General features: G+C 44.5%; 1 long non-coding RNA gene across 1 annotated transcript; it reads left to right on the forward strand.

Moving 5' to 3' along the window:
- The first annotated feature begins 24,285 nt into the window (after positions 1 to 24,285).
- Positions 24,286 to 38,625, forward strand: LOC130118486 (uncharacterized). Its single transcript, XR_008810761.1, has 5 exons — positions 24,286 to 24,716; positions 25,226 to 25,323; positions 33,894 to 34,097; positions 34,215 to 34,280; positions 38,193 to 38,625. It is a non-coding gene; the product is annotated as an uncharacterized LOC130118486 (long non-coding RNA).
- The last annotated feature ends 33,051 nt before the right edge of the window (positions 38,626 to 71,676 follow it).

The following is a 71,676-nucleotide window of genomic DNA, read 5'->3' on the forward strand; positions in this document are numbered from 1 at the left end:
TGAAGGGGTGTGAATACTTTCCGGATGCACTGTATATATATATATATATATATATATATATATTGGGGATAATTCAGTCTTTTTTATTTTTAATGATTATAAAAATAAAATTACTAACACACATATTAAGACTTATTTGTTATGAGTGCAGTTATAAGAGAGATGGTGACTGAGGGGCCAAGTGTGGACGGTGGGTGTGTACACCAGTTTACAGTTCACCGCATCTGTTGAAATTTTCTGCAGGTCTGTCTGTACTAATGAAAAGATTAAAGCCATCAGGGTCACAGTTTGGAATGGAGAGGAAAGATGAGGAAGAAAGGAGAAGAAAGAAAGAAAGTATGGAGGTATATTCTTGGGGCAGCACGGTGGCCCAGTGGTTAGCACTATTGCCTCACAGCAAGAAGGTCATGGGTTCGAACCCCAGGCCATCTCAGGTCCTTTCTGTGTGGAGTTTGCATGTTCTCCCAGTGTCTGCGTGGGTTTCCTCCCACCATCAAAAAGACATGCATGTTAGGGTTAATACTCCTGTCTGTGCCCCTGAGCAAGGCAATGGCAAGAAGAACTGGAGTTGGTCCCCGGGTGCTGCAGCTGCCCACTGCTGCTATACAATAGGATGGTTACATGCAGATAACAAATGCCATTGTAACCTGTACAATGACAAAATAAAGTAGCTTTCTTTCTTTCTTCTTTTCTAAAAGCATCTGTCTCTCTGGTTTTAGCCATTGTTAGAAATGTAGTGCACTAAGCTAGCTGACTAGCTAAGCTAGAACTACATAGAGTCTAGCAGTAGACAATAGATAGATATAGTCTATATTGTCCCGCAGGAAATTCGTTTTCACAGCCTAAAAACATACAGATAACCACACCGCAACGTACAGATATACATACAGATACATACAGATGCATAACATTCACTTCCACCCACAGATGAATCTGGGTCTGTGCTAGGTCAGCCAGGCAGTGTTTAGTGCTGCTGTGGCAGAATGGACAAACTCTTCTCCATTTCAGAGTCCTGTATCTATGGGCTAGCAGCAATAGTGTGAAATGGGAATCGAGGGGGGATTGGTGTCATTCATTGTTGTGAGTGCAGTTCGTGTGCTGGTTCTGTTCTGTCCATGTTTGAGAGGTTGGGTGTAGAGGATTGGAGGATGTTGGAGGCAGCATGAACCTGATAAGTTTGTGTTTGTTGGGGGGATGGTCAGTATGCTGTAGAAACAAGGGGAACAGTACAGCTGGGCGGGTTGATTATGTTTTTGTACAGTAACAACAGGAGGCAGCAGGGGGCAACAGAACATGCTCTGAGCTTGTGGATGACGGGGCGTCTCTGCTGGGATCATGTGTAAATATCAGTGATGTGTTGATTAAAGCTGAGTTTACTGTCTAAAGTGATTCCAGAATATTTGAAGTTGTTAACCTGTTCTACTGTCTTACCATGGATGGAGATGGGGTTACCTCCAGTGAGGGGTGTGTTTGGTGTGTTAATGACTAGTTGTTTTGTCATACACAAGTTATAGCAGCTAAGTTACCTAGCTGTGTAGCAGTGCTATCATTAATGCTGTAGTATTCATTTAGATGCAGCGTCAATATCATCGATAATTTTGCATCAAGGAAATCGAGGCGTTTTCAGTTGTAAGACGGGTAGAAATTGCCTTTCATCTGCTGTAATAGCACACACAATGTTATTTTGAGTGTCTTGTTTATATGCAGCTGTTGTTAATGTTTGATTGTAAAGTAGTAAATATTTGGTTTTTATTTTTTTATTTCTTTAAAATGTTAATTTTTTGTTATTTATTTTATAACTGCACACAATATGTTAAGCCCCCTTTTTTATTTACCTTTTTTTGCACACCTGCTGTTGCGCTTTTTTATGCCATGTCAATGAAAAATTCCACTCCATTCCATTCCATTATCCAAGCCACTTATCCCAATTGGGGTCGCGGGATGCTGGAGCCTATCCCAGCAGTCATTAAAAAGTGTTATTTCCCCTGACCCTGAAGAGAAGATTTTGTTTGTCTTTAGTTTTTTTTGGGGGGGGGGGTTGTTTTGTTTTTTGTTTGTTTGTTTGTTTGTTTGTTTGTTTGTTTTTGGGGGGGCTGGAGAGCTCGCCTATGGCATCAGAATGGCCAAGAAACACCACTGGATCTGCTGTTTTTCAACACAGTGCACACAGTTTTGGTGCCACAATCCTCCCCTAACCCTGGAAATGTAATCAAACCTGCCTATTGCATTTCTATTGATGACCAGAGTGTGGCACTCTTTACCTGGCAAAACATTTGGCAATGTTCCTTATTGTTTCTATTCCACTGTGAAGCAATCTGATGCATGCTCAATAATCCAGGTGAAGAAATCCCAGAGACGTTGAATCAGTTCATCTGGACACCAAGTTTAGTGCGAAAACATTTCATCACTCATCTAAGTGACTTCGTCAGTTGTCAGCTGACTGCGGGGTATTATCCCCAACCAGATAATCAGTACAGTGGCATAACACCGGTTTCATATGCAAGGGGCTGAGGGGGGAGGGATGTGTGAGGCAGGAGCATGGGCTGGGGCGAGCCACAAGGAGGGCCCAACACGAGTCGCTGGCTTGCTGCTACACACCACCGTACTGATTCCGCACCACTGGCCCACCTTATGGCACGGCATCATTCCATGAAGTGCAAATCAGGACAAAATCCAAGCGAAAATTCCAAGAGGAAATGCACCGCAAGGACGCCCTTGACAGCCACAACCCGAATGTGCCACAGATGGAAGGGGGGCCCATCATACGGGTGGCAGAGTAAGGTGGGCGATGGGTTGACTGCCCCCCCCAGCTGTGTCGCAAGCCCTGCCCAACTTACCCAGTTGTCTGGTGGTGCTTCTACAGCCGCCAAAAGCACAAGTCCGAACTATTGTGGCAAAATTTAAAATCATCATCTCTGGCGGCGGTTTCTGAGAGGAGGACTCTGTTGAAACTACAAGCCATCATCGACAATGTCTCCCCCCCACTCCATGACATGCTGTTTGGGCACAGGAGTACCTTTAGTAATAGACTCATTCTGCCTAAAAGCACCACAGAGCGCCACAGGAGGTCATTCCTGCCTGTGGCCATCAAACTTTACAACTCTTCTCTCAGACCCAGACTGTCAGACACTCTGAGTTAATGGTCATTGGACTGACCCTGTCGATTTTTGTTTGTGCTGCTTGTTGTGTGCTGCGGTAGTGCAGTATAGATAGGGTGTTGTGTGAACCATGCTTGTTGATATATTTTTTTCTTATTTTTTTCTTATTTCTATTTCTTATTTCTCTTTTATTTCTATTTGTTTCTGTTTCTATTTTCTTATCTTGTATCTTGTTAGTCTTTAGTTATTAGAGCGTGAGTGTCTGTAATAGAACCCAATTTCCCCTCAGGGATGAATTAAGTGTTCTGATTCTGATTCTAATTCTGAAATGATGAAATAATATAGTAACTATGTATAACTTACTGTAAATTGGGAGGAATTCAAAAGGTTGGTAGAAATTTAATAAAGGTGCAAGGTTAGCGAGTACACTCGTGAATGATGAGTCTTGATCAGCATATATTTTAAAATGAGCGCGGTTTCACAGACTTATACTCAAGGGCGGGAGCTAGGGGAAGTAGTGTCCATCTCTGATTAGAGGGCATTAACATTCTTTTTTGGGGTGGGGATACCTGCAGGCAGTTTAGATTGAAGAGGTCACTTAGACATCCTGTGGACCCACCACCCGCGGGGATGAGCATTGGGTTAGGGTGCAGTGCAGGCAAAGGCAGGGACCAGGGCGTGCTGACTTGCGGCATCGCAGACTGGTCCAGGAGGACCAACTGGGAGGAGACTCCAGGGTAGATCCAGAACTCGCTGGAGGGACTACATGTCCATTCTGCCCTGGGAACGCCTTGGGATCCCCCAGGAGGAGCTGGAGGGCATTGCTGGGGAGAGGGACATCTGAAGTGCCCTACTTAGCTTGCTGCCACCGTGACCCGACCCCGGAGAAGCGACTGATGATGCGAAAGAGAAAATTCTTTTTATTTTATAAATTTCATGACGTGGTGAATCCCAAGACTAACCCAGTCACTGAGGATGCCCAAGTCAGTGCATACTTAGTGCCAATCGCAAGCCCGGATAAATGGGGAGGGTTGCATCCCGGTTGAGCCCCGGGTTACCAACGACTGCCACCGGTACTTTGGGCCAGCAGGGTGCTGGGGAAAACTATGCTAGTGTTGGGTGAAGGAGGAGAAGGGTAAGGCATGCCCAGAGGCAGCTGGAGAGGCTGAAAGATAAGAGTGTATAGGGGAGAGTTGGAACTTTGAATCTTAGCACTGTGACTGGTAAAGGGAGAGAGTTGGCTCATATGATGGAGAGAAAGAAGAACGATATACTGTGTGTGCAAGAGACCAGGTGGAAGGGGAGTAAGGCCAGGAGCATCAGAAGTGAGTTCAAACTCTTCTACCATGGTGAGGATGGGAGGAGAAATGGGGTAGGGGTAATTGTGAGGAAAGAGTATGTCAAGAGTGTGCTGGAGATGAAGAGAGTGGCGGACAGAGTGATGAGTATGAAGCTGGAAATTGAAGGCGTGATGATGAATGTTATCAGCGCATATGTCCCGCAAGTTGGGTGTTAGATGGAAGAGAAAGGAATTCTGGAGTGAGTTAGAAGAAGTGGTGGGGAGTATATCCAAGGAGGAGAGAGCGGTGATTGGAGTGGGCTTCAATGGGCATGTTGGTGAAGGGAACAGAGGTGATGAGGAGGTGATGGGTACATTTGGTGTTAAGGAGAGGAATGTGGAAGAACAGATGGTGGTGGATTTTGTGAAAAGGATGGAAATGGCTGTGGTGAATACATATTTCAAGAAGAGGGAGGAACACAGGGTGATGTGTTCCTCCCTCTTAAGAGTGGAGGAAAAGTGCACACAGGTGGATTATATCTTATGTAGGAGGCACGATCTGAAAGGGATCAGAGACTGCAAGGTGTTGACAGGGAAGAACTTAGCTAGGCAGCATTGGATGGTGGTCTGTGTGATGACTTTGGAGCTTAAGAGGAGGAAGAGAGTGAAGGCAGAGCCAAGGATCAAATGGTGGAAGTTGAAGAAGGAAGACTGTTGTGTGGAGTTCAAGGAGGAGTTAAGACAGGCACTGGGTGGTAGAGAAGGGTTGTCAGATGGCTGGGAAGTCACAGCAGGAGACAGCAAGGAAGGTACTTGGTGTCATCTGGACAGACGAAGGAAGACCAGGAGACTTGGTGGTGGAATGGGGAAGTACAGCAAAGTATACCGAGGAAGAGGTTGGCAAAGAACAAGTGGGATTGTCAGAGAGATGAAGAGAGTAGACTGGGGTAAAGTCGAAGAGAGAGGTTGAAAAGGCAAAGGCGTATGGTGAGTTGTATGAGAGGTTGGAGATCAATGAAGGAGAAAAGGATTGTACCGATTGGCTAGACAGAGGGATGGAGCTGTAAAGGATGTGCAGCAGGTTAGGGTGATGAAGGATAGAGATGGAAATGTACTGACAAGCAAGGACAGTATGTTGAGAAGGTGGAAGGAGTAATTTGAGAGACTGATGAATGAAGAAAATGGGAGAGCGATATGGTTAGATGATGTTGGGATAGTGAATCAGGAAGTGTGGTGGATTAGCAAGGAGGATGTGAGGGCAGCTATGAGGAGGATTAAGAGTGGAAAGGTGGTTGATGCAGATGACAGACCTGTGGAGTCATGGAGATGTTTGTAGGAGCGATGGCAGTGGAGTGTTGAACTAGATTGTCTAACACAATCTTGGAAAGTGAGAGGATGCCTGAGGAGTGGAGAAGAAGCTTACTGGTACCGATTTTCAAGAGTAAGGGTAATGTGCAGAGCTGTAGCAACTACAGCGGTATGAAGCTGATCACACACAGCATGAAGATGTCTGTGAATGTTCTCATTCATCCAGGTCATGGTTATCCAAAGGAGCTGAATCAAGTGCAACTAGACTTGGTATATATCCGTGAAGACGTTTCGCCTCTCATCCAAGAGGCTTCCTCAGTTCGTGCCTTTCTGACTAGACGAACCTAGTCTGACTGGCTGCTGATGAGACTCAAAATTTATCCTCTAGGAGTCGTTGTCAGAGCCATAGATGTCCATGGCTCTTTGTGTCCCGATCTTTACCAATGCTCGTCGCTAACAGAGCCATAGATATGAGTGGCTGTTTAGCATGAAGATATGGGAAAGAGTAATAGAAGCTAGATTAAGAGGAGAGGTGATGATCAGCAAGTAGCAGTATGGTTTCATGCCACGAAAGAGCACCACAGATGTGATGTTTGCTTTGATAATGTTGATGGAGAAGTATAGAGAAGGCCAGAAGGAGTTACATTGTGTCTTTATGGACTTAGAGAAAGCATATGACAGGGTGCCGAGAGAGGAGGTGTGGTATTGTATGAGAAAGTCAGGAGTGGCAGAGAAGTATTTAGGAGTGGTGCAGGATATGTATGAGGGAAGTCTGACAGTGGCGAGGTGTGTGGTTGGAATGACAGATGGGTTCAAGGTGGAGGTGAGGTTACATCAAGGATCGGCTCTTAGCCCTTTCTTGTTTTCAATGGTGATGGACAGGTTGATGGACGAGATGAGGTAGGAGTCGCCATGGATTATGATGTTTGTGGATGACATTTTGATCTATAGCAAGAGTAGGGAGAAAGTGGAGGAGAGCCTGGAGAGGTGGAAGTATGTACTGGAGAGAAGAGGAATGAAAGTCAGTAGGAGCAAGTCAGAATGAATACATATGCGTGAATGAGAGGGAGGACAGTAGAATGGTGAAGATGCAAATGGAGGTGACGAAGGCGTATATGTTTAAATACTTGGGGTCAACTGTTCAAAGTACCAGGGAGTGTGGAAGAGAGGTGAAGAAGAGAGTGCAGGCAGGGTGGAGAATAGTATCGGGAGTGATTTGCGACAGAGGGGTACCAGCAAGAGTTAAAGGGAAGGTATACAAAATGGTAGTGAGACCAGCTATGTTGTATGGTTTGGAGACAGTGGCACTGATGAAAAGACAGGAGGTGGAGCTGGAGGTGGCAGAGTTTAAGATAAGATTTTCATTTGAAGTGATGAAGAAGGACAGGATTAGGAATGAGTAGATTAGAGGGACAGCTCAGGTTTGACAGTTTGGAGACAAAGCAAGACAGGCAAGATTGAGATGGTTTAGACATGTGTAGAGGAGAGATGCTGGGTATATTGGGAGAAGGATGCTTAATATGGAGCTGCCAGGGACGAAGAGAAGAGGAAGGCCAAAGAGGAGGTTTGTGGATGTGGTGAGGGAGGACATGTTTAGCGCCAGCAAAGATTCTGCGTCGCGTTGATCAGTGCTTCATTTCCTGCTACATTTCTCTTGGTTGGTTAGTAGACGTAGGTCGTAGCAGCAGTCACATTGCGAGATGGTCATCCTACAGTTCTGACACTGTCAGACTTTCGTCCCAGGTCATCTTTGGCTGCAAGACCGTAATATCGGCTGTCTTTGAACCTGTCTCACAGTGTGATGTAGGACCCCCGTTTTGGAGCCACGACCAAAGACATAACCACATTTAGTCATCTTTCATCTGAGATGGCCCAAATCACACAGTCTGTAGGAGGCGTAACTGAATGGTGCAAGAAAGTACTAGTGTTCAGGGTTAGAGGAGGGTGTGTTGGATTAACTTCAGCTATCATTGGAAGAACAGCCTATGCTGTGTTTTTTGTTTTGTTTTTTGTGTGTGAAGACGTTAACCTGTCACCTCGGGTGTTTGAAGATTTTTGAAGATTGTGGCTCCTGGGAACTGTTTGCTGCTGTTAAGAGAGAGCAGAAGAACATGGAAACTTCTATTTAAAGTCCACAGCCATCTTCACCATCGTCTCAGCATTAAGCTATGATATGTGGGTGCAGGGACACCAGCCGGTTGAACTACTGCATGTACGCTGGCGTGTCACCATGATTCAGGATCATTTATGTTGTGTTGTCTGCAGATTCAGGGGCACAGTGGTGCTTTTATAAACAGTGTGGGGCTTTGTGTTGTGCATGTGATGGTGAGGGAAATTTTCAAACCCAGCGCACCTTTTATTATTATTATTATTATTATTATTGGCAAAGTGTGTGTGTGTGTGTGTGTGTGTGTGTGTGTGTGTGTGTGTGTGTGCGCGCGCGCGCGCCCCTTACCATAATCCTGCAAAACAAACCACCATAATTATAAAAATTCTGCCACTAATTAATTAATTAATAGTTCTTACATGATTTAACTTTCATCTGTTCCGTCCACACACCTCATATATCTAATGCACCAACTCGACTTTTCTTTCTTTCTTTATTTTCTTTTTTTTTTTTTTTATTCCCCTCCCCCCCCTTTTTCTCCCAATTGTACTTGGCCAGTTACCCCACTCTTCCGATTGCCCCCCCCCCAACTTCTATGTCATAAGTGTCATACAAATAAGTCCGTCGGCCCGTCTGCTTATCCTCATAGTTGTGGACGTAACTTGATATGTACAACTTGAAACTTTCACCCGTTTGCTGGTAGGTGCCGGTGACAGTTGTGTCGACATGACACTTATCCATGGTAAATCTTGCAGGCATCGCGAAACATACGCCATTGCAGAGGTGTGGACTCGAGTCACATGACTTGGACTCGAGTCAGACTCGAGTCATGAATTTGATGACTTTAGACTCGACTTGACAAAATGTAAAGAGACTTGCAACTCGACTTGGACTTTAACATCAGTAACTCGTGACTTCACTTGGACTTGACTCTTTTGACTTGAAAAGACTTGCTACTTCCCCCAAACCCAAAGATTAAAAAGTATGTTGACATGGACCGCTCTATCTCTCTTTGTACATACACGTGTGCATCTGCGTGTGTGTGTGCGTGTGCGTGTGAGAGATGGCGCGCTGTCGGCACGACATCCAATCAAATTAGATCCACGTTGTTTTGAGCCGACAGCATCCAACCAATCAAATTACAGGACAACCAATGAAGAATAACAGATAACAAGGCGCCAGTTGGCAAAATGATACCAAAGATAGTTTCGTTTGGGTATAAAAATTACGAGGTGGTCAACAAAAAACGAATTGCAGTATGTAAAACGTGGGTCGAAGATTACGGACGGAGATGCAACAACTTCGAACTTCGCTCGACATTTGAAGTTGCACAAAGAACGGTAAGTTTTGAATGAAAGCTAACACTAGCTTATCGGCTAAGTAACGTAATTGCTAGCTGCATAGTTAAATCAATGAGAGTGTAAACTCACTGTTAACGTCACCTTGCAAACACGGTAATCTGCATCCACTGCGGGTTCATCCCCTTACTCCTACTCATCATATTGTAACAGGACAGTTTGGGATGTTTGAAGCGGGATTGTTATAAGGTGCTTAGTTAAGGTGCTTAGTCGGTGTATCACACACACAGTAGACTGCTGTCAACAGTAAAACATAAGCAAACCTAATCAAGTCAAGGTCAGTTTAAATGTACTCTATATTAAGAATATATGTACGTTACCATTTTAGCTTGCTGCCAGACGAGTTTTTCCCACAGGAAAGCGAAGTATATCTTACTCTCTGCAGCGCACCAGATTCCACTGACAAAAACAGCCATTTTACTTTGCAACACACGGGAGTTGCTTGTTTACTGCTGCCTCATTGAGGTCGTTTATGTCATTTCGGTAAATCACAACTAAGCTGAACTATCACCAAAGACATAAAATAGCACAAATAAACTTAATGATTGAGGTAGCAGTAGACCAGCAATTTCTGTGTGACGCGAGGTAAAATTGCTGTTTTTGTCAATGGAATCTGGTGTGCTGGAGAGAGTGAATTAACAAGCATATAACTTCAGTTTCCTGACGGAAAGGGCTGTTTGATGGCAAGGTAAAGCAGTGAAAATATTATTAATATAGCGTACAATGACAATGAAATTGATTTTATTAATGTAATGTTTCAACACACACACTAATACAGTATACTGTAGAGCCGAAGGAACGGAGAAGACCGTAGGTTCACACTTTAGCCGTGTAGGCAACTTTCTTTAATCCACGGTAAATCAGAGAGCAACCAAACCACAGCTCGACTGAGCGGAGGTGGCAAGAATAATCAGAAAAACTGGCTGGACAACCATAACTTAACCCTGCGTTAACCTGCCAGGGCAACCATGACTTAACCCTTAGTTCCTGGGTTGAATTCTGTCCCCAATACGTGTCCACCACATGAGCCCCCCCAGAATTCGCCCTAGTAATCGAAGTCAGGCAGGCGCGGGGGGACAACAGGCCGTCCGCGGCGGCTCCGGATAACAGGGGCCGGAGTGTCTCTGGGAGGCATTGACGCGGGCCTGTGGAGGTCGGCCTGAGGAGCAGAAGAGGCAGCTCGGGCCTCCACGGGGGGAGGAGGCGGAGCCGGGGGACGACCGCGACGAGGAGGTTGGGCTAACTCCAACGGCTGCGTCAAGTCCAGGTGTGCGGGTTTAACTCGGTCCACTGAAACATGCTCGGCCGTGCCCCCAAAATCCACCACCAGGTGCTTAGTTCCCCGTTCCAGGACGCGGAAGGGGCCGTCATAAGGGGGTTGCAGAAAAGTCCTGGATATGCGGGACAGGATAGCGGTCGGGCGTGGTGGCGTCATTTAGTCGGCGGTAGTCCCCGCATGGGCGCCAACCTCCATCAGGCTTAGCGACGATGTGGAGTGGGGACGCCCACGGGCTGTCAGAGCGGCGGATGATCCCCATGCGTTCCAGGTGCTCGAACTCAGACTTGGCAATGGCGAGTTTGGCGGGGTCGAGACGCCTGGCTCTGGCGTAGACCGGGGGCCCCTTCGTAGCAATGTGATGCTCCACCCCATGCTTAGCGGTGGGTGCAGAGAAGGTAGGCTGGGTGAGGTCAGGGAACTCAGCGAGGAGGCGGGTGAACTTGTCTGCCTCTGAGAGAGAGTTGGCTAGACCTGCATAGGCCGCTTCCCTCCGCGTACATGCGAAGGAGGAGAAGGTTAAGGCATCGACCAGACGGCTGTTCTGAATGTCCACTAGCAAACCGTAAGCGCACAAAAAATCAGCTCCGAGGAGGGGAAGCGTTACATTGGCCATGACGAACTCCCACGTGAAACGTTGTCCACCAAAACACAGTTCTACAGACCGCACGCCGTAGGTGTGGATAGGGCTGCCGTCAGCCGTCGCCAACTGGGGGCCCCGCTCCCCGCCCATGATGTCGACGTCAGTAGCAGGGAGCACGCTTCTCTGTGCGCCCGTGTCACAAAGAAATCGCCGACCGGAGATGGTGTCGAGGATGAAGAGTAGCCTGCTCGTATCGCCAACACTCATGGCCACTACTGAGTGTTGGCCCTCTCGTTTCCCGTCGGCCTGTAGTTGCAGGGGGAACGGCACCGTTTAGCTTTCGCACCAAATCGAGCGTGGTACATACAGAGTCCAGAGGGCTTGTAGCGGTCTGATGCTGTGGCGCCACCGTCGGGCCACGCCCGCGATGTCGGCGGGGGGCCAGTGAAGGTAGGAGCCAGCACCCCGGCATGGGAGGAACGTTGTGTAGCGACGAAGAATCGGTCAGCCTCCTTTGCCAGCTCACGGGGATCAGTGATGGTGGAGTTAGCGAGCGCAGTCTGGACGTGGGGCGGCATGTTGCGCAGAAACAGCTCCATAAACAGGAAACATGGCTTTTCTTGACCCAGTAGGTTTAACATCCTGCTCATTAGCTCCGATGGTTTGCCATCTCCCAAGCCCTGAATTGCGAAGAGGCGACGTGCTCTCTCCGTTGTTGACAGTTCAAAAGTTTCAAGGAGGAGATGTTTAAGTGCGGCGTATTTACCATCGGCCGGTGGGTTGGTTATGAAACCGCTTATCCTGGAAGCCGTAGCGCACCCCAGCGCTGCCAATACGTAGTAGTACCTGGTCTCGTCTGCTGTTATGTCTCTGAGCGCGAACTGTGCCTCAGCCTGCGCGAACCATGTAGCCGCGGAAGACTCCCAAAACTCCGGCAGTTTAATTGCAACGGCGTTCGTAGCCATAATGTGTGTGGTTTCAGAAAACTTATCCGAAAACCGACGTCGGGGTCACCAGTGTAGAGCCGAAGGAACGGAGAAGACCGTAGGTTCACACTTTAGCCGTGTAGGCAACTTTCTTTAATCCACGGTAAATCAGAGAGCAACCAAACCACAGCTCGACTGAGCGGAGGTGGCAAGAATAATCAGAAAAACTGGCTGGACAACCATAACTTAACCCTGCGTTAACCTGCCAGGGCAACCATGACTTAACCCTTAGTTCCTGGGTTGAATTCTGTCCCCAATACGTGTCCACCACAATACAATTAATATTAACACAAAATGAATATTAACACAATGTTACGATTGATATGTGAGTAAAGAGTAGTTTCAAATACAATTCATGTGTGGCTATAAAGGATTTTCTGACATCTGTTTCATATGATTACCTGTTACAGATTTGAAGAATACCAGATGAACAAAAGCATCATAAATGAACCACAACAGCCTTCAATCTCACAATTCCTGGACCGTCGTGTAGGGCATTACAGCATGAGTCATCCACAGCATAAAGCTATCACCAATGCAATACTGTCCGACTTGATTATTGATTGCAACTTTCCCCTGTCTATTGTGGAAAACAAGAGTTTTCGGCACTTTCTGACAGTACTTGACAGTAAGTACAGCCCAGTGTGTCACAGAACGTTGACATCAAAAACAGAGAGCCTTGCTGAGGAGAGACGTTCAAAATTAAAAACTCAATTGAGCAACACTGACCATGTTTCAGTCACTGTGGACATTTGGTCTGACCGAAAGATGAGGGGATTCCTTGGTGTCACTGTCCACTGGATAGAGAAAGAGGCAGAGAGGATACAGCTAAAGACTAATCTCTTGGCCTGCAACCGCTTCAAAGGCTCACACACAGCTGAACGAATCTGTGACTAATTTGAGTCAATATGTGATGAATACAACATCAAAGATAAATTTGACTACATTATTAGTGACAATGCTGCTAACATGCGAAAGGCATTCACTGTGTGCTTCCCCAGTGAACAAGAGGATGATGATGACGGAGACCATCTTGATGACCCTGAGCTCTGGTGTGACTTAACCCTGGAAGATCAGCAAACGGTAGATGCTGCTATGGCAAAGAAACAGCGCCTGAAGTGTTTTGCGCACACTCTTCAGCTGGTGGTGGGAGACGGTTTGAAAGAAACAAAAGTGGTATGTCCTTCTCTTTCGAAGTTATCTAAACTTAGCTCACTGCTGCACACAAGCACAACATTCAAAGATGTGTTTGATAGTGAATTTGGGGAACAGAAAGGCATCCCTGCTGCAGTCAACACAAGATGGAACTCAACACTGAGGCAAGGGAAGGCAGTTCCCCAGTGTGATCATCTAAAGCTCTGTGCTGTTCTAGGAAAGGCTTGGCATAAGGAGTTGTCATTCACACCACGAGAGTGGAATCTGTTGAAGGAGTTGGTGGACATCTTGAAGCCGTTTGGAGAAGCAACTGATTTGACACAGGGGGTAAAAGTCGTCACAATCAGTGCAGTTGTTCCATCCGTCTTGTCCGTCAATCACCATCTTGAGAAGCTGAAGTCTCAAGTTCGTTTCCTGAGCGGCCTGGTCAGAAGTCTCCAGGTATCCCTGAAAAAAAGATTTCTTGGGATCTTCATTAACGTGAAAATGGCCAGGACTCAAGATGGGATCACTGTCCCCTTTTCAGACCCAGTCTACCTCAAAGCAGCCGCCTTGGATCCAGCCTTTTCTCTGCTGTGGGTAGAGCCCCATGTGCTGGTCAATTGTGACATCAAGGCAGAGGTGGCACAACAAGTTAAAGGTAAATATTATTGACTTTAATGCAAATTTTTTCCTCATAATCTGATCTAATTGACTGCAACAATAATTACATTTTTCAGTCTAACACTATCACCAACATCAATGGTAATAAGGGCTCTTTTGTTTCTGCTGTTGCTGTTACATGTTTTGCCAGAACTGATCCTGCAAGATGCTGCAGAGACTGAGCAACCTGTGTCTCTGGTTGATGAAGAAGAGCAAGAGGATATTGGAGAAGGAGAAGGGCTGTTTGCTGCATACCATAAGAGGCAGAAGAAGGATGTTGGGACCACTCCAGCACTACAGCTAAGTCACTACCTTGACATAGCCGAAGGACAGTCTGCCCTTTTGTTCTGGGCACTGAACATGAAGACTCTCCCTTCACTCTTCCGAGTGGCCATCAGAGTCTTGGCGGTGCCTGCCTCTAGTGCCCCAGTGGAGCGAGTTTTCAGCCATGGTGGCATCATACTACATCCCCATCGTGCACAAATGACTGACAGACTTTTGGCCAATTTGATCTTTTGCAAATGCAATGCAGCATAGGGCCCTGACATAGAAAAGCACAACCCTGCTCATTGTTATGTTCATGTATTTGCCCTCCCGCCCCCCTCTTCCAATCTCTCTCTCTCTCTCTCTCTCTCTCTCTCTCTCTCTCTCTCTCTCTCTCTCTCTCTCTCTCTCTCTCTCTCTCTCTCTCTCTCTCTCTCTCTCTTCTCTCTCTCTCTCACACACACACTCACACTCACACTCACACACACAAACACAAGTCTCAGTCTCTCTATGGATGCATACCAATTATTTTAATGGTTTAGCCTCCATGTGTGTGTGTGTGTGTGTATATATATATATATATATATGTATATATATATATATACAAATATTTTTATCAAGGGAGCAACAGGAACTGATAGAGGCGTGAATATATTACATGTAGATTTATGTTTGTGCGTGTTTCTATATCTGTGAGGGTCCGTTACGGAGGATGTGAACACGCTGGAGTGGAAAGAGAGTTTTTGGAAAGTGTGGATATGTTGAAGATGTGAAGACATTTTTAGAGAAAATGTTTGAAAACTAAAAATATTAGGACTGTTTTGCAAAACTGAGGATATTTTGTGATGAAGACGAACACTTTTGAAGAGTCAGGAAACTTTAAGAGAATGCAGATCATTTTTTTGGGAGTGAGGATATCTTTTATAAAGTGGTGACATGTCTGAAAAGGTTACGGTTACACTTAGGTTTTGAAAGGAGTTATAAAGACTGGAAAATATTTTTTAGAAAGTGGTGACACATTTGGAAAAGTAACGTTTTTTGGAGGACTGTTTTTGTGATCCTCACTTCATCCAAATACCTGTTTGGGGGTGAAGACATGGTTTTTAGTTTAAGGCTAGATTTAAGTTTTAAGGTGAAGACTGTTTTACAAAAATGAGGATATTTTGAGACAGAAACAAACACTTTTGGAAAGACAGGACACTTGAATCTTAAGGAAATTTTTCAAAAGTGAAAACACTTCCAGAAAGTCGGTGCAGTTTTTCAGAAGTGATAATTCAGATAATTTTTTGGGGAGTGAGGATTTTTTTTTTTAAAGTGATGACATGTTTGGAAAAGGTTAAGACTAGATTTAAGTTTTGAAAGGAGTCAAAAGGACCTGTCTAATTGAAGGCGAAAACGGTTTTGCAATATGATATGAGATCAATACAATACAGGACAGAAACTGCTGTGCAACTAGTTATAGTGCAATATGCTATGGAAATACAATGTCAGCACTTTTTGTGCAAATTACATTTGCATTTGTTTCTTTCAAATGTGTTTGAACAATGTTCTTGCAAAAAAAGGTTTGATAAATAAATACAGATCTTAAAAGCATACATGATCTGTGTAAATATTATTTCTCTGTTGTTAAAAGGACTCGAAAGGACTCGAAACTCAAACGGTAGGACTTGGGACTTGACTTGAGACTTGTCGGTCTTGACTTGGGACTTGACTCGGGTCTTGCCTGTCTTGACTCGGGACTTGAGGGCAAAGACTTGAGACTTACTTGTGACTTGCAAAACAATGACTTGGTCCCACCTCTGCGCCATTGTCAACAGCACACGCCAGCGAACAGGAAACTGGTATGACCGCTGCAGTAGAAACCAGAAGTCAGCAGAGTACAGTTATGCACAGAGCTGATTGGCCGTGTCTGCGGGTGGGAAGCCTGATGTGGGTGTGTGTCCTGGTCGCTGCACTAGCGCCTCCTCTGGTCGGTCTGGGTGCGTGTTCGGCGGGGAGGGGGAACTAGGGGGACTAGCGTGACCCTCCCACATGCTACATCCCCCTGGTGAAACTCCTTACTGTCAGGTGAAAAGAAGCAGCTGGCGACGCCACGTATATCAGAGGAGGCATGTGGTAGTCTGCAGTACCTCTCCACACACTGTTTAGTCCTAATACAGGCTAGTTAAAATACAGTTAATACAGGCTAGTTAAAATATAGTTATACAGGCTAGTTAAAATACAGTTAATACAGGCTAGTTAAAATACAGTTGATACAGTCAGTATTCTATACCTTTTTCTAACTCAGTGTCCGGCTCCTATTATTTCACAGTTCAGCTCCCCACTGCTCTTACAAACCTAGTTAGGAGATGTACTTATTCTACAGAAGGGTTACACGGTAAAATTTGGTGAGTCAGCCAGGAGTGGTGTGTGACTGTATTGTGAATATATATGAGCAGCAGAAAGATTTACAAATTTGTGTATTCAGTTTTACAAATTTTGTATTGAAGGTTTTATTTCTATTGGGTATATGTTTAGAGTGAACTGCCTTGTAAAATGGATATCATTGCAGCTGAGAATATCAAAGTGCCCAACTCTCTCATTGTTAGTGGGTTGTCTAACACTATTGTAGATGAGGAAGTTTTTGACTGCCTGAAGTTCTATGGTTCAATTTCTAGGATAGTCAAGATCAAAGATCCCGAATCCAAATATCACAACCAGGTAATAGTTGAGTTCCAATACGGCACTGCTATAGAAGAACTTGAGAGTGCTTACCATATGATAGACAGTGTTATGCAGAGCCTGAGGTTGTGCATCATATCCAGACCCTATAGCGTTTACAGTAGCCAAGTAGGTACTGTAGTGACTGGTAATTTGCTGTCAGAGCTAAAAGGTGTAGCAAAACTGAGTGGTAAACCGTTTGAAGAGGTTTTGCGAGAGGAGTTGGCTAGGTTTACTAAGTCTATTGGTATTGAGAATTCCAGTGATGAAGTTGAACCAAGTGAGGAACCAGCTCCAAACCCACTACCGAGTAAACAGTCAGTGACACCTGCTGGTGATATTCAGCAAAGCTTCACCCCAGCTTCTGTAGAGGTAAACCTGACCTCTGGTGGAACACCGTCTTACAGGGATCTTGTAGCCGCAGCTTCCCCTAGGGTAATAGAACAAACATACGCTTTTCAGTTACCCCCTGATCAGTTAAGCACTCCTTAAGTACAGCGTGTAGTAGTAGAGCACGTTGTGAAGAGTGGAGAAATAGGTTCCCAGTTTCACAAGTCCAAACTGAGACCCTTCTCAGGGAAGTCACCTCTCCCTAACCATGAGGTTGACTACGAGACATGGTGCAGCAGTGTAGAATTCCACTTGTCCGATTCTACTGTATCCGATGCACAGTTAGTGAGGAAAATCGCTGATAGCCAGTTACCACCAGCCGCCACTGTGGTTAAACCATTAGGTCCGCAGGCTTCTCCAAGTGCTTACCTGGAACTACTTGACTCATCTTATGCGACTGTCAAAGATGGAGATGAGCTTTTTGCAACGTTTCTCAACAACCACCAGAATGCTGGAGAGAAAACCTCCAACTACCTGCATAGGCTACAAACATCCTTGAACACAGTTGTAAACAAAAAAGGAATCTCTCCAAGTGACGCAGACTCACAGCTCCTCAAACAATTCTGCAGAGGATGCTGGAACAACACCCTGATCTCAACGCTTTAGCTAGAGCAGAAAAAACAGAAACCACCCACCTTTGCAGAGCTGTTGTTGCTCTTGCTCATTGAGGAGGACAAGCAAGTGGCTAAATCCAGCCGGATGAAGAAGCATCTGGGTCTTACAAAGGCCAAAGCTCAGTCTAACGAACAGGCTGCATGTTTCCCTGGTGATGATGAACATGATGAATCTACCCCAGTTGCTGCAAGCTCATCAGCTATGGTTGAAATCAAGCAGCAGTTAGCCACTCTTCAAGCCCAGATTGCCACCCTAACAACTTCCAAAGAAGGGAAGCATGGGAAAAACAAAAAGAAGAAAGAGAACAAGAAATCTAAGCCAAAACAAGAAAAGCCAGAGGAGCAGTTGCCAACCACCACGGGTGCAGTGGCCAAAAAGCCCAAACCTTGGTACTGTTTCCAGTGTGGAGAAGATGGTCACATTGCTAATCAAATCAAATCAAATCAATTTTATTTGTATAGCCCAATATCACAAATTACAAATTTGCCTCAGTGGGCTTAACAGCAACACAACATCCTGTCCTTAGACCCTCTCATCGGATAAGGAAAAACTCCCTAAAAAAAAAACTTTTAACAGGGAGAAAAAATAGGAAGAAACCTCAGGGAGAGCAACAGAGGAGGGATCTCTCTCCCAAGACGGACAGCGTGCAATGGATGTTGTGTTCACGCAATTTACATAATACAATATTGAAAGAGGATAACAGAATTATAATGGACATAAAATTTATGAAGAACATGATGCACAGGATGCCAAGCAGTGTCCACATGCCAACGGAGCAGTCCAGGACCCAAGCCACGTGACCAGCATCATCATGTAATAAAAGAAAAACTTATGTGAGTAGTGGAAGTGCAGGCAGTATCCAAATGGCGGCGACCATCACCATAATGCCTGTAGCAATCTCCCGAATCCAACTCTGGTTGCAGCAAAGAGAAAAGAGCTCAAAGAAAAACAACAGGCTTGGGAAATGAAGTATGGATTAGCAGATGCCCCTACTTTAAACTAGAAGTGGGTTCTGTTGAGGGACAAACAGAAACTCAAAGCCAAACAACTTGTCCCAAATCGAATCCAGACCAAAGTGTCACTAAACTCAGTAGGTCTCGACCATGAAGTGAAACTCCCCAAAAATCTAATTGGTGACAAATGCATAGCCAATGTCAATGTGTCTGTTAGCTAGATACAGGTTCTCAGGTTACTACTGTATCCCAGTCATTCTATGACAAGCATCTCTCAGAATAGCCTATTAATCCTGTGAGCCATATTCTTGAAGTTGAGGGAGCAAATGGCCAGTCTGTCCCATATATGGGCTATGTAGAGATCAGTGTTAACAAAGAGTTCATCGACACAGAACCCGAAATACAAACCTTAGCTTTGATTGTACCCGATATCCGTTCTAACAGCAGTAATGTACCATTACTCATAGGAACAAATACTCTTGACACTCTTTATGAGCAGTATTGTCAAGACAAAAGGCTTACTACCTCATTATGTGGTTTCAGTCAAGTACTTAAAACACTGCACTTGAGGCAAAAGCAGAGCTCTAGCAGTAGACTTGGGTTAGTCAAGCTTAGAGGCCGTATGCCAGAAGTCCTTCCAGCTGGCCAAAAGGTTCTCCTGGAGGGTTTTGTCTGTACCAAAGCTGGAAATAATGAGAACTGGGCTTTACAGGAGCGACCATCTATCTCATCTCTACCTGGAGGGATATTCGCAGAAAGCTGTCTAGTTACCCTGCCAACGCAATATCCTTACAAACTCCCTGTAGTGCTTAGGAATGAAACTGACCATGATATTAGGCTGCCAACTAACTGTGTTGTCGCAGAGCTAAATGCCCCAGAGCAACTCATCCAAAAGAACACTGATAATCAAGATGCTACAGCCGAGTGTTCCAGTCACCATCAACTGGAAACAGTTCAAACTTATTGTTTGACTTTGGTGATTCTCCACTGTCTGAAGAGTGGAAGACTAGAGTAACCCAGAAGCTGAACACTTTCTCTGATGAATTTGCTCCTCATGACCTGGACTTTAGTCATGCAACAAAGGTAAAGCATCACATCAAGCTGAAAGATGAAACGTCGTTCAAACAACGACATAAGGTTATGTGTTGACTACAGAAAACTGAACACCCAGACCATCAAGGATGTTATGCAGTTCCCAGTCTGGAGGAATAATTTTCCTCACTCGCTGGATCCCAGTGGTTTTCAGTGATGGATCTGAAATCTGGTTATTACCAGATAGAAATGGAAGAGAGTGACAAGGCGAAAACAGCTTTTGTATGTCCCCTAGGGTTCTGGGAATTCAATCGAATGCTGCAGGGTATTACAAATGCACCAAGCACATTCCAGTGCTTTATGGAGAAGTACATGGGAGACATAAACCTAAAAGAAGTGCTGGTTTTCCTTGATGACATCATTGTGTTTTCCAACACCTTGGAAGAACATGAAGAAAGGCTTACACATGTTGTCAACCGTCTCAGAGAGTATGGTCTCAAGTTGTCCCCAGAGAAATGTCGATTCTACCAAACGTCAGTGCGTTAGCTGGGGCACATTGTGTCAAGTGAAGGAGTGAAAGCCGATCCACAGAAGGTTCAAGCATTAAATACCTGGCCAAGGCCCCACACCTTAAAGGAGCTCGTCTTTTCTTGGTTTCTCCAGTTATTACCGGAGGTTTGTGCAGAACTACTCGAGGATTGTTAAGCCCCTTACCAATCTCACCGCTGGTTATCCACCCTCTCGGAAAGGAAGTAGGGTAACGAAGAGTGATGGCAAGCACTTCAACCCCAAGGAGCCTTTTGCTGAATGCTGGACATCTGCCTGTCAGCAAGCATTTGACCTTATCATAGATGGGCTGACATCATCGCCAGTTCTGGGATTTGCCAACCTGAAGTTACCATACATCCTCCATACGGATGCCAGTACTACAGGATTGGGAGCGGCATTGTATCAAGAACAAGATGATTGTCACGCAGTGAAGCTCGATACCCAGCTCACAAACTGGAATTTCTAGCTTTGAAATGGGCTATAACAGAGCAGTTCCATGACTACTTGTATGGAAACACCTTCACTGCCGTAACAGACAGCAATCCGTTGAGATATGTACTCACAACAGCAAAAGTGGATGCTGCAAGCTATTGTTGGTTAGCTGCCCTTTCTACATTCAGTTTTGACATCAAGTACTGAGAGGGTAAGCAAAATCAGGATGCAGATGGTCTTTCAAGACAACCCCATGGTGCTCTAGCAAATGACAGCATCTCCCAGGAGGAGAGTACCAGGATTCATCATTTTGCTTCTCATCACCTGATACCAGCTGAAGACAGTCCTTTTTCTGCGGAAGTAGTTAAGCCACCTCTCAGAAGCATACTGTTAGCCCAGTGTGTGGAAACCCACCTTCTCTCTGCTTAGTTGAATCTCTCGCAATACTCCCTGAGGCTATTCCAGCCATGTTTGAGGAGGAGGAGTTTCAAGATGGCCTCATCACAGTCCCTAAATACAGTGATGAAGATTTAGTCAAGCTTCAAAGAGCTGATCCAAGCATCAGTAAAGTCATAAACCTGATGGAGTCAGGAGAACAGCCTCCTGCCAGTCTCAAGGCTGAATCAAATAAGTTATGCTTAATGCTGAAGGAATGGAGTTGTCTGGAGTTAACAGATAACCTGTTATATAGGAGACGCCAATGCGACGATCGACCTGTATGTCAACTTGTCCTTCCCCAAGTATTAAGACCATCAGTCCTGCAAAGTCTCCATAATGACATGGGTCATATGGGAGTGGAACGCACCCTTGAGTTGGTGAGATCGAGGATTTATTGGCCAAAGATGGCACTTGAAGTGGAAAACAAGGTCAAAACCTGTGGAAGCTGTGTATGAAGAAAGAGACAACCAGACAAGGCAGCTCCTTTGGTCAACGTCCAAACCAGCAGATCAATGAAATTGGTCTGTATGGACTTCCTTTCTCTGGAGCCAGGTAGTCACAACACCAAGGACATTCTGGTGAACACAGACAATTTTACAAAGTATGCCGTTGCTATACCAACAAAGGATCAAAAGGCCAACACTGTTGCCAAATGCCTTTGGGTGCAGTTCCTAGTCCACTTCGGTGACTTTGAATCTCAGACAATCAAGGAGCTTTGTGCAATAGCAGGTATATGTAAGGTGCGAACGAGTCCATACCATCCCACGGGAAATCCGGTAGAGCACTTTAACTGAACACTTTTAGGTATGTTGGGCACTCTAAATGACAAAGAGAGGTCAAAATGGCGGGACCATGTAAAACTCCTCACACATGCTTATAACTGTACAAAGAATGAAGTTACTGGTTTCTCACCATACGAGTTTATGTTTGGTAGACAGCCCAGGCTGCCTATTGATATTGCCTTCGGTTTACCAGTCAGGAACCAGTCGTCAAAATCGCACTCACAGTATGTGAAAAACTTTAAGTCTCACTTAGAGAAGAGCTATCAACTTGCCATTGATAATGCCAAAAAGATAGCAACAAGAACAAAGAGAGGTCTGACAAGCAAGTGAGGGAGTCCACTTTAGAAGTAGGTGACAGAGTTCTAGTGCGAAATCTCTGTCACCATGGCAAGCATAAACTTGCTGATCATTGGACGCCACAATCTATATTGTGAGAAAGAGAACAGGGGATTTACCCGTCTACACACTCTGTCCCGAGGGTCAAGAAGGTCCTACATGGACGCTGCATTGCAACCTCTTACTCCCTTGTGGTTTATTGTCTGAGACAGAGGAAGAGGAACCTGTTAGGCCAACACCAGTTCATAGGCCTAGGACAAGGCAGAATCCTATCCTATTGGAGGAGGAATCATATGATTCAGAGGATGAAGCTGACAACTCTCAGTTCTATGCTACAAATCCTGTTGCGGAGAGGTCATTGAGGATTTAGAGCATTGTTGTTAAGACAACTGTTATTTGTATGTTGTCCTGAAACTGTTTCATTCATCTTTTCTATTGAACTAAAATTCAATATTCTATACTTTTTTCTAACTCAGTGTCCGGCTCCTATTATTTCACAGTTCAGTTCCCCACTGCTCTTACGAACCTAGTTATGAGGTGTACTTACTCCACAGAAGGGTTACATCTGTAACATTTGTATTATCTCTAACATCTGTATTAGCTATGACATCTGCATTATCTGTAACATCTGTAACATCTGTATTATCCGCATTATCTGTATTATCTTTAACACCTGTATTTTTTGTAACATCCGTAACGTCTGTATTATCCGTATTATATGTAACATCTGTATTATCCGTATTATATGCAACATCTGTAACATCTGTATTATCCATATTATCTGTAACATCTGTATTATCTGTAACATCTGTATCATCTATTATTGGTAACATCTGTATTATCTGTAACATATGAATATTGTATAATCTGTATTATATGTATATTATGTGGTCAGTGAACAGGGCTTTCTTCCTGATAGGCGGTGGTATTTTGGTGTAACATGAACATCTCTTTGGTGATAGTATGTATATCCTTCTTCTAAGATGTGCAGTTGAAGTCCTTTAGAAAGGTCAGCACATGGATTTATTCTTCATTGTACCTCGTGTAAATCCTCACTCACCTCCCTCTTCATCCCTCTCACGTCTCTCATCTGTTCTGTTTCAATTTCTATTGCTTTGTCTTCTTCATCTATTTTTTCTGCCCATATGAGGTATTATGCAGAAGGATTTGTGGGGGTGTGTCCTTGTGACAGAGAGAGGAAGAGAGGAGGAGAGACGGAGAGAGACGAAGAGAGGAAGAGCGAGGAGGAGAGAGGAAGAGGGTATTATTTGTAGTATAGTAGCCAAACTTTCAATTGAGCTCTCTCTCTTGCTCTTTCTCTCTCTCTCTCCACACACACACACACACACACACACACACACACACTCACACAGATGGACAGATAATAATTTCCATATGGTATGTCAGTAGGCTGTGTCGTCAGCCTCCCAGAACAAAAGGTCCAAATTTAGAAGAAATATGAAAATTAACAAAGGACGTTTCCCTCTAGTACAGAAACATGAACCCCTCCTCTCCTCTTCTCCTCTTCCACTCTACCTTTCCAATTTTGTTTCCCCCTTTCCCTTTCCCATCCTTTCCTCCCTCTTCTCTTTTATTGCTCTCCCTTTTTTCCACTTTGTTGCTCTTCCTCATTCTCATCCGTTCCCTCTTTTCCCTTTCTCTGCTCTATTTGTCCGACTTTATCTCCATTTCCTGCTACGCCCAATCTCCCTCTTCCCCTCTCCTCTAACTTCTATCATTCCACCTTCTACTTTCTTCTGTCCCTTCTTCTCTCTTCCTGCCCCCCCCCATCCTTCTTCGCCCCTCTCTATCCACCCCCCTCCTTTCTTGAACAGATTCCACAGGTCCCTGGCAGATATGACGGGAGTCCCCTAACGACAGCCAATCAGATGGCTGTGAGGCCGTCCCTGCAGCCGGCCCCTCCCCTGGTAACCATAGAAGGAAAGCGAGCTATGATTCCTTTAACAGGCTTGCTGGTTCTGCAGTGATAAAAAGGGGGGAGAGAGACCTGACTGTTGTCTCACAGAACATTCATGCTGAACCTGTTGAAACATCTGCTCATCAACTTCATCCTGTTCAGCTTCACATTTTGAGTCGTCTTGTTTAGATATACTAAGACCTGTGAGTATGTAAATCTTTTAAGAAGATTTTTACAGAACTTTATTACATTTTCATTTTAGGAAAATAATTTACCAGCCAAGAAAACAGCCAAAGAAGTCAAGGAACAACAAAATGTATCCAGCAAAACAGCCAACCATTGGAGATGAAAGCCAGCCATCCAGCAAGCCAGCCACACAGTCTAAAAGCTGAGGGTTATCCTGCAAGTCAGTGCCACTTGCCAAAACACCATAATTCAATCCACCGGTTAACCAACCTACAAAGTAGTCAAGCCAGTCACAGAAGTCACAGGAGATGACAGCGCCCTGATTACAGGTATATACTGCATTGCATTTACATTTACTGGTCTCTCTCACATAGTGGGGAAAAAGATAACATTGGTATTTAAATCAGGATCACGCTTAATGATAACACATTTTTTCTGAATTACTGACATATGTTTGACATTTTCAAGTTATTTTTATTGTTCTCATATGCACCTTCTGAAACAGCTCAATTTAAAAACTAAATTGACCTCAGCACGGCAATAGGAAAAAAATAGATTTCCCACTATTTGGTGAGTCTCTAAATGGTAATTATGCAATCATATTTAGAATTTTTTGCAATATTCTTTCCATCGAGATGAGATTTTCCCTTCCATACTGGAAAACCTGAAACGAACCAGGCAGTTTGTGAGTGGGATGCACTTTGGTGACTTGTACCAAATTAGCTAGTGAGCATAGCTTAGTGAACACAAGTCACCAAAGTGGCAAAGAAAAAAATACTGGTCATGACTACTCACTTTCATCATGTTAAAATTATGTCTGTGTATCCTGTAATCTCAGCCATCATGACTGAACAAGGAAGAGACGAAGAGCAGAAGAGAAGATTACAGAGGACCAGTGGGCAAGGGCAGCAGAGGGCTCACAGCAGATACATACAGGTAAGACACTCATTGCATGGATTTTTATATTTTTCCACTGAATTGCTCCTAGAGCTCAAAACTTGACAAATACACCCGCACATGCACATGTATTTACTGTCACTGAATGTTATTAATTTTTACTGTACACATCTATCTGCCCAGATATTTTGTCATGGTTCCATATGAGTTTGACTGTGTGGAAGGTTGTAGCAGGGCAGATTGCGGGGCAGCAGGGATTGAGACATATATCATTGGGGTCAACCATTCTAATGTCCCTTTCAGGAGAACAACCTACTGCTTCGGTGACCAAAATTAATTGTTACATGCACAAATGAGTCCTGTTTCTAAAACAACCAGGATTCAAAGTTATGAACTTGTGGAAAGATGATCTCTCTAGAGCCATATAAAACAGCCACTGGTACAAGATTATTTATGTTGTTACCTCAGAGATTGATGTTAACATGCAAGGATCTTAACTCTTAAGAATAACTTCATTTAGTTATGTAAAGAAAAAGTCCAGGGTGGGACATTAACCAAGCTTCCACCTGGCCATGACTGGAGAATTTTGTCTCTTGCCTGCAAATTTATGAATCTATTATTTGCTTTGGCAAGTGACGGAAGTGTAGTTTAGGGAACATTTCTATTCAAGCAATCAGAAGTGCTGGGGAATCAGATAATTTTATAGAATCCACTGACCCCATGTCCCCCTGCCCTGCTAGCAGCTCAGCTTAACATGGTATAGAATCCACTGACCCCATGTCCCCCTGCCCTGCTAGCAGCTCAACTTAATATGGTATAAAGAGTGAGGAAAGTAGAGGAGGAGAAATAGTAAAGGAGGAAGTGCTGCATTTGTTTACAGAAGAGGCAAAGGTCTGGAGGGCCCTAGACCGGAGGAACTTTCACATAACTCCTCCGCTACCCCACCCCCCCACCCCCACCCCACACACACGCGCACACACACACACACACACACACACACACACACACACACACACACACACACACACACACACACACACACACACACACACACACATCACCCTTCCTCTAAGGGACAGCGTTCTCAGGGTCAATTTCACATGAGAGTGAGGGGAGAGAGGGGAGGATAGGGAAAGAGGAGGAAAGCACGGGGGTTCGGGGGTGGGAGTTGTATTCCTCTAGGGCTGGTGAGGCCTCAGTTCCCATGCCATAAATAGAAACATACTTTTTTTTTGCACACAGATATGGCCAAACTTAAGCAGATTGCGTTGTTATTTGGCTAGTCCTTCCCTTTCTACCGTTGGATGTGTGGGGGTGCAGTGAGACTGGAGTTAGGTTTAGGACTTAGGTTTAGGAGTTGGGTTTAGGAGATGTGTTTAGGAATTGGGTTTAGAAGTTAGGTTTAGGAGTTTGGTTTAGGAGATGTGTTTAGGAATTGGGTTTAGAAGTTAGATTTAGAAGTTTGGTTTAGGAGATGTGTTTAGGAATTGGGTTTAGAAGTTAGATTTAGGAGTTTGGTTTAGGAGATGTGTTTAGGAATTGGGTTTAGAAGTTAGATTTAGGAGTTGGGTTTAGGAGTTGGGTTTAGGAGATGTGTTTAGGAGTTAGGTTTAGGAATTGTTTTTAGGAGTTGTATTTAGGGATTGGGTTTAGAAGTTAGGTTTAGGAGTTGGGTTTAGGAATTGGGTTTAGAAGTTAGGTTTAGGAGTTGGGTTTAGGAGTTGTGTTTAGGAGATGTGTTTAGGAGTTGGGTTTAGGAATTATGTTTAGCAGTTGTATTTAGGAATTGGGTTTAGAAGTTAGGTTTAGGAGTTGGGTTTAGGAGTTGTGCTTAGGAGTTGTTTAGTAATTGTGTTTAGGAGTTGGGTTTAGGAGATGTGTTTAGGAGTTGTGTTTATGAAGTGGAGCCTCATGAGACAGGACAGTCGAGTCAGACAGGAAGCACAGGATGAAAACAGTAATAAGGGAAGACATGCAGCGAAGGACCCATGGTGGATTAGAAACGCGGTTGCTGTGATCAGGTCCGAGGCTGCATGGTACATGCTTGACCTGCTGACCCACCCGGTTATCCCGCTCGTCTTTTACACTAAACAATTCAGCCGAATTCAGTCACCACTTGTTTAAATTGGTAGCACCTCCATCATCCTCATGACCAGTGTGGTGCAGGTAGTGTGTAGCCAGGTGTGTAGGGAACAGCATCGCTTTTAACCTGCTGGCTGCTGATGGAGAATAGCTGCAGACAACACCTCTGTGTTTACAACCAGGGAAACAAGACAACTGACTTTATGTTGGCTTTGTTGTCCATAAAACTGAACATATGTTGGGGATTTGTTTCTTGATTTTCACGTGATGTTAATAAATTGTTGGATTATGAGGTTTGCTGTTCTTTGTTGTAACAATAGTGGGTCTGTGCAGTTTATAAAGTACACAAAATTCAGTGGTATAACACCATTAACTGCTGGAATACAGCAAAATATTAATGTAAAAAACCCCTTCTTCGTTTTACTTTGTAAGATTACTTTTTGGGCAGTTTGGTGTGTAATAGACAGGAAGTCAGTGCACGTACCTGGCAGAGCCTCTCAGGATGCCCATGATAATGACGTGTTCATATCTACATACCAGTATCAGTACCTCTCAGGATGCCCATGATAATGACATGTTCATATCTACATACCAGCATAAGCATCTCTCAGCATGCCCATGATAATGACGTATCCATATCTACATACCAGTATCAGTACCTCTCAGGATGCCCATGATAATGACATGTTCATGTCTACATACCAGCATAAGCATCTCTCAGCATGCCCATGATAATGACGTGTCCATATCTACATACCAGTATCAGTACCTCTCAGGATGCCCATGATAATGACATGTTCATATCTACATACCAGCATCAGTACCTCTCAGCATGCCCATGATAATGACATGTTCATATCTACATACCAGCATCAGTACCTCTCAGGATGCCCATGATAATGACATGTTCATATCTACATACCAGCATTAGTACCTCTCAGGATGCCCATGATAATGACGTGTTCATATCTACATACCAGTATCAGTACCTCTCAGGATGCCCATGATAATGACATGTTCATATCTACATACCAGCATCAGTACCTCTCAGCATGCCCATGATAATGACATGTTCATATCTACATACCAGCATTAGTACCTCTCAGGATGCCCATGATAATGACGTGTTCATATCTACATACCAGCATCATGGGCAGTACCGGAGTGTTCATGGGTAGTACCGGAGTGTTCGTGGGTAGTACCGGAGTGTTCGTGGGTAGTACTGGAGTGTTCATGGGCAGTACCGGAGTGTTCATGGGTAGTACTGGAGTGTTCATGGGCAGTACTGGAGTGTTCGTGGGTAGTACTGGAGTGTTCGTGGGCAGTACTGGAGTGTTTGTGGGCAGTACTGGAGTGTTCGTGGGCAGTACTTGAGTGTTCGTGGGTAGTACTGGAGTGTTCGTGGGCAGTACTGGAGTATTCATGGGTAGTACTGGAGTGTTCGTGGGCAGTACTGGAGTATTCATGGGTAGAACCGGAGTGTTCATGGGCAGTACTGGAGTGTTCAGAATGGTGTGCTGAACAGCACGGGCAGGCAGGAGTTGTGCTAAACAGCTTCATGGTTCAGGATGTCATGTTGTAAGACACACACAGGCTGTCTGGCTACACAAACAACACACACATTCCCTTTCCATACATCTCTGAGTTAACATAGAGGCAAGTTTCCCAAACCACCAGAGTCTCTCTGCCTCTATAACACACACACACACACACACACACACACACACACACACACATACACACACATGCACGCACACACATACACACACATGCACGTACATACGTACACACACACGTGTACACACACACACACACACACACACACGTACACACATATACACACATGCACACACACACACGGTGGTCTGTGTGTGTGTGAGGACATGTCCATATATGTGTGTAGTAAGGGTGAAGTCAGTGAAGAGTTGTTCTGGTGAGAGCAGTGTCTGGATTTATGTGCACTTATGAGTACTTGTGTGTACTTATGTGTATTTATGTGTACTTATGTGTACTGGTGTGTATTTATGTGTACTTGTGTGTATTCATGTGCACTTATGAGTACTTGTGTGTATTTATGTGTACTTATGTATACTTGTGTGTATTTATGTGTACTTATGTGTATTTGTGTATTTATGTGTATTTATGTGTATATGTAGTTCTGTTTTAGTAGCCACACATGTCTGTTAGACAAAGTTCATACACTGTTACAGAAGAGGAGAGCAAGATAAGAGAGGGAGAGAGAGAGACAGACAGGGAGAGAGAGAGACAGACAGGGAGAGAGACAGACAGACAGACAGACAGACAGACAGACAGACAGACAGGGAGAGAGACAGGGAGAGAGAGACAGACAGACAGGGAGAGAGACAGGGGGAGAGAGACAGACAGACAAGGAGAGAGAGACAGAGAGACAGACCGACAAGGAGAGAGACAAGCAGAGGGAGGGAGACAGAGCAAGAGAGAGGGAGAGAGAGGGAGAGACACAGAGAGAAGGGGAGGGCGAGACAGATAGAGGGAATCAGAGACAGAGGGAGAAGGAGAGAGGGGGAGAGAGGGAGGGAGAGGGAGAGTTTCCTGTGTGTGATTAATAGAACGGGGGAAAGAGAAAGACCACCATATTAGGAAATGTTTGGCTGTACAAGAGAGATGGCTCTGACTGTTATCACAGCCTGTCTAAACAGACACACTCACACACAGCCTCTTTCTCAGACACTTGTACATTCCTTCATACACACTCATGCATACAACTACATCCTGTACACGCTCTGAACACACAACCCTACATGCACAACCACCACCCGTGACAGCTGGAGCATGGAAACCAACATCAGTGTGTGCAGACATGCATGCGTATATACTCACACACGCAGACAAGAAGCTGTACCTTCGTAAAGATGGCGGCCGTACGGTCACATGTGTTTCCATGCCTACCTGTGAGCACGTTGGCCTGTGGTGATGCAGCTGTGCAGCCACAGCTGGGCTGGAGTTGTACCTTCAGCTTCAGCTGCTGCTGTCTGACTGAGCAGCTCCGCTGGCAAAGCGGCTCAAGTCGCTAAAGTACACCTGAAACTGATGAAGGGAGGGGGGCGCTGTCCTCACTCAGCCCTGCACCCCACTCTGCTGAGCCAGCCAGGGCACTGCACCCCGTAGTGTCCTCTCTCCTGTGAGACGTCCAGGTTCAGTGTGCCAGCAGAGTTTGGGGGCTGGTGGCCTACATCTTTATACAGCTGACAGGCTGAAGCAGCACGGCACGGTGTTGGTACGAAGCTGGGGATGTAGACTCTGTTGTGAGACTACTGCAACAGAAAGTTGGAGAGCAGTGAATGGGAGGCTGGTTAAAGGATGTCGGTACTAAGACATGCTGAAGAAAGTAGGACTTTTTCACTTTAATGGGACTGTTAAATAACAGCTTAACAATTCAGTCTCATGTTTATTGTATTGTATTTCTTACCTCACATGCTGTCTGGCTTGCTACACAGTACTGAGAGAACGGCAGGAGTCAGGTCAGTTTTAATTGCCCGTCCGGGGTCATGGCAAAAGTTACACTTTATTAACTGTTAATGGTTTTTATATGCAGCCCTCCAATTGCTACTCATTTGTGAATTGTAGCGTACTGATGTCACCATGTCAAGATGCCCCTGAGCTGTTACATAGAAAATGACACCCGTCACCACATGGGGTTTGTCAGTGAGACTGTGTGGAGGTGCTGCTGTTCTGCATGTTGTTTAACCTGCTGTTCTCTTCTGCATGTTATTTAACCTGCTGTTCTGTATGTTATTTAACCTGCTGTTCTGCATTTAATGCTGCTGTTCTGTTCTGCATGTTATTTAATGCTGCTGTTCTGCTTGTTATTTAACCTGCTGTTCTGCGTGTTATTTAACCTGCTGTTCTGCATGTTATTTAACCTGCTGTTCTGCATGTTATTTAACCTGCTGTTCTGCATGTTATTTAATGCTGCTGTTCTGCATGTTATTTAACCTGCTGTTCTGCATGTTATTTAATGCTGCTGTTCTGCATGTTATTTAACCTGCTGTTCTGCATTTAATGCTGTTGTTCTGTTCTCATGTTATTTAATGCTGCTGTTCTGCATGTTATTTAACCTGCTGTTCTGCATGTTATTTAATGCTGCTGTTCTGCATGTTATTTAACCTGCTGCTCTGCATTTAATGCTGCTGTTCTGTTCTGCATGTTATTTAATGCTGCTGTTCTGCATGTTATTTAACCTGCTGTTCTGCATTTAATGCTGCTGTTCTCTTCTGCATGTCATTTAATGCTGCTGTTCTGTATGTTATTTAACCTGCTGTTCTGCATTTAATGCTGCTGTTCTGCATGTTATTTAACCTGCTGTTCTGCATGTTATTTAACCTGCTGTTCTGCATTTAATGCTGCTGTTCATTTCTGCATGTCATTTAATGCTGCTCTTCTGCATGTTATTTAACCTGCTGTTCTGCATTTAATGCTGCTGTTCATTTCTGCATGTTATTTAATGCTGCTGTTCTTCATGTTATTTAATGCTGCTGTTCTGCATGTTATGTTCTGCATGTTATTTAACCTGCTGTTCTGCATTTAATGCTGCTGTTCTGTTCTGCATGTTATTTAATGCTGCTGTGCTGTCCTGCATGTTGTTTAATGCTGCTGTTCTGTATGTTGTTTAATGCTGCTATTCTGGATGTTATTTAACACTGCTGTTCTGGATGTTATTTAACACTGCTGTTCTTCATGTTATTTAACACTGCTGTTCTTCATTCTATTTAACACTGCTGTTCCTCATGCTATTTAATGCTGCTGTTCTTTTCTTCATCCTATTTAATGCTGCTGTTCTTCATGCTATTTAACACTGATGTTTTTCATGCTATTTAATGCTGCTGTTCTGTTCTTCATGCTATTTAATGCTGCTGTTCATCATGGAATTTAATGCTGCTGTTCTTCATGCTATTTAACACTGCTGTTTTTCGTGCTATTTAACACTGCTGTTTTGTTCTGCATGCTATTTAACCTGCTGTTTCTTTACCAACACATTGAGAGCCTGAGAGGAACACTGTGTGTCTGCCATGGGACTGTTCTTAATATGGAATAAACAGCAGAGAGAGAGAGAGAGAGAGAGAGAGAGAGAGAGAGAGAGAGAGAGAGAGAGAGAGAGAGAGAGAGAGAGAGAGAGAGAGAGAGAGAGAGAGAAGAGAGGAGAGAGAGAGAGAGAGAGAGAGAGAGAGAGAGAGAGAGAGAGAGAGAGAGAGAGAGAGAGAGAGAGAGAGAGAAAGAAGGAGAGAGAGAGAGAGAGAGAGAGGAGAGAGGGAGAGAGAAGAGAGAGAGGCGAGAGAGAGAGAGAGAGAGAGAGAGAGAGAGAGAGAGAGAGAGAGAGAGAGAGAGAGAGAGGTTCTTCATCCTGCCGTCTCTCCTCCTTTCCCCTGTTCTGTTGCCTTTTAAGTCTCGGGGCTGCAGATGTGACTAGAAAAGGGAATGTGTGCAGGCGGCTCAGACGTGGAGGGGGTTTGTCTTCACAGTAGCACCAGTGACAAATTATGGTTCAGCTCGGGCTGAAGGAGAGAATGTTTATCCAAAACAGCCATGAGATTTTCCACAATTCTGAAAATAAAAGCCTGCTCTCAGCCTTATAGGGAGATGTTGGGGAGACTGAAGGAGCACCGCCTTTGGGGATAAAACCCAGGGAGACTTTAATCTGTCCTTTAAGAAGCACCGTGCAGGGTGGAGGGAGAGTATGAGCTGAGCTGAAGACAAATAAGACAAAACCCAGAGAAACACAAAGAGTTAAGAGAAACTAGTACAGACTGACAGCAGAAGATATTACCTGTGTTTTATTATGACCCGTTCATGTTTTAAGTACATGTTTATTGAAGGGTTGTGTGTATGAAGCAGTATGTGTGTCATAAGGTTGTGTTGTGTAGGATGTGATCCAACACAACATAACACAACACAACACAACACAACTCCTCTCTGCTTCACTGTCTGAGATGAGGTGATGTTTAAATTACATTACTATTGCCCCTTTTCCACTACATGGTACCGGCTCGACTCGACTCGCAGAGTGTCGTTTTCCATTACCGTAACAGTACCCCCTCAGTGTAGCTGGTCTGCATTGATTCTGGTACCTGCTCCAGTTGTTTTGGAACCTCGACAAAGGTGGCACTACACAACTGGTAACAGTTACCAAAATACTGGTACTTTCCAGTAATGGCAAATGAAAAAGTTGAGTCGAGTTGAGCTGGTACCATGTAGTGCAAAAGGGGCATATGTTGAATGAGTTTATCAATCCCCCCCCCACACACACACACACACACACACAGCTAAATAGCAGAGATCCTTTCTTATGAGCTGAGCTAAGATTAAAAAGTGTTGACGGTCTACCTGCAGGAGTGTTTTCTGCAGGAGCTGAGTCTGATGTGAGCCTCAGTAATCAACACAAAAACACACTAACACCATCAAACTGGTATTCATGCTGTTACATGAGGTAGCCGTCTGTTCATTCGCACTTCTTTCTCCTTGTCTGCGTGTGTTTGTATGAATGAGTGCAGGTGCAGACAGGACGTGTCCATGTGATCCAGACTCCCACCATGACAAGTCCTGTATGATTCCCACCATGACAAGTCCTGTATGACTCCCACCATGACGAGTCCTGTATGACTCCCACCATGACAAGTCCTATATGAGTTCCACCATGACGAGTCCTGTATGAGTTCCACCATGACGAGTCCCACCATGACGAGTCCTGTATGGAGGTACTGGAAGCACTGGACATGGACAGTAGTTGGAGTAAATGACTCCTCTACCCGTCTTGTTTATGTGGTGTTTCAGATGTAAACACGGAACACTTGTTACTTGCTTCTCTTTTTCAGTGTGTCTTTTTTTTCTGACCCATGAGTTGAGATTCAGCCGTTGTTGGTCAGAAGAGCATCACAGAGGTGGGTACCACACATTAATAAACCAAAACTCTAACATACACATCTAAAATGAATTGTTTTAGACTATAAGGAATCTAAAATGACAATTCTTTTACATTATAATTCATTTGTAATTTAATTTGTAATCTTCCTGCTTCCCATTTTTAGCTAATTATTGACCAAGGCAAGCCAAATATCATGACGTCTCCTTGGAATTTGGGTGTATGACCATTTCAGTTGCTGTGAAGGCTTATGAGGACTAGATGTGTGATTTCCCTCTTTGTAGGCTGAAACCCCTATGAGTGAGTCAGAATCTAAGATAAAACAGTATAGAAGTATGAGTGAGTCAGAATCTAAGATAAAACAGTATAGAAGTATGAGTGAGTCAGAATATGAGATAAAACAGTGCAGAAGTATGAGTGGGTCAGAATATAAAATAAAACAGTATAGACGCATGCGTGGGTCAGAATACAAGATAAAGTATGAGTGAGACCAAATATAAGATAAAACAGTGCAGAAGTATGAGTAAGTCAGAATATAAGATAAAACAGTGCAGAAGGACTTCCGGTTGAGTGGCAAATTGCGTAGCCGCTACTTTTTAGGGCTCCGGCAGAATCCTTGCTAATTCCATATTTTAATGACATCGTCATTTTAAATATTATGCAAAACACTCAACTCTGTTATTAATAAATCAAAGTATTGCTAAAAATCAGTAAAACCAACGCGGATGGCGTCTAATGTTTGAAAACAGTGCAGAAGTATGAGTGGGTCAGAATATAAGATAAAACAGTGCAGAAGTATGAGTGAGACAGAATATAAGATAAAACAGTGCAGAAGTATGAGTGAGTCAGAATATAAGATAAAACAGTGCAGAAGTATGAGTGAGTCAGAATATAAGATAAAACAGTGCAGAAGGACACAGATGTACCTACCTGGTCAACAGGGGTTAGATATGGCTCCTGCTGTCATGAAATCTCTGCTGTTACTCATGACGTCACACACACACGTGTACACGTGTTACTGACACCATGTTCATACACATTCTTATGGTTTTGTTACATTTGACCTAATCATGAACACATACCTATTTAACATGCGTACAAGTCTCAGTACAACCAGCATGCTGTGGTCTGCAGCCGTGCCAGGCTGACCCGAGCCCGGTATGGAGTAACTAGTCTGAGCTGAGTGTACTGATGCAGCAACTTGTATCACATGTTATGTCAAATGAAGAACAAGACAAACTGTCCATGTCTTTTGTCTTATAGTAGAAAAGAAAATATGTGAGAGGAAGAGACGTGATATTTCAGTCTACAGTACTGACACCTGCAGTAGTTTATTCCCAGTATGGTGCTGCCGCCCGAACATGTGATTCTCCTTCTCATGCAGGTGTTTCCAGCTGTGTACTACTGACTCACATATACTGCATACGTCTCCTGATCTGGTTGTAAAAATATTGGTGTAAATGTGTACATAATTCATTGTTGGGTGATTCTTCAATTAAGGGAGTTTTTCTGTCCCCAGGGTAGATTTTCTGTCCCCAGCGTAGATTTTTAAGAAAAAAAAAAAAACAAACATTTATTTGAAAAAACAATTAGTTGTGTTAGCTGTGAAAACAGATTTGTGTGTCAGTGATGACATTTTAATAATTTTTCAGTAGGTTGAAAATTCAAATGTACCAGAATTTCACTGTTTTGGGCTCGTCCCCAACCCAGACTGTTTAACTTCCCTCTATAATAACGTCATAAAAATGGTTAAATTCATTAAAGCTTTACTTTAATTTCCTCATAATAATTCAAAAAGACACATTTCAAATTCATGTGGTTTATATGTGGTTAAATATGGCTGTCCCTCATACACGTGTCATTACCATCACACGCAACATTTCAGAGCAGCAACGTTTTTTCAAACAACAACGTGGTTGCCATGGAAACGAGAAATGCCAGAGGCGCGTGAGCAGTCATGGCAGAAGCGTGACTTTTTCATGTGCACAAATGTGAGTAATGTGAAGATGTGTATGTGCTGATCTGACAGGATGCTTATTACAAGTCACCACCAAACACCTTGCTAGCTGAGTAGTCTAATTCAGAGGTAAGACACTTCACTTAATTCACACGTATTCATTGTGCATTGTATGCTAGCTAACAAGTTAGCATAGCAAGTCCAAGACTCAGCCAACTTGTTCTCCAAAAAGTGAAAACATCACATGTCATTAGCGTCATGTCTCATTAGCCTCACGTGTCATTAGCGTCACATGTTGCTGTTACAACTTTGATAAAAGCATCAATATCAAACTTATTTTGTAGGACGATCAAAGCTATGCTAAGATATTTGTTCCACACCACTTAAGAGCTTTTGAAAAAGAAACACACAGATTTTAAAGAAATTAATTTTTTATTTTTTTCAAAATGTCAAAAGCCAAAAGTGCCCCAAATTGAAGAGTCACCCTGTTATGTGATGGTGCTGTCTGAGTCGCTGGTTGGTGTCCGTGTGAAGACAGCTTTATGTATTAGTGGCGTGTATATTGTGACTAATGTTGTTTTGTTTATATTCGTATGTTCGCCTGACAGTCTTGCGTTTCTGGTCACGTGGTATGTTGACACACACAAGTGCTGGAACAGGCATGGTGCATAAACTGTCATGGTTGATGTGTTGTTGCGTACCTGTGGCCCATGGTGCAGTGCTGCATCTCTGGTCAGTTGGTAGTCTGAGATGAAGCACTGTAGCTCGGGACAGAGGACAGAGCCAGTGTCCCGGCATGCCGTCTGCTCTCCTTGCCGACAAGCGGCAGAACTAACAGGACACACACTGCCAGTGTCCCCTTTTCTTCCTCGTCTTATACAGCAGTTACCTGCTGTTACCTGCTGCCTCGGCTGTGACGTCAGAACAGCGCCACTTAGTACAGGACATGTACTATATATATATATATATATATATATATATATATATATATACATACATATACATACATACATACACACACACACACACACACACACACACACACACACACATACATACATACATACATACATACATACATACATACATACATACATACCACCACAACACTGTAGTACAGGACATGCACTATATATATATTTATATATATACACCACCGCAACACTGCAGTACAGGACATGCACTATATATATATATATATATATATATATACATATATATACATATATATATACATACACACACACACACACACACACACACACACATACATACATACATACATACATACCACCACAACACTGTAGTACAGGACATGCACTATATATATATATATAAATATATATATACACACACACACACACACACACACACACACACACACATACATACATACATACATACATACATACATACATACATACATACCACCGCAACACTGTAGTACAGGACATGTACTGTATCTATATATACCACCACAACACTGTAGTACATGACATGTACTGTATCTATATATACCACCACAACACTGCGCAGTACAGGACCCTGTAACAGGCCGCGGAGGGGGGGGGGTTGCCCATTTCTCCTCCTCGCTTCTCCTTCTTTACTCCTCCTTTCTCCCGGGGTCCAGTTTTCCCAGGAATCCCTTGGCCAATAAGAAAAGGGGATTCCTGGAAATACTGTTCTTGGGGGTGGGGCTTATTAGCGATCACAACCTGAACCCATGCTCGTGTTTTATGTGCAACTTCTTTTACCGTGCTGTAAGTATTAACATAAATCACTGTGTAGTTCTTTACAATATGTGTACGTCTTATGTTTGAATACTGTATGTACTAGTGTTGGTTCAGGTTCAGGACTTGTGCTGAAGTACTTTCAGGTAATAAAGTAGAGATCTTCCACTTCTGTTCTGTATATTTATTCTAAATATATCCAGACGAACACAGTAAAATGTGATTTTTTTTTATGCTTGGGCAGATGACAGCCTCTTGTGAGTGTCTAAAAAGGAGAAGTAATGCTCCATGGACGTCCTGTCCTCAGGAAGTTAGCTCTCTGTCATGACACGTTGAAGAATGAGATGTCATGTACCTGTTGTTGAGGACATGCCCTAGTGCCATGAAGACATGGACACTGTGTGGATCCAGACACCATGCCGTGTGTTGTTGAATAAATACGACAACACAGCCTGCGATGTGTTTCATACAGGAAGTGTCAGTGGGTGTGGAGAGGCCAAGATGAGGTGTAAATCACAGCCACGTGCATGCAGGTTCTTCCCTACACCTCTACTGCACCTTTATTTGAGGATTTCAGTAGAAAGTAGAACCAGATGTTGATGTTTTATCACGAACAAACGTGTACTTATTCAAACAATATTTGTGATTTTGCAAATAAACTTTGCTGTATTTTATACCACGACTACATACCGTGTCTCTGAGAAGCAGCAATTAGCCAATATCATGGCAGCAGTTGACGGTGACTCACGCTTCATTGTAACTTGATGACATCATGACAAGGCTTTGTGTTTGTGTTGGTTTCGACTCATAAAAAACACTGGAGATGTGCTCTGGGGAATTACTGCCCCATAAGGTGGTGAGAGAAGCCTGATAACTCCTCCCCCTCCACCTCAGCAGAGAGCTTTTTACTGCCCAGTGGCATCTTTGGGGGATTCTTAAGTGTAAGTGTAAGTTAAGTGGGAAATTAAATCCAGAGTCCTCTGATGAATGTGGACCAAATCTGTGCAACAATAACTTATATGCTGTTGTCTGCTACACACACACACTGAGCACATCCATTCCAGACAAATATTATATATACTATAATCCAGTGAGTCAAGTAAATTGTTTACGAGACAGTACAAGCCTGTTTCATGTCATAGTGTTGTCAAAGTTGAATTGTTCAGCGATCCTGGCGTATAGACCCAGTGCTGGACCCAAATATATGCTAACTTTAGGGAGGAATAAATACACAGTGGGGCGTCAGTTCTGCGCTTACCGGAATCAACCTAGAAAGAAACTTTATTGACAGATGCACACTGTTATATACACACAGACCACATGTCAATCTCAGCGCATTTCATTGGCTGTTATCATTGTCCATCATACAGTACCCGTATGTACTTAAGTTTACCTACAAAAAGATAGATTTACTTCTACAACCGAGAGTACACTTATTTCATATATGTCAACACCCCACTTGCTCTGATGTTGTTCATCTTCTTACCTCAAAGCATCATAAGGTTTTCTACCTCGCATCATGTAACCTTTCCCTTACATGGTTACTCTCCAAACATAAACTTTGCAAACTTAATCAACTTAATTTTTGTTGCGGGTTTCATCACCACATCTGCTACCATCTGGTCTGTTGGGCAGTACTCCAGACTTATTTTTCCACCATTCACAGTTGACCTTACAAAGTGGTACTTAATGTCAACGTGCTTACATCTCTGTCTGCTGACAGGATTCTTTGCCAACGCTACTGCACCTTGGTTATCCTCGTAGACCTTTGGTGATGCCTACTGACGTCTGTCAATACCTTCTAGTAGTTGTACTAGGTACATACACTCTTGTGTAGTTGTGGCTAACGCCATATACTCTGCCTCACAAGTGGACAGTGGGCTGCTTTTTGGTTTTCCAAGAAACCAAAGGACCATTTTCGTTTAGGCTTATACAATAACCAGTTGTGCTGCGTCTGTCAGTTACGTCAGCCACCCAATCTGCATCACTGTACGCTTGTAGCCAACAGTTCTCATCGTCACATTTCCTGTAACACAACTCTTTATCAATTGTGCTTTTCAGATATCTCAGTACATGTTTTACAGTAATCCATTGCTCTTCTGTTGGCTCAGTAAAGTACTGTGACAGTTTACTTCCTACAAAACGTAGATCGGGTCTCGTACATGTAGTCAGATAGATTAGGCTACCTACTACCTCTCTGTATTTTCTGGTATCACTCAAAATTTCTGCATCATTAGTGTAGATCAATTTTTGTTCACAGGGTGTTACTCTAGGTTTACAATCTTGCATGTCAAACCTTTCTAGCATTTTCTCCACATACCTCTTCTGTGACATTCTCACACATTTATCACACTGGTCAAAATCCATACCAAGAAAAGGTTTCAGTTTACCCAAGTCTTTCATCTTGAATGTTGCTGTGCGCATCTCCTTAACAGCCTTCAGTGCATTTTCATCACTGGCAGCAATAATCAAGTCATCAACCCATATTATAATTATCGCTTTCTCAGTTTCTGTTTCCCTTGTGTAAACACAATGATCAGCTGGATTTAGCAAAAACTCATTTTCGTTCAGATACCCATGCAACATTTTGTTCCAGTTCCTGCCTGACTGTTTTAACCCATATAATGACTTTTCTAGCTTATACACTAACTTTTCATTTGTACTGGATTTCACCTCGTAACCCTCTGGTTGTTCCATGAAAATCTCGCAATCTATCGGTGCATGAAGGTAAGCAGTTTTGACATCCATCTGATGTAAAATGAGGTTTTCCTGCACTGCTTTTGGCATCTACACTGATACTGGTCAAGTTAGCAGTAGGAGAAAATGTCTCCTTATAGTCTACACCCATCTTTTGACTGTATCCCTTAGCTACATACCGTGCCTTGTATTTCTCAGATCCGTCAACATCATTCTTAATCGCATATACCCATCTACCCCCCACTGCATTCTTACCCTCAGGTAAGTTGGTCAGGGTAAATATGTCATTTTCTCTGAGCGACTGCATTTCATCATCCATTGCATTAATCCATTCCTTTGAGTTAGGTGAGGTTACCGCTTCCCTGAATGTTAGGGGTACATTACACATCAGTCTGTAACAGTAATCTATGTTCGTCAGTACCTGATCATCACTCTCCTCATCAGATACATATTCACTTAAATAACCTGGTTTCTTCCTCACTCTAGACGGGTATCATGTAGGCTCATGGCTGGGCTCGCCTGTCTGTGTTCTACTGTTCACCTCAGGCCTAGTTACTGGGACCTGGCTCTGAGTACATCCTGGACTCACATCAGTATTTTGCCTGGTCTTGCTAGCCCTATTCTGCACCTCGAAGTCATTGTCTTCAGGCATCATGTCAGTTTGTGTCTGCTGCTCCGCAATCGTTTTTGTCACAAACTCAACCAGTCTGTGCTTCTGCACTTTCCCATTGTCAGGATAATAGACCATGTAGGCTGGGCTATTCTTGTCGTACCCAACAAAGATTCCTTTCTCACACCTCGAGTCTAGTTTTCTCTTGTCATGCTTATAGGCATAACACACTGACCCAAACTTTTGCATCCTAGAAATATTAGGTCATTTTCCTGTCAACTTTAAGGCATCTGTTTTGTGCGATTGCAAAAGCATCTGTTCCTCACTACAGCTGCTGTCTGCACTGCATAGGTCCATAACACCTTTGGCAACTCGCTCTCTATTAGCATACACCTTGCCATGTCAAACCGGGTTTGCTAGTTTCGCTCAGCTGTACCATTCTGGTGTGGTGAGTATGGTGCTGAGGTCTCATGCCTAACTGCATTTCTGCTTAGTGCCTGGCAATTCTTTGCCATTAATTCTGTACCATTGTCAGATGTGATACACTTAATTTTCCCGTATGGGGCTGTGTCAGCAAGAAACTTCTCTGTTGCTTGCACCATGTCACTCTTGTTTTTTAGAAAGTACACGAACACTGCACTGGAATAATCATCAGCGAATGATAACGCAAACCTATACCCGCCTCTTGACTCTGTGTCTATTGGTCCCACTAGATCTGTGTGTACCAACTCTAGAGCTGCTTTGGCTCTTACATCAGGCTCCCTATTCCTAGTTTGGATATATTTTCCCTGAGTGCACACTTCGCAATGTAGGGTAGGTTTGTCTACTTTGCCCTTGATTGCCATACCATAAACAACATTTAGTAATATCTGAACATCATCGTAATTACAGTGCCCTAGAATCTCATGCCATGTCTGTATATCAAAACACGCTTTACATTGGTCATCACATTCATCATTTACTGTGTGCAAGTAGTATAGTCTGTTATGCTCATGAATGTGGAATTGTGTACCGTCTCTGTCTCGTAGAACGTCCTTTCCTTCCCTGAAGATTACGGTCGCTCCGCTGGCAGTAGCTGCTTTCACAGAAACGATGTCCTGCGGGTATGAGGGGATGTACAACGCCTATCTCAGCGTCGTGTTGTGGCGTCGCCCTCTGCTGTTGATCAAACACACCTCCGCGTCTCCTCTGCGCTCTGCGATTCCGTGGCTCCCTGTGCCATCAGGCAACTCCACGCAGTGTGTCTCGGCCTGGAACCTGTCGTCGAATGTGTTGAGCTTTGCTATGTCCGTGATGATATGTGAAGTTGCTCCCGTGTCCACCATCAGACCCCTCATCTTGACACCGCGCCCTGGCTGGATCTCCGCGTCCCCGTCGCTCGTCAGGAATGCATCCGCCTTGTTGCTCGCCTCCTCGGACACTTGTCGCGCGTCGTCCCGCCGCTGCCTTCGCCTGCAGGTTGCGTACCGATGCGTGGTGCTTTTGCACCGACTACACCACTGCTTGCGTTGGCATGCTCTGGCTTTGTGTCCTTTCAGGCCACATCTGAAGCACACTATGTCCGCACTCTCGGCTCCCCGATCACCAGCATTCGCCAGAGCGGGTCTCAAACTCGGCTGCACCCGCGCCTTCATGACGTTGTCGTCGGATGCTGTTGCGCGCATTTCCTCAGTGTCCTCGTAGCTCCGTAGTTTGGTCTTGAATTGGACAAAAGGCATCGTCACGTCACTTTGCGTGACATGAATAGTGAACGGTTTGAATGCTTCTGGTAGTCCCTTCAAGATCATTGCTACTAACAGCCCATCACTCAGTGTTTCACCAGCGTTTCTCAATGCGGTGCTGGCTGTCTCTGCGCGGATAACATATTCAGTCACTCTCACTGCTCCACTTCTGAAGTGACGTCAGTTCCGTATACAGGCTAATGATACGCGGCTTCCCTCTACATGCATAATAGTCTCTCAGCATTTTCAGCGCTTCCCGCCCATCGTCCGCTGCTTCCCGCATTACCAGCGACACACTGATATCATCCAGAAACCGGAGTAGCTCCGCATAGACCGTCCATCATCGTCGGTAGGCTCGTTTAAAATAGTGTCCTTTAGCCCTTGTAACCCAAGATGGCCCCAAAGTGTCGTCTCCCACAGTTCATAGTTCTTTTCATCTCGGTCAAACACTAGTCGAGACCAACGGCTGCTCGATCTTCCCATCCCGGGTCTCTCGCCCCTGCTGTTTGACTCGGCGACCCTTCTGCTCATGGTGCTAGCATGCTAACCCACACACGCGGTACGTTGCGGTATTTCTCTCGGGGGCAAATGGCTTGATAACTACCTCTGGGTAACTCTGGGCCCAGAACCTGCTGTAGACCCAGTGCTAGACCCAAATAAATGCTAACTTTACGGAGGAATAAATACACCGTGGGGCGTCAGCTCTGTTCTTACCGGGCTCAACGTGTTACGGGTCTAGATAGATCGATGCCATCGGCTATCCACTAGTTTACCTTAGATACACATGACCCGCGCTCAAGAACATGTTACATCACTTTGATTATACTTGGCTGCACTGAGCAACTCGTGTGTGTGTCATTCTTTATAAGATAGCCTACTGAAACATGGTGCCAGAAGTCGGAGAACTTATTTCTTATTTTACTAGCTCGCATGTTTAAGTTTGTAGGCCTGAGTAGGTCACATGTCGGAGGATTCCGATTCAGAGCAAAGTACTTCTGCTGAAGACGTTGTCACAGAGGAGCTAACGCTAGCATAACCGGCGCCGATAGCATCACATACAATGGCAGCTAACGTGAATATTCCACCACCGTCCCCGATGAGCTTCACAGGCGATTGGAGTGTCAATTGGGACATTTTTCGGGCCGAATATGAAGACTACGTCCTCGTCACGGGCATACTTGGCAAGGACAAGAAAATACAAGCGGCTACTGTAAGGAGTGTGATGGGAAGTGAATGCAGGCATATTTACCGCCACAATCTGAACCTCTCAGAAGATGATCAAGGGGATCCTGACGCCATACTGAGAGAGTTGGGGAAATACTTCAAGCCAGCAAAAAACACAATATACGAGAGGTACATTTTCGGGAGTTGCAAGCAGGAGGAAGGAGAATCGTTGGATACCTTTGTGACGAGACTGAGAGAGAGGGCAGCAACCTGTGAGTATGGACAGTTGAAAGATGAAATGATCCGTGATAAGATAGTCCTGGGAGTTGCAAGCGAGGCCGTTAGGCGCAGGCTGTTGAGAGAGGAGGATTTGAACATGGTCACAGCTGTTGACATGTGTCGCGCAGCAGAGCAAACTGACATCCGTATGAGAGCAATGGAGTTTGCAACAACACCGCAGCCGGAGGCAGTGCATGCCGTTGCTAGGCAACCCAGACAAAACCAATGGAAACAGAGCAATCCACCCAGAACAGCAGGAGATGCAGGCAATTGCAAATATTGTGGCAGCTCGCATTCAAGGGGCAGAGAGCATTGCCCGGCCTTCGGGAAACAATGTAGGTCATGTGGGACACTTAATCACTTTTCTAAAGTGTGCTTAAAGAGCAAAAAGGGGCATGCTGAGGGCAAGGTAAACTGTGTGGAATACACAGAAGAACCCCCAGAGCATAGTAATGATGCAGATGATCTGTACATGTTTGAGTCAATCGGCGCAGTGCACACCAAAGGAAAGAAGTGGTTTGTGACTCTGAAACTCCACGACAAGCCACAACAATGTCAGCTGGACTCTGGAGCCACCTGCAATGTAATGGGCTTTCAAGACAAGAAAAGGCTGGCCCCAAACACACCTCTCCGCCCGAGTGACACCAGACTGAAGCTGTATTCGGGGGAAACACTGAGCTCTATGGGCACCTTTGAGACTGACTGTACTGTGAGAGGCCAAACACACAAGCTCTCATTCGAAATAGTGAGGACCAGCCAACATCCTCTCCTGTCAGGCTCCACCTGTGAACGCTTAGGGCTCATGCATTTCACAATTCCAGAGGATGTGCTCAAAATGGAACACACACAACCAGGAGCCCTAACTAAAGAACTGCTTATCAACAGATACAGTGATGTGTTCAACTCCCCTGTGGAATCCGTGCCTGGGGAGGTCCATTTTGACCTTGATCCTAGTGTTGCTGCAGTACAGAGTGCCCCTCGCAATGTCCCAATCGCAATGAAAGCAGCAGTCAAAGCCCAGCTGGACAAGTACGAGGCTGACGGCCACCTTGCGCCTGTCACAGATCCTACAGATTGGATCAGCAACATGGTGATTGTTAAAAAACCGGAGAAGCTGAGAATATGCATTGACCCTAAACCATTGAACAAAGCCCTAAAGCGCTCTCACTACATCATGCCTACCTTGGAGGACATTTTGTATAAATTGCCCAAGGTCAGAGTCTTCACGTTAGTGGACGCTCGGGATGCATTTCTGCAATGCAAACGGGACTATGAGAGTAGCCTCATGACCACGTTCTGGACCCCCTGGGGGAGGAAGCGGTGGCTCAAGTTACCATTTGGAGTATCGGTGGCGCCCGAGGTATATCAGCGCAAGCAGCACGAGCTCCTCGCCGGTCTGAAGGGCGTTGAGCCCATTGCAGACGATATCCTGGTCGTCGGCTGCGGGGACACAGACAAGGAGGCTGGGGACGACCACGACGTCAAGCTTGCGGCGTTGATGGAACGCTGCCGCGAGGTCAAGCTTCGCCTCGGCCTGAAGAAGTTGCAGTTCAAGGTGGCTGAGGTGCAGTTTCATGGCCACATTCTCTCATCTGCTGGACTGAAGCCCGATCCAGAGAAGGTGAGAGCCATTATTGACATGCCGAACCCAACAGATGCCAAGGGCGTGCAGCGTCTCATTGGCTTCGCTAACTATTTAGCCAAGTTCATGCCTCATCTATCTACTGTCTGCGAGCCGTTGCAACGCCTGTTGGACAAGGACACATCCTGGCACTGGCTGCCTAAGCACGAGGCGGCGGTTCATGAGCTTAAGGCGCTGGCGACAGCCATGCCCGTCCTGCGCTACTATGATGTAACTAAACCAATCGCAATCCAGAGTGACGCCAGCCAGAGCGGTCTCGGATGTTGTCTCATGCAGGAAGGTCAGCCCATCGCATTTGCCTCGAGGGCTCTTACCCCCACCGAAAAAAACTATGCACAAATTGAGAAGGAGTGTCTCAGTATCGTCTTCGCCTGCCAGAGGTTTCACCATTACCTATATGGCCGCGACCCAATCACAGCAAAGACGGACCATAAGCCTCTGATCTCTATTTTCAGCAAGCCACTTCTCAATGCGCCCAAGAGACTCCAGAGCATGCTCATGACTCTGCAGAACTACAACTTGAGGGTAATCTACAAACCAGGCCCAGATGTTAAAGTGTGTTGTTTCCTTCTACTAATGAGACGTTACAACTCGTTTCAACCCCACTGGGCTATAAACTTTAATAATAACTTCGGCCCGTAAGGTTATGCATCATGCTCGGTCCGTTATTCCAGGTGCAACAACCTAAACGACCCCTGTGTAAACAAGGAACTAAACAATGGTTCCTAACAATAGTTCCTATTGTTACATCCTTTCTCTTTTCAGTTTCTTTTTTTTTTTTAGAATCTTTAATACATTTGCACAACATTTGTGATTCATTTTTTTTTTCTTTTTCATTCATGCCCCCCCCAAAGTCCATTAGTGCTACAGATCCATTCATCTATGTGAGGTCACAAAGTCTTTGTATCGCTGCGGCTGCACAACAGAGCGGCCTGATCTGGTGGTAACAGGGTTGGCCCTGTCACCAGTGTCCTTGGTTTTGTTTCCTGCTAAGACACTGCGAGAAGGAACACTCTCTGAATGTCCGGGTTCAACACTCTCTGGCTGACTGGGGCTGCTGATCTCCATGTCCATAGTGTCAGTGAAGATTGCCCCTGGTGCATGCCTGAGGTGTCTGCGATTTCTCCTGATGACACCACCCGTGTGCAGCTGGACCTCATAGGATCTCCTATCGACCGGCCTCAGCACCTTGCCCACTCTCCAGCCAGTGTGGGGTGCGAGAGGCTGAACTCTCACACATTCACCTGGGGCAAGCGTGTCCAAGTCTTTAGCCGACCTGTCGTAGTATGCCCTCTGCCGTTGTTGGTTATTTTGTAAATCCTGTTTCACCTGCACAACTTTTGGCTGTAACAGGCTTGCCTTGGTTGGCAGTAGTGTTTTGGTACGGCGACTGAGCAGCCGCTGTGCTGGTGTGGTATCAGTACCCTGTGATGGTGTGTTGCGGTGGTCCAGAAGGGCGAGATAAGGATCCCGTCCAGCAGCCTTGGCTTTGAGCAAGAGTCTTTTTGCTGTCTTAACAGCTGACTCAGCTTTGCCGTTGCTTTGCGGGTAACCTGGTGATGAGGTTTTATGTTGAAATCCCCACAGTCGACTTAACTTCTGGAATTCTTGTGACGAATACTGTGGGCCATTGTCCGAGATTACAATATCTGGGATACCTTGGCGGGCAAAATGAGCTTTCAGCTTCTGTATCACTGTGGTTGACTTGGTATCTGCCAGGTAATCTATTTCCCAAAAATTTGAGAAAAAATCAACAATTATGAGGTAGTCTTTGTTTTCAAACATGAACAGATCCGTGCACACCTTTGCCCACGGCCTGCTTGGCACATCATGTGACATTAGTGTTTCTTTTTGTTGCTTAATGTCCATTGATCTGCAGATGTCACACTTTGCTATATATGATTTTATTTGGTCGTTCATGCCCTGCCAATAGACACACTCCCTAGCCCTCCGTAGGCATCCTTCCACACCCAGATGTGATGCGTGTAGGCGGCAAGTGATGTCTTTCCTCAATGCATCAGGGATGACAGCGCGCTCACTCCTGAACACTATTCCATCTTGGTGGCTTAACTCCTCTTGGAATGAGAAGTAGGGCTTGATTTCCCTTGGTGTTTTTGACGTATCGTCAGGCCATCCTTGCTGCATCATTTTGATGAGAAGCTGCAGTGTTTCATCCTCTTTTGTGGCAGATCGTATATCATGTAGCCTGTCTGCTGCGATAGGTAAGTGTTGTGCCATGTTGACAGTCTCTAGTTCTGCATCCGGTGCACTCTCAGGAAGATAAGCTCTGCTCAGAGTGTCTGCTAGCAGCATGTCTCTACCTGGCACATATACTACATCTAGATCATACTTTTGTATGCGCAGCATCATTCCCTGCAGCCTTTTGGGTGCACTTAGTAGAGGTTTTCTCACTATTGTTTCCAACGGCTTGTGATCACTTTGCACCGTCACTTTTCGGCCGTATGTGTACTGGTGAAATCTTTCCATGCTAAAAACCATTGCTAAGAACTCCTTTTCTATTTGTGCATACCCACGCTCTGTTTGAGTGAGTGCTCTGCTTGCAAATGCTATTGGCTTACCCATCTGCATGAGCGCTGCGCCTAAACCTGTGTCTGAAGCGTCACACTGCACTGTGAGTTCCTCATCTGGGTTGTAATATGTCAGTACTGGGACCTTTGCTATAGTCTCTTTCAATTTGAGGAAAGCCTCCTCATGCTGTGCTGTCCAGTTCCACTCCCTGTTTTTGTGTGTCAAATCTCTCAACACTATGCACTGGTCTGAGAGGTGGGGACAAAACTTGGCTAGATAATTTACCATACCTAGCAGCCTTTGCACTCCTTTCACATCAGTCGGTGCCGGCATCTTCTCAACGGCAAGCACTTTCTCTGGATCCGCCCTGAGTCCATCAGCCGTCAGGCGGTGTCCAATGTATGTGGTCTCCTTTTGTCTCAGCTTGAATTTGTCTTTGTTCAGCTTGATGTTCTTTTGTCTGCATCTTTCAAGAAACAGTCTCAGTTTTCCATCATGGTCACGCTCAGCTTCCTCCTGTGTTTCCCCTTGGCCTGTGATCAGTACATCGTCAGCTATAATGTACAAGCCCGGTACACCATCCAGCGCTTGTGTGAGCTTTCTCTGAAAGATTTCTGGGGCCGGACTTATCCCCATTGGCATCCTCAGCCACCTGTAACGTCCGAATGGAGTGGCAAATGTTGTTAAATAGCTGGACTCCTCCTCCAGCTGCACATGCCAGAATCCACTCTTGACATCACACACTGTGAACACTTTTGCTTTTGACAAGTCCGGTAAAATGTCCTCAATGGTTGGCAGTGGGAAGTGACTGCGCTTTAGAGCTTTGTTCAAAGGCTTGGGATCGATACACACTCTTGGTTTCCCACTTGGTTTCTGTACCACCACCATTGCACTGATCCAATCTGTACTGCATTCCACAGGTGTTATGATCCCTCTTTGCTGTAGGTCCTGTAGCTCGTCCTTCAGTGGTTTCATCATGGCGACTGGGACCCGCCTCTTTGGCAGCTGTACTGGTTTCACTGTGCTGTCCACCTCTATTTTGTATTTTCCCTCGAGGCAGCCATCGCCAATGAACACATCAGCATACTCATCTTTAATTTGTCCCATTATCCACTGTCCTGTTGTTGTTTCTGTTGTGACAATACTGTCTATTGTCATGATGTTTTCATATTGCACTTTTATCAATTTCATGGCCTCACTGGCTCTCCTACCCAGCAGAGGCACTGTACCAGCTGCATTCACCACCTGGAACTCTAAGCGGTATAGCTTGTTGTTTCTCGGGTTTCTTATTTTCACTTTACATTTTCCCAGTGGTTTTAATTTGGTTTTATTGTACATTACTAGTACACTCTTCGTGTGTTCTAATTTGGCATCTGGATTCAGCAGGTTAATTGGGATGATATTGCAACTGGCACCACAGTCTATTTGGAATTTGATCATGTCCTTGCCTAGAAGCATGCCAGCATAGAGAAGCTGAGTTTTCTTCATTTTCTCAGTTTCTTTTACACAGGTGATAATATCTTCATATTCATCACTCTCAGATTCAGTTGTTATTTTACTCACATATTTCTTTTTCCTTAGTTCCGGTTTTACTCTGCATTTTGCTGCAAAGTGGTTCTCTCTTCCACACTTTGTGCACTTCTTCCCAAACGCTGGGCACTTTTGTTTACTTTTCTCATGCGTTTTTCCACAATATCTGCACTCCACAGTGTTGCTCGTCTGTTTCCGATACTGTGCTCCTTGCACTGCATGTACCTCTTCCACCATCGATCCCGAGATGGTTTTCACATTTTCCTTTGAGAGCTCAGCGGCTCTGCACAGCTGCAAACATGTGTCCAGTGTCAAGTTTTTCTCTCGGAGCAGACTTTCTCTTACGATTGTGTTGTTACCTCCACACACAATCCGATCCCGAATGAGCGAGTCTCTCACTGTCCCAAAGTTGCATGTTCTTGCCAACACTCTCAGTTCCATGACATAATGGTCTATATTTTCACTGGTGCCCTGGTTTCTTGTAAAAAAAACGATAACGTTCCACAGTCTCGTTAACGCTGGGGTCGCAGTGATCATCAAACTTCTTGATAACGTCATCTAACTTCCATGCATCCTTCGGTGTGTCGCCCAGTAACGTGTCCATAAGTTCCCTGCCGCTCTCCCCGACAAGATAGCTGAACAGTTTCACCTTCTGTTTGTCATCGGCGTCAGCCATGGCTAAATCCACATACAGAGCAAACTCGTCCCTCCAGGTCTTCCATGTCCTCGAAAGGTTGCTTGAGTCCAGACATAACGTTTGCGGTGGTTTAAGCCCATCCATGTCACACGGCAGTCTCACGCTAGCAGCTAATGCTAACATATACTGAACGTTGCTTAGGAACACTAACCGCTCTACCGCTCCTAGAAACTTTTCCGCACCAAACTTCAAACCGAGTCGTCCGCCGCTGCCACCATGTTAAAGTGTGTTGTTTCCTTCTACTAATGAGACGTTACAACTCGTTTCAACCCCACTGGGCTATAAACTTTAATAATAACTTCGGCACGTAAGGTTATGCATCATGCTCGGTCCGTTATTCCAGGTGCAGCAACCTAAACGACCCCTGTGTAAACAAGGAACTAAACAATGGTTCCTAACAATAGTTCCTATTGTTACACCAGAGATGTTCATAAGCGACACACTCAGCAGAGCTACGGCTGGATGCTCCGGCAGAGGGACTGCATATCAGCGACACGCTATCTGCTCTCTGCAACAAGAGCAGGAAGACATACAGCACGTGAACCAGGCAGAGTACCTGAATGTGACTAACCAGCGGCTGGAACAGATCAGACGACACACCGACAGAGATGAATGCTTACAGGCACTGAAGAACACTGTTCTCGTGGGCTGGCCAGATGTAAAGGAGGAAGCGCCCCTCATCGCTAGGGAGTACTGGCCCTTCAGGGATGAAATCAGTGTGCAGAACGGAGTTCTGTTCCGGGGGCAAAAAGTCATCATCCCAAAGTCACTCCGCCCAGAAATGTTGACGCGCATACATTCAAGTCACATAGGGGGTGATGCATGCTACCGACACGCTCAAGAGACATTGTACTGGCCCAACATGCAGTCAGAGATAAAGGACTTTGTAAGCAGCTGCTCGACCTGCAATGTGTACGCCCACAATCAGCAAAAGGAGACCATGCTCTCTCACGAAGTACCAACCAGGCCATGGCAGGTCTTGAGCATGGACCTATTCAGCTTCAGACAGAAAGACTATCTCCTAATAGTCGACCACTATTCCGATTTTTGGGAGATTGAGCTTCTACCCGACATGTCTGCAGAGACAGTCATCAAGCGATGTAAGGCACAGTTCGCCCGACATGGTCAGCCAGAGAAGGTTATTACAGACAACGGCCCTCAGTTCACAGCTCAGTTCACACGGTTCGCTTCTGAGTGGGAATTTGAGCACGTGACCTCCTCTCCCAGACACCCGAAAGCGAATGGCAAGGCCGAGTCGGCCGTGAAGATTGTAAAAAATCTTCTGCGTAAGGCCGCGCATGATGGTGAAGACCCCTGGAAAGCCGTGCTTCACTGGAGGAATACACCTACGGAAAACATGGGCAGCAGCCCAGCACAACGCCTCATGTCCCGCCGGTTGAAGACGTCCATCCCGGCGGCAAGCAAGCTCCTGGAACCAGCTGTTGTCGTGGGCGTCACTGAAAAGCTGCGCCACAGGAAGCAACTCGCCAAATCCTTCTATGACAGATCTGCCCGTGAATTGCCGGTACTTGAAATTGGGGAAGTCGTACGGCTGAAGCCCCTGCCAGGTGATAACACTGGCCGCTGGAGAGTCGGAACTTGTCTCCGCAGGGTTGCGCCGAGGTCTTATCTTGTGGACATTGATGGCTCCCTGTACCGTCGTAACAGGATCGATCTCAGAGTGGCTGAGCCAGCTGCACGAGCCGTGCACGATCCTGTTGAACCCGCTGCGGCACACACACCGGACGGGGATCCAGCTACAGAAACTGTCATTGAGACCCCTCAGGCTGTGTTCGAGCCGAGCCCCATCAGGTCCATGCCCAAGGCGCCATCTACTCCTGTTGGCGCTCCGCGTTCGGATGGACACACTTACACAAGGGTTGGACGGCTGTCTAAACCTCCACTGAAACTCACTATGTAATCTGAATAATGTTGATGGTTGCTATGTGGGAGAGAGGGGAAAAAGAGGAGAAATGTTATCATACGCTACTGTGGTTATTACACTGGTATGGGATATGAAGAGATTTACTGCTGTTGCACTGTTATTGGTTGTTCGTATATGAAAGTAATTTTATTTTGCACTAACTTCATGTGTATGTGTTTATACTTGGAAAAGGAGGATGTTACGGGTCTGGATAGATCGATGCCATCGGCTATCCACTAGTTTACCTTAGATACACATGACCCGCGCTCAGGAACATGTTACATCACTTTGATTATACCTGGCTGCACTGAGCAACTCGTGTGTGTGTCATTCTTTATAAGATAGCCTACTGAAACACAACGTCGAAAAAGAAACTTTATTGACAGATGCACGCTGTTATATACGCACAGACCACGTGTCAATCTCAGCGCATTTCATTGGCTGTTATCATTGTCCGTCATACAGCACCCGCATGTACTCCTTAAGTTTATTTATATGTTAATACAGATTTACTTCTACAATTGAGAGCACACTTATTTCATATATGTCAACAATAAACAATCATCAGCTGTCAAAAGCGACTCGGGAAAGATCACACCGTCTACTGCCTCATGGTGCACATCACGCGCACAACGTCCAATGGGGAAGGGAGAGGTGTGACATTCAAAATTTCAAAAACACGTTGCAAGTGCTGTTGCATAAATGTTCTATGTTTATTATTCATAATTGAGTCCATGAGTTCATACAATAAATAAATAGTTTGTTTGGTGTAAGGTTAAAGCTTGGGTCTGATGTGATTTGATGGACGGTAGGTTAGTTTGTTACGGTAGGAATGCAGTGGGGCACACGCTCAGGCACATAAAGGGCAGCCTGAAACAACGCTTGGGTCCTGGCATCTGCGATGGGAGAGGCGCTTTTCCTGACGTTGCTGACGAGCCATGCGGACACTATTTCTTGGAGTGGGGGATTTTCAAGCGCTGCACATATTGTATTGAAAGTCAATTATTGACTTTTGAAGCCAAAGCAGACAGTAAAAAAAAAAACTTTCAAAAGACTCCTAAGGACGTAAGAACCTCTTTTAATGACAAGCGGCCAACGAGGTATTGAATGCCTTTGTTTCATGTTCGCGCTGAGCGCCATTTTGTATTTCATTTGTTTTCATGATATATACCGTATAATTTGTTGATGCATTTTATATTATGTTCCTTCACAAATATAATTCCAGGGCTCTCGAGAGACACGCATTTCAACTCGTTCACACGCTCACACGCCACACCTTGTATTTCTCACGCAGAGAACCAGAGTAACGCCCACCAAGTTCCGCCGCTATTTTTCATTAAAATGGAACAGGTAGGAATCAAGTGGATTCCCCATAGCGTTGGGAAGGGCCTGCCACGCACCAGCCAATCAAATTAAAGAATATAGCTGCCGAACAGCCAATCAAATAATAGCATTGCTGTATCCGGGTAAGATTTAGATATTCCCGCTACAACAACTTGACAGAAGAGGACAGCTATCTACTAACTTAGTCACAAATCCGAAGTAGTAACTTATTGTTTTTTGCAAATATTCACTCATTGTGAATTTGATGCCTGCAACACGTTCCAAAGAAGCTGGGACAGGGGCAACAAAAGACTGGGAAAGTTGAGGAATGCTCAAAAAACACCTGTTTGGAACATTCCACAGGTGAACAGGTTAACTGGAAACAGGGGAGTGTCCTGATTGGGTATAAAAGGAGCATCCCCGAAAGGCTCAGTCGTTCACAAGCAAGGATGGGGCGAGGTTCACCACTTTGTGAACAACTGCGTGAGCAAATAGTCCCAACAGTTTAAGAACAACCTTTCCCAACGTACAACTGCAAGGAATTTAGGGATTTCATCCTCTCCAGTCCATAATATCATCACAAGATTCAGAGAATCCGGAGAAATCTCTGCACGTAAGCGGCAAGGCCCAAAACCAACACTGAATGCCCGTGACCTTCGACCCCCCAGGTGGCACAGCATTAAAAACCGACATCATCGTGTAAAGGACATGACCACGTGGGCTCAGGAACACTTGGGAAAACCATCGTCAGTTAACACAGTTCGTCGCCACATCTACAAGTGCAAGTTAAAACTACCATGCAAAGCCAAAGCCAGATATCAACACCACCCAGAAACGCCACCGGCTTCTCTGGCCCAAGCTCATCTGAGATGGACTGACGCAAAGTGGACAAGTGTGCTGTGGTCTGACGAGTCCACATTTCACATTGTTTTTGGAAATCATGGACGTCGTGTCCTCCGGGCTAAAGAGGAAAAGGTCCATCCAGATTGTTCTCAGCGTGAAGTCCAAAAGCCAGCATCTGTGATGGTATGGGGGTGTGTTAGTGCCCATGGCATCACTGGTAACTTGCACATCTGTGAAAGCACCATTAATGCTGAAAGGTACATACAGGTTTTGGAGCAACATATGCTGCCATCCAAGCGACGTCTTTTTCAGGGACGTCCCTGCTTATTTCAGCAAGACAATGCCAAGCCACATTCTGCACGTGTTACACCAGCGGGGCTTCGTAGTAAAAGAGTGCGGGTACTGGACTGGCCTGCCTGCAGTCCAGACCTGTCTCCCATTGAAAATGTGTGGCGCATCATGAAGCGCAACATACGACAACGGAGACCCCGGACTGTTGAGCAACTGAGGTCGTACATCAAGCAAGAATGGGAAAGAATTCCACCTACAAAGCTTCAACAAGTAGTGTCCTCAGTTCCCAAACGCTTATTGAGTGTTGTTAAAAGGAAAGGTGGTGTAACACAGTGGTGAACATGCCCCTGTCCCAGCTTCTTTGGAACGTGTTGCAGGCATCAAATTCAAAATGAGTGAATGTTTGTAGAAAACAAAGTTTATCAGTTTGAACATTAAATATCTTGTCTTGTAGTGTATTCAATTGAATATAGGTGGAAAAGGATTTGCAAATCATTGTATTCTGTTTTTATTCACGTTTTACACAACGTCCCAACACACACACACACACACACACACACACACACACACACACACACACACATTCAAGATTCAAGAGCCTTTATTCTTATGTCTCTAAGTATAACAGAGTAAAGTTCTTGTGTTTCGGCTCCTCAACACTGCAGCAACAATAGCAATAATAATAATAATAATAATAATAATAAACAGCGTGTGGTGTGTGTAAGGTGCTGTGTGTGTATGTAGGCTCTGCCTTAATGTGCCTTAAGAAATGTGTGTAGTTTGCATATTTGTGTTTGTGTATGCCCTATACACATACACACACACACATATAATATATATATATATATATATATATATATATATATATGTATGTGTGTGTGTTTGTGTGTGTGTGTGTGCATTACAAGTTATGTTCATTTCGGATAATAGTTGGCAACGACTGTGGTTTTAAAACAGGATTGCATTGGCCAATGAGCACATGGCAAAACCATACCATGTTCTGCCAGCAGAGGGCGGCCTTGTACCAGTAATGCATCTAGCTCTCATCAACAAATCACCCTTCTGTAACATTTTTGGACACGCATGGCACCGACTTTTTAAAAAAAAAAAATTCCGCCCCCTTTTTGTCTTCTATTGTATCCGGCCAATTACCCCAATCTCCCGAGCCGTCCCGATCTCTGCTGCACCCCCTCTGCTGATCCGGGGAGGGCTGCAGACTACCACATGCCTCCTCCCATACATGTGGAGTCACCAGCCGCTTCTTTTCCCCTGACAGTAGGGAGTTTCACCAGGGGGACGTAGCACGTGGGAGGATCATACTATTCCCTCCAGTCCCCCCGAACAGGCGCCCCGACCGACCGACCGACCTGAGGAGGCGCTAGTGCAGTGACCAGGACACATACCCATATCCGGCTTCCCACCCGCAGACACTGCCAATTGTGTCTGTAGGGACGCCCGACCAAGTTGGAGGCAACACGGGGATTCGAACCGGCGATTCCCGTGTTTGTAGGCAACCGATTAAACCACTACGCTACCCGGATTTGTCAGAACTAGAAAAGCTGGTTAGACCACTTTCCGGCAGGAAGTAGGTGCGGCGGTGTGTGTGTGTGTGTGTGTGTGTGTGTGTGTGTGTGTGTGTGTGTGTGTGTGTGTGTGTGTGTGTGTGTGTTGGTGAGATGCAGGACAGGTGAAGGCATGTTGGAAATGTTAACGATACACACCTCCACGGACACACCCAGTAGCACGTCTGCTGAAGTCATCACTTACAGTAGAGGACTGGCCAAGCACACACACGCGCACGCACACACACACGCTTCCTCATGCCTTTGTCATAAATCAACAGAAACACACCTAGTTAGGTGTGGTGGTTAACTGTCACTGATTCACTATACTACCACACACACACACACACACACACACACACACACACACAATCACATTATTCTCCCTAGTTAATCTTATATAACAATACATCTGGCGTTGTGCAGTACACATTCTATGTTTCAATGTAAATAAAAGCTGACACTCTTATCAACAACACACTGAGTCAGTAGTCACCAAGCACTTAAATAAAGTGACTTGCAGTGCCGTAAAGAAACACATGAATTAAATAAAGTTACCAGAAGTAGCATGAAGAGATGAGTCAGAGCCACGTTAAAAGACATAAAGAGACGAGTCAGAGCCGCGTTAAAAGACATAAAGAGACGAGTCAGAGCCACGTTAAAAGACATAAAGAGACGAGTCAGAGCCACGTTAAAAGACACGAAGAGACGAGTCAGAGCCACGTTAAAAGACATGAAGAGACGAGTCAGAGCCACGTTAAAAGACATAAAGAGACGAGTCAGAGCCACGTTAAAAGACACAAAGAGACAAGTCAGAGCCACGTCAAAAGACATAAACAGACTCAGAGCCGCATTAAAAGACATAAAGAGACGAGTCAGAGCCACATTAAAAGACATGAAGAGATGAGTCAGAGCCATGTTAAAAGACATGAAGAGACGAGTCAGAGCCACGTTAAAAGACACAAAGAGACGAGTCAGAGCCACGTTAAAAGACATAAAGAGACGAGTCAGAGCCACGTTAAAAGACACAAAGAGACGAGTCAGAGCCAGGTTAAAAGACATAAAGAGACGAGTCAGAGCCACGTTAAAAGACATAGAGAGACGAGTCAGAGCCACGTTAAAAGATATAGAGACGAGTCAGAGCCACGTTAAAAGACATGAAGAGATGAGTCAGAGCCACGTTAAAAGACATGAAGAGACGAGTCAGAGCCACGTTAAAAGACATGAAGAGACGAGTCAGAGCCATGTTAAAAGACATGAAGAGACGAGTCAGAGCCACGTTAAAAGGCAAAGAGACGAGTCAGAGCCACGTTAAAAGACATAGAGACGAGTAAGAGCCGCGTTAAAAGACATAAAGAGACGAGTCAGAGCCGCGTTAAAAGACATAAAGAGATGAGTCAGAGCCACGTTAAAAGACATGAAGAGACGAGTCAGAGCCGCGTTAAAAGACATAAAGAGACGAGTCAGAGCCACGTTAAAAGACATAAAGAGACGAGTCAGAGCCACGTTAAAAGACATGACGAGACGAGTCAGAGCCACGTTAAAAGACATGAAGAGACGAGTCAGAGCCACGTTAAAAGACATAAAGAGACGAGTCACAGCCACGTTAAAAGACATAAAGAGACAAGTCAGAGCCACGTTAAAAGACACAAAGAGACAAGTCAGAGCCACGTTAAAAGACATAAACAGACTCAGAGCCGCATTAAAAGACATAAAGAGACGAGTCAGAGCCACATTAAAAGACATGAAGAGACGAGTCAGAGCCATGTTAAAAGACATGAAGAGACGAGTCAGAGCCATGTTAAAAGACATGAAGAGACGAGTCAGAGCCACGTTAAAAGACATAAAGAGACGAGTCAGAGCCGCGTTAAAAGACATGAAGAGACGAGTCAGAGCCACATTAAAAGACATAAAGAGACGAGTCAGAGCCATGTTAAAAGACATGAAGAGACGAGTCAGAGCCACATTAAAAGACATAAAGAGACGAGTCAGAGCCATGTTAAAAGACATGAAGAGACGAGTCAGAGCCACATTAAAAGACATAAAGAGATGAGTCAGAGCCACGTTAAAAGACATAAAGAGACGAGTCAGAGCCGCGTTAAAAGACATAAAGAGACGAGTCAGAGCCACGTTAAAAGACATAAAGAGACGAGTCAGAGCCACGTTAAAAGACACGAAGAGACGAGTCAGAGCCACGTTAAAAGACATGAAGAGACGAGTCAGAGCCACGTTAAAAGACATAAAGAGACGAGTCAGAGCCACGTTAAAAGACACAAAGAGACAAGTCAGAGCCACGTCAAAAGACATAAACAGACTCAGAGCCGCATTAAAAGACATAAAGAGACGAGTCAGAGCCACATTAAAAGACATGAAGAGATGAGTCAGAGCCATGTTAAAAGACATGAAGAGACGAGTCAGAGCCACGTTAAAAGACACAAAGAGACGAGTCAGAGCCACGTTAAAAGACATAAAGAGACGAGTCAGAGCCACGTTAAAAGACACAAAGAGACGAGTCAGAGCCAGGTTAAAAGACATAAAGAGACGAGTCAGAGCCACGTTAAAAGACATAGAGAGACGAGTCAGAGCCACGTTAAAAGATATAGAGACGAGTCAGAGCCACGTTAAAAGACATGAAGAGATGAGTCAGAGCCACGTTAAAAGACATGAAGAGACGAGTCAGAGCCACGTTAAAAGACATGAAGAGACGAGTCAGAGCCATGTTAAAAGACATGAAGAGACGAGTCAGAGCCACGTTAAAAGGCAAAGAGACGAGTCAGAGCCACGTTAAAAGACATAGAGACGAGTAAGAGCCGCGTTAAAAGACATAAAGAGACGAGTCAGAGCCGCGTTAAAAGACATAAAGAGATGAGTCAGAGCCACGTTAAAAGACATGAAGAGACGAGTCAGAGCCGCGTTAAAAGACATAAAGAGACGAGTCAGAGCCACGTTAAAAGACATAAAGAGACGAGTCAGAGCCACGTTAAAAGACATGACGAGACGAGTCAGAGCCACGTTAAAAGACATGAAGAGACGAGTCAGAGCCACGTTAAAAGACATAAAGAGACGAGTCACAGCCACGTTAAAAGACATAAAGAGACAAGTCAGAGCCACGTTAAAAGACACAAAGAGACAAGTCAGAGCCACGTTAAAAGACATAAACAGACTCAGAGCCGCATTAAAAGACATAAAGAGACGAGTCAGAGCCACATTAAAAGACATGAAGAGACGAGTCAGAGCCATGTTAAAAGACATGAAGAGACGAGTCAGAGCCATGTTAAAAGACATGAAGAGACGAGTCAGAGCCACATTAAAAGACATAAAGAGACGAGTCAGAGCCACGTTAAAAGACACAAAGAGACGAGTCAGAGCCACGTTAAAAGACACAAAGAGACGAGTCAGAGCCACGTTAAAAGACACAAAGAGACGAGTCAGAGCCACGTTAAAAGACACAAAGAGACGAGTCAGAGCCACGTTAAAAGACATAAAGAGACGAGTCAGAGCCACGTTAAAAGACATAAAAAGACGAGTCAGAGCCACGTTAAAAGACATAAAGAGACGAGTCAGAGCCACGTTAAAAGACATAAAAAGACGAGTCAGAGCCACGTTAAAAGACATGAAGAGACGAGTCAGAGCCACGTTAAAACATATAAAGAGACGAGTCAGAGCCACGTTAAAAGACATGAAGAGACGAGTCAGAGCCACGTTAAAAGACATGAAGAGACGAGTCGGAGCCATGTTAAAAGACATGAAGAGATTAGTCAGAGCCACGTTAAAAGACATAAAGAGACGAGTCAGAGCCACGTTAAAAGACACAGAGATGAGTCAGAGCCACGTCAAAAGACACAAAGAGACGAGTCCGAGCCACGTTAAAAGACACAAAGAGACGAGTCAGAGCCACGTTAAAAGACACAAAGAGACGAGTCAGAGCCACGTTAAAAGACACAAAGAGACGAGTCAGAGCCACGTTAAAAGACATAAAGAGACGAGTCAGAGCCATGTTAAAAGACATAAAGAGACGAGTCAGAGCCACGTTAAAAGACAAAGAGACGAGTCAGAGCCACGTTGAAAGACATAAAGAGACGAGTCAGAGCCGCGTTAAAAGACATAAAGAGACGAGTCAGAGCCGCGTTAAATAACATAAAGAGATGAGTCAGAGCCACGTTAAAAGACATGAAGAGACGAGTCAGAGCCAAGTTAAAAGACATGAAGAGACGAGTCAGAGCCATGTTAAAAGACATGAAGAGACGAGTCAGAGCCACGTTAAAAGACACAAAGAGACGAGTCAGAGCCACGTTAAAAGATACAAAGAGACAAGTCAGAGCCACGTTAAAAGACATAAACAGACTCAGAGCCGCATTAAAAGACATAAAGAGACGAGTCAGAGCCACATTAAAAGACATGAAGAGACGAGTCAGAGCCATGTTAAAAGACATGAAGAGACGAGTCAGAGCCATGTTAAAAGACATGAAGAGACGAGTCAGAGCCACGTTAAAAGACACAGAGACGAGTCAGAGCCACATTAAAGACATAAAGAGACGAGTCAGAGCCACGTTAAAAGACATGAAGAGACGAGTCAGAGCCACGTTAAAAGACATGAAGAGACGAGTCAGAGCCACGTTAAAAGACATAGAGACGAGTCAGAGCCACGTTAAAAGACATAAAGAGACGAGTCAGCTACGTTAAAAGACATAAAGAGACAAGTCAGAGACACGTTAAAAGACAAAGAGACAAGTCGGAGCCGCGTTAAAAGACATAAAGAGACAAGTCAGAGCCACGTTAAAAGACAAGTCAGAGCCATGTTAAAAGACAAAGAGACAATTCAGAGCCGCGTTAAAAGACATAGAGACGAGTCAGAGCCGCATTAAAAGACATAAAGAGACGAGTCAGAGCCGCATTAAAAGACATAAAGAGACGAGTCAGAGCCACGTTAAAAGACATGAAGAGACGAGTCAGAGCCACATTAAAAGACATGAAGAGACGAGTCAGAGCCATGTTAAAAGACATGGAGACGAGTCAGAGCCATGTTAAAAGACATGAAGAGACGAGTCAGAGCCACGTTAAAAGACACAGAGACGAGTCAGAGCCACGTTAAAAGACATAAAGAGACGAGTCAGAGCCACGTTAAAAGACATGAAGAGACGAGTCAGAGCCACGTTAAAAGACATGAAGAGACGAGTCAGAGCCACGTTAAAAGACACAAAGAGACGAGTCAGAGCCACGTTAAAAGACACAAAGAGACGAGTCAGAGCCACGTTAAAAGACATAAAAAGACTCAGAGCCGCATTAAAAGACATAAAAAGACGAGTCAGAGCCACATTAAAAGACATGAAGAGACGAGTCAGAGCCATGTTAAAAGACATGAAGAGACGAGTCAGAGCCATGTTAAAAGACATGAAGAGACGAGTCAGAGCCATGTTAAAAGACATGAAGAGACGAGTCAGAGCCACGTTAAAAGACACAGAGACGAGTCAGAGCCACGTTAAAAGACGTAAAGAGACGAGTCAGAGCCACGTTAAAAGACATGAAGAGACGAGTCAGAGCCACGTTAAAAGACACAAAGAGACGAGTCAGAGCCACGTTAAAAGACATAAAGAGACGAGTCAGCTACGTTAAAAGACATAAAGAGACAAGTCAGAGACACGTTATAAGACAAAGAGACAAGTCAGAGCCGCGTTAAAAGACATAAAGAGACAAGTCAGAGCCACGTTAAAAGACAAGTCAGAGCCATGTTAAAAGACAAAGAGACAATTCAGAGCCGCGTTAAAAGACATAGAGACGAGTCAGAGCCGCATTAAAAGACATAAAGAGACGAGTCAGAGCCACGTTAAAAGACATAAAGAGACGAGTCAGAGCCACGTTAAAAGACATAAAGAGACGAGTCAGCTACGTTAAAAGACATAAAGAGACACGTTAAAAGACAAAGAGACAAGTCAGAGCCGCGTTAAAAGACATAAAGAGACAAGTCAGAGCCACGTTAAAAAACAAGTCAGAGCCATGTTAAAAGATGCGTCTGGCCGCTCTGATGGCTGAGCGGAATAAACCGTCGTTCTTGCCGTCCGCGCGGCACGTGGCTGGAAGTTTCCTATCCCAGACTCGCCATAACCGGTCACGGCCAGAACGTCCACGGCAGAGCCCTAGAAAGAGAGAGTTGCGTCAATGAGGGGTCAGAACGCGAGAGGGTCACGTGGTTCATGTAGCCGCCGAAAAGTTCCAAACGAAGCTTGGCGGATCATTTAAATGAACTGCTTAGCCGCGATTTCTGGTAACTACTAACCAATATCTTCAGATTTTTACATTTATATATAGATATAGATATATTCCAACGTGACACATATTCTATGCGCACTGTTTGGAACTATGATCCCATGATCCGCCATTGCTGTGGCCCATTGACGTCTACGGAGTTGACGTAACTCTCTCTTTCTAGGGCTCTGAAAACAACAACAACAAAAACCCGCGCAGCGGAAGTGTGTCACTGTAAACACGAACCGAGAAAACAGCAGCTGTAAACAAACGTTCCTACTAGCTCAATAAGGGGAATTATGTATCCCTATAACCACTACAACAGGACATTTGGACTACGACATAAAGATCCCTCCCACGAAGCTTCCTGCTAGCCAGCTAGGCGTGAATTCACGTTGCTAGTGCCGTCTGACCGTGACGTTGTTTTAACTGTTCTTACAGCAATAGGCTGTTGTCATTCAACCGCATATTAGTTATATGTAGGAAATTATTTAATTCTGAGAATTGACTCTAGATTTGGGTATTTTTATTTTGTTTGTAATTGTTTGATAGAGATTGCAATTAATAAGGAATCTGTACAATTTTGTGCAGACTGGTTTTTTTAGTACCCCGAACAACCCCCCCCCCTTGCTACACCTTTTGGAACCCTTGGCTACCCCCTTTGGGTTGCCCCCATCATCGCCCTGGATTTGGATTCATCATCATCGCCCTCTACATTAACTTGCCCCTGTGATTGTGGTAGGATCTGGACATTGCACCTTGCACAGATTGGAAGACTGAATCATTCCCCCTTTTCTTTTCTTTATTATTTTCTTTTAGTGCACTCATACTTTATTTTAGATTATTTTGTTTAATTTGTTAATGTAGAATATGGCTGCATAAGTAATATATTAGAAGGGTATAAAATAGAATATAGATAGATATAGACAATAAATAGAATATTAGGAAGAACTTTTAAAAAGTATAATAGAGTAAAATATATATATAAATAATATAACACATCTCATTTAGTATTGATATTGTAATAAATTGACTTTTAACTGTTGAAATAATTTGTTTTTTTATTGTAAACTATACCCACAAGTGTGTGTGTTGTCTTTGGGGTGAGTACTAGAATCTGGTCTAGAAAAAAACCTACACCAATCTCCACAGAACTTAGACATTAGACTGTAAACTGTTACTGCGCAAGCATAGGCCCATTCCCCTGTCGTGCAGGTTACATGTGCATAGCTGCGCTCGGCCTGTGTTAGGGTTCTGGATGCATATGCCACTGGCTGTCCTCGCTGCAGCAGGCACGCACCTAGCCCATCTTCCGATGCATCAGCTTGGAGGACCAGCTACTGTTTTGGGTCGAAGAATTTCAGCACTGGAGCCTCAGTTAGTGCTGTCTTGAGGTTGGTCAGGGAAGCATCGTGTTCATGTGACCACAGCCACTGCATATCTTTCCTCAGTAGCTGCCGTAAAGGTGCTGTCACTGCTGCTTCATTAGGTACGTATTGGGACAGGTACTTAGTCATACCTAGTAGCCTTTGTAGACCCTGTCTATCTTCTGGTGCTGGCATGTGTACAATTGCATTCACCTTGTCACTGTCTGGCCGTAATCCTCAGGGTTTATCACGTGTCCCATATACTTCACCTCCGTCACTTTGTACTGCATTTTGTCTGCATTGGACTTAACATTCATCTCTTTGGCTCTCTGTGTTACCTTGTGCAGTATCTCGGCATGTTCCTTCTCATCAGCTGCAGCGATGATCATATCATCAGCTATCACCTGTACACCGTCAATGTCACCAAATGTTTCACTGTTCTTCTGTTGGAAGACTTCGCTGGCTGATTTTATACCGAATGGGAGACGCTTGAACCTGTAACGCCCCCATGGCGTGTTGAAGGTGCATAACAGCGACGATGCTCTGTCCAGCTTAATTTGCCAGTATCCGTCTTTTTCATCGAGTATTGTAAATATTGTCTTGCCAGACAGTCTGCTTTGGACACCTGTAGGTGTCGGTATGGAGTAGTGCTGTCATCTGATGGCTTTGTTCAGCTCTCGAGGAACAAGGCGAAGTCTGAGTGAGCCATTTTTCTCTTCAGCTATTACCAAGCTGTTCACCCACTGTGTCGGTTCTGTTACTGGAGTGATGGCATCAGCTTTTTCCAGCTGACTCCGTGTCTTTTTCAGTTTGTCCATGATGGCAAACGGGATTTTTCTGCAGCCATGGATCACGGGGGTCACTTATGGGTCAATGTGAATATGATGCTCACCAGGGAACTCCCCAAGCCCCTGGAACACCTCTGGATACTGCCTCACCAGCTCTTCTTTGGTTGCAGGTGAGCTCTCCTTGATTTCATCAACACGTCTGACCAAGTTCAACTCCTCACATGCTGCTCTTCCAAGAATTGGAGATGCTGACTGCTTAATGGCATAGAACTGGAGCTTGGACTCTGCTCCCTCAGTACTGCATTTCAGGTAGGTGCTACCGGCTGGCTTTATCTGGTTACCTCCATAAGCTCTTAATACTGTGTTTGTGGGACTACGGCGTACTTTGCCTAGGAGTTTTCTGACCTGTTCTAGAGGGAGAACACCAGCGTCAGCACCCGTGTCTAGTTTAAAGATAATGGGCACTCCTCCAATTGACGAAGTAGCTCGCCACGGCATATCACTAGCTTTGCTCAGTGCCTTTACCTGGGTGCACTCCAGACTGCCCACAAATGGTGAATCCACTCTCTGCACTGCTTTCACTCCTTTCATTCTGCACATCTTGGCAAAGTGATTGTCCTTCCCACAAGCTCTGCACATCATGCCATATGCTGGACATGCTTTTGGGCCATGTGTCTTTCCGCATCTGTTGCATACTTTTGTTTGGTTGACGTATTTCTCCTTTTTATGATGAGCATTGAACGCTGTTTTGTTGACATTGGCTTTATTTTGCCTTATTGGTCTTGTTGCCTCCGTTATTGCATGCACCTCATTTTCCTTCTTTGCGCACACCATTACGCTGATTTGCTCCTTGGCTATCTCTGATGCCCTGCAAATATCAATGGCTTTAGTTAAAGTCAGGTTAGACTCTCTCAGCAGTTTCTCTTTCAGGTGCTTATCTGTAACACTGAAAACGACTTTGTCTCTCAGCATGGCATTTTCGGTTATACCGAACTCACAGTCTTTGCTCCTGTGTTTTAGCTCTGTGACACATTTGTCAATGTGCATCGGTTCTTGCATTGCATACGTCCAAAACTGGTGCCTCTCAAATACCACGTTTTTCTGTGGCGCACAGTAGTCTCTGAAAGCCTGCAACATGTGATCCACCTGCACGTGTTAGGGCTCGGCCCTGGCTATATCAAGTGTGTTGTACACCTCGAGCGCTTCTTCGCCTAGCGTGTGCAGTAATATTGCCACTTGCGCCTCCTTTTCCTTTTTCGACATTTCACTTGCCGTCATGTACGACCTATATCTTTGCTCCCGTCTGCGCCAGTTTTCACATATGTTGCCTATTAATACTAACGGAGCAGGTGACTTAAATTGTTCCATTGTGTCTTCTCTTCCGCGTTAGCGTAACCCCAAACTCTACTGACTTTAGCGCCGTCGGACCCAACACGTTTACATTTAGTCACTGGGACTTTGCAACAAGCTCACCACTCTCTTCTCTCGGTCTCTCGTCTTCTTCTGCGATTAAACATCAAACGCCGCCACTTCTGACACCATGTTGTGGTTTATACTGATGAGGAGACTGGCGGGAAGCCTTTTTATGAACTTTATTCTGGAACAAAGAACAACAACCGTGCATGCGTATCCTAACCGACTTCAGTTCTACTTACGTACATCCGCCTGACAGCACGCCTACTGGCCTCCCGTCGTATTACCTATAGTATAGGCTCACCACCGTATTACTCCGTGTATACGTTCAAACCCATATACTACAGAGTCATTGGCATCCTCACCCTTCCTGTAGTTCCTGTCATAGACTGCAAACGCTGGTAAATGTTGACTGATGTCATTTATCAATAGCCCGCTGTCTGTATTGTCTTCCATCACATTTGTGAATATATTAGCTGTTAGATTAGCGTGGCACCGTGTGATGTAATTCTACTAGTTCTAGAAATTTTTGGATATAAGCTCGTGCTATACATTGCATTGATAAACGTTTGTCATTTTATGCTTATTTGGATTTAACAGTTGATAATAATAATAATAAATAATAATAATAATGATAATATAATAGATAAATAAACAAATAATAAATGAATATTAACAATAATAATAATACTAATTTCATTATTATTTATTCCACTCATGGTAATTCACAGCTCCAGACAGAAACAAGCAATTCATAATCAAACACAAATCAACTTACACATTCCATGATTGAAAAGGAGCAGGGAGAAGAAAAACCTCGTTTAACCGGCTCCTTACTCAAACCTACATACACAACAGAATAGATGGTCTGTCAGTCAGTTACTCAACAACTAACACTTACAGCGACATGGGAAATGAAAACGAACCAAAAAGCCATACACAATAATTCACCATCAACTGACAACCCATTACCCGACAACTCCATATTGTCTAATCCTTCTTTCCTTATACATTTTCTTGAAGTGAAAGATATTTACACAACCCTTTAGATGGTTCTCTAAACAATTCCATAGTTTGAAGCCACATACATTACATGACATGACATGACATGACATATTACATTACATTACAGTCATTTAGCCGACGCTTTTATCCAAAGCGACTTACAATAAGTGCATCATTTAACGTAGGAAATCAGGAGAACTACTAGTCATCAGAGGTCATAAGTGCATCTAAACAAGCATCTAAGAGCAAAACCAGTGCTGAAGTAAAAGCGCAAGAAAGAGATTTTGTTTTGTTTAAATGAGTAAATACAATAAGTGCTAAGAGCAAGTAACAGGGTAGTAGTTCTTAGAGAGGTGAGTTTTCAACCTGCGCTGAAAGATGGGCAGCGACTCCGCTGTCCTGACATCAGTGGGGAGTTCAGTCCACCACTGTAGGGCCAGGACAGAACAGAGCCGGGACCGGGTCGATCGGCAGCAGGGGCCTCTGAGCGACGGGGCAACCAGGCGTCCCGAGGCAGCACAGCGAAGTGGTCGGGCGGGGGTGTAGGGCTTGACCATGGCCTGGAGATAGGAAGGAGCTGTTCCTTTCACTGCCCTGTAGGCTAGCACCAGAGTCTTAAACCGGATGCGAGCAGCTACTGGGAGCCAGTGTAGGGACATGAGAAGGGGAGTTGTGTGGGAGAACTTAGGGTGGTTGAACACCAGACGAGCTGCAGCTTTCTGAACAAGCTCCAGAGGTACCGAAATACACATCTGCTTTACAGTAGTACGTGCATACTGGCGTTTAAAATTACATTTCCTTCTATGGTCCTCGTGCTTTGAACTACAAACAAATAACTTTTGTAAATCTTCTGGTAATACTCTGCTTTTTGCCCTGTACATAACTAACAATGTCTGTAACTCAACTAAATCTTTAAGTTTCATTAATCCTGCCTTAATGAACAGGCCGCTGGTGTGTTCTCTTGGATCCACGTTATGAATAAATCTTACTGCTCTTTTCTGTATTATACTAAACAGTGTTGCCCCACACCTCCACACAGTAACTAAAATATAGCAAAATAAGTGAACAGCACAGAATTCGCATTACCTTATGATTTAACACGTACTTTGCTTTGTTCGGAACAGAGACATTCTTAGACTCCTTTGTTTTTACATATGAGATTTGTTTTTACATATGCTATATGAGATTTGTTTTTACATTTGTTACATGAGATTTCCATGTCAGTTTGTCATCCATTATTACACCCAAACATCTAAACTCAGATACTCTTTCAATATCACCTCCAACTACAGACAGTAAAACATTTTCATCCTTTTTCTGTTTAGCAAAAACCATAAACTTAGTTTTGTTCCAATTTAATGAAAACTTACTTTCATCAAACCATCCCTTCAGTTGGACCATTTCATTTACAATGATTTCTGCTAAACTTTTCAAATCATCTCCTGAACTAAAGAAATGAGTATCATCTGCAAACAAAACAAACTGCAGTATCTTTGACACTTCACATATGTCCCTGATATATACAATGAAAAGTTTCGGCCCCAACACGAGCCTTGTGGGACTCCACATTCAATCTTCATGCACTCCGATGTATTGCCAGCAAACTGTACAAATTGTTTTCTGTTTACAACTACTCCTCTCACACCATATGTATGTAACTTAGAAGTTAATATGCTGTGATCTATTGTGTCAAATGCTTTTTAAATCAGTAGATACAGCTATTGTGTATTTCTTACATTCTATTGCTGTTGTAATCTCTTCCATTCGTTTCATTAATGCTAAAGATGTAGACCAATTTGTCTGAAAGCCGTACTGACTCTCACTCAGCAACTTGTTCTTTTCAACAAAAGCATCTAATTTTTGTACAAACAGTTTTTCAAACACCTTGGAGAATTGTGAAAGCAAAGACACAGGTCTATAGTTAGTAAAACTGTGTTCATCTCCCTTTTTAAAAAGTGGAATAACCTTTGCTGTTTTCATTCTGTCTGGAAAAATACCTGTGCGAAAAGAAAGATTAAATATATAACTTAGAGGTTTTATTATGTAGTCATCTACATAATAACATGTAATAGTCTTTCACTATAATCATGTGAATCCCATCACTGTCAGTTGATGTCTTGTTGTTGGTTTTTGCTACAATGGATCTAATTTCATTTTCACTCACCTCTCCTAGAAACTGACTGCACCACTTTACTTCCCCCATTCCCGCCACCTTCTACTTGCCATCATTATTTTTTTAATGGAATTTGCAAAATTAGGCCCAACATTAATAAAAAATGAATTAAATTCCTTTACCACTTCATTCATGTTTTTTTATAACCTTGTTATTGTCATTGAGGAAATGATTGGGCAGATCTGTAGACACATTTATTTCCGTATACATTGTTTAATATTTTCCAAGTACCTTTAAGGTTGTTTTGATTTTCTTTTAACATTGTATTATAATATTCTGTTTTGGCTTGTCTCAATATCATCGTCAACTTATTTTTGTAAACCTTATATTGCTTTTCAGCTGTCTTTGTCCTACATTTTATGAAGTCTCTGTAAAGTTTATTTTTCTTTTTTGCATGCATTTTGTAAGCCCTTTGTTATCCAAGGTTTTTTTATTATAGCCACGTTTATGTTTGCATGGCATTATTGGACAATGTGAATCATACAGCGATACGTAACTCTTTAGAAATGTCTCATATGAAGCATTTACCTCTTCTACATTCACCCCATTGTTACGCTCGCGCACCAGAACCCGACCCGTGTGGCGAAACCCAAGGCAGACAGACACAGGATGACTTCGAAATCCAAAAAGGGCGGTTTTATTGTGGGAGGGGAATGTATGGTGCAAAAAGCGTTCTGTTAGTGGGATGTGTGAATAAACTATGTGTGGTGTCCCGTGGTTTGCGTGTATAACTATGTGTGAGTGTTCTTAGCCTATGTGTGGTGCGGTATGTAAATGACCAGGAGGTGTTGAAATGATGTGCGTGAACCTGGCAAGAAAGTCCAGTCCGTGATCCAAGAGGGGTCGTCCGAGGAAGTCCGGGTCCGAGATCCGGGAAGTCGAGTCCGAAAGGAGGGGTCCAGGTAGAGGGACACCGGGGGGGGGGGTCGCTGAAGAGGTTCGGGGAAAAACGTGAAGGTCGCTGGGGACGAGGGAGACGCGGGGAGCCGTGGAAGTCGCGGAGGGAGGGTCACAGGGTTCAGTACGTCGAAGCCCGGAGTGGTGTTCTGGGAGACTTCTTGTAGAGGGCTGCCTGATTGCCGCAGGTGTGCCTGATGGATGATGGCAAACACCTGGTGTAGTGCAGCGCTCGTCTCCTCAGAGCGCGAGCCGAGCGCTCGGATGTTTCCTGCACGTCCGAGCTGGGGGAGTGGCTTGAACGTGCCGGGGAGGCAGCTCGGGGCGGTGTAACCACAACACCCATAATAATAATAATAATAATAATAATAATAATAATAATAATAATAAACAAACTCTACCCACCAAGTACTAGAGGAACACCACACCGAGGACACGCCTCACAGTGGCCTTCTATGTACAACAACTAAAAACCCAACAAAAAGAACAAGACAGAAATGGTCTAGGGAAGAGTATAAAGATGTCATGGAAGCCTTCTACACTGCTTAACTAAACCCGACAGTAATGTCAACGTCCAAAGCTGCCTACAACATCTGGCGAGAAAAACACCCCACGGACAGCATGAATCTGGATGCCAACAAACTCTCCAATGTCAGGCGCGATATCATTAAAAACCAAAGGCTAACAGACCTGGAACTCGAGAACATGCGAAAAAACATCAGAGAGCGCATCCCCAACACGAACACCGAGGAGCTAAACATCAACAAACCAGACGAGAAAGCAGCAGCTGGTGAAGAGGAAGAAGAACAAGCAGAAACCACCATCACGGACCCCCAGAAGTACAACACCAAGTAGAAGCAGTCCAGGAAGAATAAAATGAGAAAGAAGCAGAGATGACAGTAAACATCAGGCAGAGATGGGAAACCCTAAAAGAAATTCCTATCAAAGAACGACTAATAATCCCAAAGACCACCACCCCAAAGAAGCCATCGGACTCGCCAACGAAGCCATCCAAAACATCAAGCAGGAG

The sequence above is a fragment of the Lampris incognitus genome, chromosome 1 (assembly GCF_029633865.1).
Source record: "Lampris incognitus isolate fLamInc1 chromosome 1, fLamInc1.hap2, whole genome shotgun sequence".
NCBI classification, from domain to species: Eukaryota; Metazoa; Chordata; class Actinopteri; order Lampriformes; family Lampridae; genus Lampris; species Lampris incognitus.